The sequence below is a fragment of the Oncorhynchus mykiss genome, chromosome 9, assembly GCF_057628025.1.
Source record: "Oncorhynchus mykiss isolate SJ-2025 chromosome 9, ASM5762802v1, whole genome shotgun sequence".
Lineage (NCBI taxonomy): Eukaryota > Metazoa > Chordata > Actinopteri > Salmoniformes > Salmonidae > Oncorhynchus > Oncorhynchus mykiss.
Genome location: NC_143030.1, coordinates 35,145,357 through 35,217,445, shown reverse-complemented (window position 1 = coordinate 35,217,445; position 72,089 = coordinate 35,145,357). Strand labels below are relative to the sequence as shown.

Sequence of the window (72,089 nt, the reverse complement as noted above, 5' to 3'; positions counted from 1 at the left end):
ACATAATTCAAACAGTTTTAGAAACTTCAGAGTGTTTTCTATCCAATAGTAATAATACTTTTTTTGAGTTTATGTTGCAGGAAACACATTTCTGCTTGAAAAAGCTAGCCTTGGCTTTTCTAACTGCCTGTGTATATTGGTTTCTAGCTTCCCTGAAAAGTTGCATATCACGGGGACTGTTCGATGCTAACGCAGAACGCCATAGGATTTTTTTGTGTTTGTTAAGTCAGGTCTGGAGAGAACCAAGGGCTATATCTGTTCCTGGTTCTAAATTTCTTGAATGGGGCATGCTTATTGAAGATGGTGAGGAAGGCACTTAAAAAAAAAAAACAGGCATCCTCTACTGACGGGATGAGATCAATATCCGTCCAGGATACCCCGGCCAGGTCGATTAGAAAGGCCTGCTTGCTGAAGTGTTTCAGGGAGCATTTGACAGTGATAAGTGGAGGTCGTTTGACTGCTGACCCATTACGGATGCAGGCAATGAGGCAGTGATCTCTGAGATCTTGGTTGAAAACAGCAGAGGTGTATTTAGAGGGCAAGTTGGTTAGGATGATATCTATGAGGGTGCCCGTGTTTATGGCTTTGGGGTGGTACCTGGTAGGTTCATTGATAATTTGTGTGAGATTGAGGGCATCAACCTGAAAAGTTGCATATCACGGGGGCTGTTCGATGCTAAGGCAGAACGCCATAGGATGTTTTTGTGTTGGTTAAGGGCAGTCAGGTCTGGAGAGAACCAAGGGCTATATCTGTTCCTGGTTCTAAATTTCTTGAATGGGGCATGCTTACTTAAGATGGTGAGGAAGGCACTTAATTTGTGTGAGATTGAGGGCATCAAGCTTGGATTGTAGGATAGCTGGGGTGTTAAGCATGTTCCAGTTTAGGTGTTCCAGTTCAGTCACCTAGCAGCACGAGCTCTGAAGATAGATGGGGGGCAATCAGTTCACATATGGTGTTCAGAGCACAGCTGGGGGCAGAGGGTGGTCTATAGCAGGCGGCAATGGTGAGAGACTTGTTTTTAGAGAGGTGGATTTTTAAAAGTAGAAGTTCAAATTGTTTGGGTACAGACCTGGATAGTAGGACAGAACTCTGCAGGCTATCTTTGCAGTAGAGTGATCATGATCTGCTGTCAATTACAGGGAGAGGCCAAAGTAAGGAAAAGAAAAGACAACCCAAGAGAAGTCATGACAAGAGAAGCCTAAAAGTAAACAAGATGATAGTCATCACAGTACATCCACCAGTGGAAGTAAAACATTGGACCCTGGACCTTGGACCCATAGCCGGTGCATTCAGGGAGCCTTCATGCTGTTACACGGCAAACATCCATCGATGGAAACCACCAACCCCCAAGAGATTGACTTTACCGCGATCTAGCAACAGCTGAGCCTCATCTCGAATCCTGACACTGTGCCTGTACAGCATGTGCTATGGTAATGAAAAGGAATACAAATAAATAACTGAACAGTCTGTGTTTCTCATTTCATTGAGTATGTGTATCTATCCTGGGGCGGCAGGGTAGCCTAGTGGTTAGAGCGTTGGACTAGTAACCGGAAGGTTGCGAGTTCAAACCCCCGAGCTGACAAGGTACAAATCTGTCGTTCTGCCCCTGAACAGGCAGTTAACCCACTGTTCCCAGGCCGTCATTGAAAATAAGAATTTGTTCTTAACTGACTTGCCTGGTTAAATAAAGGTAAAATAAAAAATAAAAAAAATAAAAAAATCCCTACATCTCTCCGTCATTACTATGCAAGGCATACTGCGCAGTGTTTCATATCCCACATAGGATAGTCGTTACACTCCCCTGATTTACAGAGGAGCAGTAGCAATCTGCATTGATGTTCAAAGTGTAGTGTTTACACTGGGAGGGAAAAATAGAATATATCTCCCTTGACAGATAGACATTTAATTAGTCAGTCTTGCCAAGCAACTTTCCCAATTCACTCTGTGAGACGGGGATTTGTGATGAATCCAATAAATCTAGCAATTGCCAGAGTGATTCAGTGGCATTAGGTCTGTCTACAGAGAGAGGTTGAGAGAGAAGAGAATAGCGATCGGGGAGAATGGGTGGCTGTGTTTCATATCACAGGCCCGGTGATGTAGCTCGCCGATTTTCACTGTCAGCCGCAGTTATTCCACTCTCATCTATCAACCCTTGTCTGTGCTGTAACCAGCAGCAATGAACTATGTTGTTATCCATGACACCTATTTCATTTGCTGCATCAGTCCCAAAAACTGAGAAACGGAAACTTAATCTCAATGCAACACCACTCCTGCGCCAGAAAATTGCAGGGACCATTACCTAGGCCAGATAAAGCAGGACATGAGAGGAACATTAGGGGGGAGATGATGAGAAAGAACATGAACAAGCACACCGAGGTAAAGTTGCTCATGATGAGAATGATGCTCACCCGCCAATATGTTGAACCAAGTGTTACTTTATTTTTATATTGTTGGATCAGTTTTGAGAAGGAGGCAGTGAGACTGTCTTTAACCGGGATCAATACCCAAACGCACACAGTCCACAACCCAGGGAACCGGAATGTCCTCAGTTTCTGAATCAGGGCGTTTCAATTGTCACCACTGGCGGGTGCTGAACTGAAATAGCCTTTAACCCTCCTGCTGTCCTCGAGTCAAAATGACCTGCCACTGTGTTTAAACAAATCAAAATATATATTATATTTGAGATTCTTCAAAGTCGCCACCCTTGATGACCGCTTTGCACACTCTTGGCATTCTCTCAAACCTTTTCATGAGGTAGTCTCCTGGAATGCATTTCAATTAAACTTTTTGAGATAGGGGGCAGCATTTTCACTTTTGGATGAATAGCGTGCCCAGAGTGAACTGCTTCCTACTCTGTCCCAGATGCTAATATATGCATATTTTTTATTAATATTGGATAGAATATTTCTAAAACTGTTTGAATCATGTCTGTGAGTATAACAGAACTTATTTAGCAGGCGAAACCCCGAGGACAAACCATTCAGATTTGTTTTTTTTAAGTCACTGTCTTTTCAATATGATTTCATGGGGAATCCAGATTTCTAATCGACTTTCCTGCAGTTCCTACCGCTTCCACTGGATGTCACCAGTTTGTAGAAATTGGTTGAGGTTTTTCCTTTGTGTAATGAAGAAGTACCATAGCTCAGAATGAACGTCACTTCATGTGTACCTTTTGATTGAGGCGCGTAACCAAAAAAGTAGTGTCGGTTTGTTTTGCTCCTGTATTGAACACAGATCATCCCGTCTTCAATTTGATCGATTATATACGTTTAGAAATACCTAAAGTTGTATTACAAAAGTAGTTTGAAATGTTTTGCCAAAGTTTACAGGTAACATTTGAGATATTTTGTAGCGACGTTGTATAAGTTGGAAGCGGTGTTTTTCTGGATCAAATGTGCCAAATAAATGGTCATTTTGGATATATATCGACAGAATTAATCAAACAAAAGGACCATTTGTGATGTTTATGGGACATATAGGAGTGCTAACAAAAGAAGCTTGTCAAAGGTAAGGCATGATTTCTATTTTATTTCTGCGTTTTGTCACGCCTGCAGAGTTGAAATATGCTACTCTCATTGTTTACTGTTGTGCTATCATCAGATAATAGCATCTTATGCTTTTGCCTAAAAACCTTTTTGAAATCTGACATGTTGGCTGGATTCACAACGAGTGTAGCTTTAATTTGCTATCTTGCATGTGTAATTTAATGAAAGTTACATTTTTATAGAAATGTATTTGAATTTGGCACTCTGCATTTTCCCTGGCTATTGGCCATGTGGGAAGCAAGTGTCCCGCCTACCCCAGAGAGGTTAACTTAGAACTAAAGTCTTGTGTAATTGGTCAGCTGCTTGATTATGTTTTGTGGCCATACATGTTAAGAGAAGGGATTGAGAGATGCTTTAACTGTGATGTGGTAAAGTTGGACCCAGGTGCAGAGAAGAGACCAGAAGATGAAGCAGAGGTTCCAACCAGTGTCTACACCCCTCAAGGGCCCACTTAACTGCCAAGAGCTCCCGGTTGCCTACATCGTAGTTGAGTACCGCTGGCGAGAACCGCTTGGAGAGAAAGGCGAATGGGTGCAGTTTCTTGTCCTCCTCGTTCCGCTGTGAAAGGACCGCCCCATCTCCGGTGTCTGAGGCGTCCACCTCTACCACAAAGGGATGAGTAGGATCAGGATGAACGAGGATGGGTCTGGAGGTGAAACGTCCCTTGAGCTCTATGAATGCCCTGTCTGCCTCGGGATTCCAGCAAAAACCTGCTTGGGTGAGTTGGGACAGGGCCGTATGTGTTCCCGGGAGGGTTTTTGGAGAAGATCAGGATGTCGTCGAGGTAAACAAAGATTAACCGATGCAACATATCCCTAAGAGTGTCATTGATCATTGCTTGAAAGACTGCGGGTGAGTTCGATATTCCGAAGGTCATGACTAAATACTCAGTGACCACTAGGGGTGTTAAAAGGCAGTTTTCCACTCATCTCCCTCCCTGATTCTCACCAGATTTTAAGCGTTGCGGAGATCCAGATTGGTGAAGAATTGGGCTCCTAGGGGCACTCCAAGGCGGCGGACATCGGGTAGGGGGTAACGATTCTTGATCGTAATCCTTTTCAGCCCTCTGAATGTGTTTAGACATTATTATATTTTTTCCACTAATTGGTTTTTTGACCAATCACATTAGATATTTTCGCATCAGCTCTTTTTCAGAGTATATCTGATTGGTCAACAGACCAATTACTCAAAAAAATAACAGAATTGGGCTGCCTGTCTCAACGAAGCCATAGAAACCTGCACATGCTCCAACTGAAATGTTCCCTCCTCAGCATTGATGTTGAATGGCATTAAATACATTAACTTCATCGACCTTGGCCAAGGCTTTCGACTCTGTCAATCACCACATTCTTATCGGCAGGCTCAATAGCCTTGCATTCTCAAATTACTGCCTCGCCTTGTTCACCAACTACTTCTCAGATAGAGTTCAGTGTTTCAAATCGGAGGGCCTGTTTTCCGAACCTCTGGCAGTCTCTATGGTGGTGCCACAGGGTTAAATCTTCGGGCCGACCCTTTTCTCTGTATATATCAATGATTTTGCTCTTGCTGCTGGTGATTCTCTGATCCACATCTACGCAGACGACACCGTTCTGTGTACATCTGGCGCTTTTTTGGACACTGTGCTAACAAACCTCCAAACAAGCTTCAACACCATACAACACTCCTTCCGTGGCCTCCAACTGCTTTTAAATGCAAGTAAAACTAAGTGCATGCTCTTCAACTGATTGCTGCCCGCCTCCTCCCGCCCGACTAGCATCACTATTCTGGACGGTTCTGACTTAGAATATGTGGACAACTACAAATACCTAGGTGTCTGGTTAGACTGTAAATTCTCCTCCCAGACTCGCATTAACATCTCCAATACAAAATTAAATCTAGAATTGGCTTCCTATTTTGCAACAAAGCGAAATAGAAAATTAAATCTAGAATCGGCTTCCTATTTCGCAACTAAGCCTCATTTACTCATGCTGTCAAACATGCCCTTGTAAAACTGACTATCCTACCGATCCTTGACTTCGGCGATGTCATTTACAAAATAGCCTCCAATACTCTACTCAGAAAACTGGATGTAGTCTATTACTGTGCCATCCATTTTGTCACCAAAACCCCATATACTTCCCACCACTGCTACCTGTATGCTCTCATTGGCTGGCCCTCACTACATCTTCGTCGCCAATACCATTGGCTCCAGGTCATCTATAAGTCTTTGCTAGGTAAAGCCCCGCCTTATCTCAGGTCACTGGTCACCATAGCAACACCCACCCGTAGCACACGCTCCAGCAGGTATATTTCACTGGTCATCCCCAAAGCCAACACTGCCTTTGGCCGCCTTTCCTTCTAGTTCTCTGCTGCCAATGACTGGAACGAATTGCAAACATCACTGGAGCTGGAGTCTTATATCTCCCTCTCTAACTTTAAGCATCTGCAGTCAGAGCAGCTTACCGATCTCTGTACCTGTATACATCTGTAAATAGCACACCCAACTACCTTGTCCCCATATTATTACTTACCCTCTTGCTCTTTTGCATCCCAGTATCTCTACTTGCACATCTTCATCTGCACATCTATCACTCCAGTGTTAATGCTAAATTGAAATTATGTAATTGTAATTAACTATGGCCTATTTATTGCCTACATCCCTACTCTTCTACATTTGCACACACTGTACATAGATTTTTCTATTGTGTTATTGACTGTACGTTTGTTTATGAGTGTTGCTGTTTTTGTCGCACTGCTTTGCTTATCTTGGCCAGGTCGCAGTTGTAAATGAGAACTTGTTCTCAACTCACCTACCTGGTTAAATAAAGGTGAAATAAAAAATGAATATATATAAAGATACAGTTGGGTGTGATTACTTTCCTAGCCACAAGATGGCAATGTTGTCTCTCTTTACAATGACCCCTGATCTCAAGAGGTGTCTTTTGTTTCAGTGATGTGAATGCGGAATTTAATGCAATAGGTCTCTCAGCCATTCTTTATCTTGTTAGATAAATTTGGATTGAAGCCAGAACACCCAGGACCTTCACAACTCACAATATGATCAAAACATTATATTGTCATTCTGATTGCGGACTCAATACACACCAAAGTCAACAGTCGTTTCATAGAAACTGAAAAGGAAAGTATGAGTACATTATACCACCATTCTCTTAGTAACCAGCTTAGGCTAGGTTGATGATTAAATGGAAGGCAACCTGCTTCATAATAGTGACATGATGCTCCCCTCTGACAGTTAAAAAATAAATTATCTCTGTTGCTGTTAATGGTGAACGGGGTCCTACTTTACAGTTAGACAGGGCCTCATCCATCAAAGAATATACACACACATGCATGCACACACACACGCATGTCAAAGAGGAGACGTCTTTACTCTCCCCTGGCTCATTCATCTGAATATCCAAAGAGCACAGGCACTCACGACCTTGAATCGTGTATAGGGAGGGATGAATGGGGAAAGAGAGAGGAGGAAGAAAAAGGTTGAGTGAAGTTACTTTTAAGTGACGGTGGGGATGAATACATCTTGGCGTGGCAACGGTGAGGCAGAATTAGGTATGGGCACGGCATTGGGTCTTCCTCCCTCCCTCCCTCTTCCCCCTTTGTGTGCTCCTTCTTTCTCCCCCTCTCTGTCATGGTGGGCAGGCTGCCAGTAGAACACTCAGGGATGGGAGAGGCCAGCTCAGGAGGGGTTACAGGAGTGTAATTTATGGAACTAGGGGAATCTTGCAGGGTAATGGACACCAAAAAAAGCATGGTGCTCTGATTCCCGCATATACAAACATCCACAGCACATGATCATTAGGGACACAAAAAGACAATAGACTCAAACTTCAATTGATGTTCAACAACTCCGACTCGCCTCACATGTGGCGAGGACTACAGACTAAAAAGGCAAATCCAGTTGTGCTGTGCACATAGAAGCCTCCATCTCAGACCAGCTTAACACATGCTATGCTCGCTTCAGGGTAGACAATACCAAGCCATCCAGGAAGACTCGCTTCTCCGGACGACCAGGTGCTTTGGCTCTCTGAGGCTGACGCGAGGAACACTATCAATAAAGTGAATGATCACAAAGCCGCCGTCCCAGATGTCATCCCTGGCCACATCCTCAGTGTGTGCTGACCAGCTGGCGGGTGTCTTCACTGATATCTTCAGCATGTCCCTGTCCCAGGCTGTAGTCCCTACCTGTTTTAACCTCTATGGGATCGGTGTCCCCCCGCGGGACGGTTGAGCTAACGTGAGCTAATGTGATTAGCATGAGGTTGTAATTAACAAGAACATTTCCCAGGACATAGACATATTTGATATGGGCAGAAACCTTACATTCTTGTTAATCTAACTGCACTGTCCAATTTGCAGTAGCTATTACAGTAAAATAATACCATGCTATTGTTTGAGGAGATTGCACAGCTATGAACTTGAAAATATATAAATTAACCAATTGGGCACATTTAGGCAGACTTGAAACAACATTTTGAACAGAAATGCAATGTTTCATTGGCTCAGTCTAAAACGTTGCACTTACACTGCTGCCATTTAGTGGTCAAGATCTAAATCGTGCCTAAACTGGAATAATACATTATAGCCTTTCTCTTGAATTTCAAAGATGCAAAAAAATATTTTAAAAACATGTTTTTTTCTTCGTATTATCTTTTACCAGATCTAATGTTATATTCTCCTTCATTAATTTCACATTAACACACATGTCAAAGTGTTTCCTTTCAAATGATATCAAGAACATGCATATCCTTGCTTCATGTCCTGAGCTACAGGCAGATAGATTTGGGTATGTCATTTTAGGCAAAAATTGAAAAAAAGGGTCCGATCCTTATTAATAACACCACCATCGTACCAGTGCCCAAATGACTATCACCCCGTCACACTCACCTTGGTCATCATGAAGTGCTGACAGAGGCTGGTCATGGCCCACATCAAGGCCAGCACACTGAACCCATTTCCATTTTACCTACCTCTGCAACAGATCCACTGACAATGCAATTTCCGTAACACAGCTGGACAAATCAAATCAAATTTTATTGTCACATACACATGGTTAGCAAATGTTAATGCGAGTGTAGCGAAATGCTTGTGCTTCTAGTTCTGACAATGCAGTAATATCCAACGAGTAATCTTACCTAACAATTTCACAACAATTACCTTATACACACAAGTGTAAAGGAATGAATAAGAATATGTACATAAACAAATATATGAATGAGTGATGGTATAGAACGGCATAGGCAAGATGCAGTGGATGGTATAGAGTACAGTATATACATATGAGATGAGTAATGTAGGATATGTAAACATATAAATGTGGCATTGTTTAAAGTGGCTAGTGATACATTACATCAAGATGGCAAGAGGCAGTAGATGGTATAGAGTACAGTATATACATAAGAGATGAGTAATGTAGGGTATGTAAACATTATATTAAGTGGCATTGTTTAAAGTGGCTAGTGACACATTTTTTCCATCAATTTCCATCAATTTCCATTATTGAATTGGCTGGAGTTGAGTCAGTATGTTGGCAGCAGCCACTCAATGTTAGTGGTGGCTGTTTAACAGTCTGATTGCCTTGAGATAGAAGCTATGTTTCAGTCTCTCAGTCCCTGCTTTGATGCACCTGTACTGACCTCGCCTTCTGGATGATAATGGGGTGAACAGGCAGTGACTCGGGTGGTTGTTGTCCATGATGATCTTTTTGGCCTTCCTGTGACATCGGGTGGTGTAGGTGTCCTGGAGGGCATGTAGTCTGCCTCAGGTGATGCGTTGTGTAGACCTCACTAGCCTTACGGTTATGGGTGGAGCAGTAGCCCTACCAGGCAGTGATACAGCCTGATAGGATGCTCTCGATTGTGCATCTGTAAAAGTTTGTGAGTGTTTCTGGTGACAAGCCGAATTTCTTCAGCCTCCTGAGATTTGAGAGGCGCTGCCGCGCCTTCTTCACCACACTCTCTGTGTGGTTGGACCATTTCAGTTTGTCCATGATGTGTACTCCGAGGAACTTAAAACTTTCTACCCTCTCCACTACTGTCCCTTTGATGTGGATAGGGGGGTGCTCCCTCTGCTGTTTCCTGAAATCCACAACCATCTCCTTTGTTTTGTTGACATTGAGTGTGAGGTTATTTTCCTGACACCACACTCCGAGGGCCCTCACCTCCTCCCTGGAGGCCATCTCGTTGATTTTGGTAATCAAGCCTACCACTGTAGTGTTGTCTGCAAACTTGGTGGTTGAGTTGGAGACGTGCATGGCCACGCAGTCGTGGGTGAACAGGGAGTACAGGAGAGGGCTGAGAATGCACCCTTGTGGGGCCCCAGTGTTGAGGATTTAGCGGGGTGGAGATGTTGTTACCTACCCTCACCACCTGGGGGCGGCCCGTCAGAAAGTCAAGGACCCAGTTGCACAGGGCGGGTTTGGAGGGTACTATGTTTGGAGGGTACTATGGTGTTAAATGCTGAGCTGTAGTCGATGAACAGCATTCTCACATAGGTATTCCTCTTGTCCAGATTGGTTAGGGCAGTGTGCAGTGTGATTGCGTCGTCTGTGGACCTATTGGGGCGGTAAGCAAATTGGAGTAGGTCTAGGGTGTCAGGTAGGGTGGAGGTGATATGGTCCTTGACTAGTCTCTCAAAGCACTTCATGATGACGGAAATGAGTGCTACGGGGCGGTAGTCATTTAGCTCAGTTACCTTAGCTTTCTTGGGAACAGGAACAATGGTGGCCCTCTTGAAGCATGTGGGGACAGCAGACTTGGATAATGATTGATTGAATGTGTCCGAAAACACACCACCCAGCTGGTCTGCACATGCTCTGAGGACGCGGCTGGGGATGCCGTCTGGGCCTGCAGCCTTGCGAGGGTTGACAGGTTTAAATGTTTTACTCACGTCGCCTGCAGTGAAGGAGCCCACAGGTTTTGGTAGCGGGTCGTGTCAGGGGCACTGTATTGTCTTCAAAGCGAGCAAAGAAGTTGTTTAGTCTGTCTGGGAGCAAGACATCCTGGTCCGCGACGGGGCTGGTTTTCCATTTATAGTCCGTGATTGACTGTAGACCCTGCCACATACCTCTCATGTCTGAGCTGTTGATTTGCGACTCTACTTTGTCTCTATACTGACGCTTAGCTTGTTTGACTGCCTTGCAGAGGGAATAGCTACACTGTTTGTATTCGGTCATGTTTCCTGTCACCTTGCCCTGATTAAAAGCAGTGGTTCGCGCTTTCAGTTTTGCACGAATGCCGCCATCAATCCACGGTTTCTGGTTTGGGAATGTTTTAATAGATGCTGTGGGTACGACATCGCCGATGCACTTGCTAACAAACCCGCTCACTGAATCAGCGTACAGTGCCTTGCGAAAATATTCGGCCCCCTTGAACTTTGCGACCTTTTGCCACATTTCAGGCTTCAAACATAAAGATATAAAACTGTATTTTTTTGTGAAGAATCAACAACAAGTGGGACACAATCATGAAGTGGAACGACATTTATTGGATATTTCAAACTTTTTTAACAAATCAAACACTGAAAAATTGGGCGTGCAAAATTATTCAGCCCCTTTACTTTCAGTGCAGCAAACTCTCTCCAGAAGTTCAGTGAGGATCTCTGATCTCTGAATGATCCAATGTTGACCTAAATGACGATGATGATGATGATGATGATAAATACAATCCACCTGTGTGTAATCAAGTCTCCGTATAAATGCACCTGCACTGTGATAGTCTCAGAGGTCCGTTAAAAGCGCAGAGAGCATCATGAAGAACAAGGAACACACTAGGCAGGTCCGAGATACTGTTGTGAAGAAGTTTAAAGCCGGATTTGGATACAAAAAGATTTCCCAAGCTTTAAACATCCCAAGGAGCACTGTGCAAGCGATAATATTGAAATGGAAGGAGTATCAGACCACTGCAAATCTACCAAGACCTGGCCGTCCCACTTTCAGCTCATACAAGGAGAAGACTGATCAGAGATGTAGCCAAGAGGCCCATGATCACTCTGGATGAACTGCAGAGATCTACAGCTGAGGTGGGAGACTCTGTCCATAGGACAACAATCAGTCGTATATTGCACAAATCTGGCCTTTATGGAAGAGTGGCAAGAAGAAAGCCATTTCTTAAAGATATCCATAAAAAGTGTTGTTTAAAGTTTGCCACAAGCCACCTGGGAGACACACCAAACATGTGGAAGAAGGTGCTCTGGTCAGATGAAACCAAAATTGAACTTTTTGGCAACAATGCAAAACGTTATGTTTGGCATAAAAGCAACACAGCTGAACACACCATCCCCACTGTCAAACATGGTGGTGGCAGCATCATGGTTTGGGCCTGCTTTTCTTCAGCAGGGACAGGAAAATGGTTAAAATTGATGGGAAGATGGATGGAGCCAAATACAGGACCATTCTGGAAGAAAACCTGATGGAGTCTGCAAAAGACCTGAGACTGGGACGGAGATTTGTCTTCCAACAAGACAATGATCCAAAACATAAAGCAACATCTACAATGGAATGGTTCAAAAATAAACATATCCAGGTGTTAGAATGGCCAAGTCAAAGTCCAGACCTGAATCCAATCGAGAATCTGTGGAAAGAACTGAAAACTGCTGTTCACAAATGCTCTCCATCCAACCTCACTGAGCTCGAGCTGTTTTGCAAGGAGGAATGGAAAAAATGTCAGTCTCTCGATGTGCAAAACTGATAGAGACATACCCCAAGCAACTTACAGCTGTAATCGCAGCAAAAGGTGGCGCTACAAAGTATTAACTTAAGGGGGCTGAATAATTTTGCACGCCCAATTTTTCAGTTTTTGATTTGTTAAAAAAGTTTGAAATATCCAATAAATGTCGTTCCACTTCATGATTGTGTCCCACTTGTTGTTGATTCTTCACAAAAAAATTTAGTTTTATATATTTATGTTTGAAGCCTGAAATGTGGCAAAAGGTCGCAAAGTTCAAGGGGGCCGAATACTTTCGCAAGGCACTGTATTCATCAATGTTGTTGTTCGCCCCAATGCGGAACATATCCCAGTCCATGTGATCGAAGCAATCTTGAAGCGTGGAATCAGATTGGTCGGACCAGTGTTGAGTGCGGGAGCTTCCTGTTTTAGTTTCTATCTATAGGCTGGAAGCAACAACATGGAGCCGTGGTCAGCTTTTCCAAAAGGATGGCGAGGGAGGGCCTTATATGCGTCGCGGAAGTTAGAATTACAATGATCTAGGGTTTTGCCAGCCATGGTAGCGCAATCGATATGCTGATAGAATTTAGGGAGCCTTGTTTTCAGATTAGCCTTGTTAAAATCCCAAGCTACAATGAATGCAGCCTCAGGATATGTGGTTTCCAGTTTACATAGATTCAAATGAAGTTCTTTCAGGGCCATCGATGTGTCTGCTTGGGGGGGGGGGGGTGGGGGGGATATATGCGGCTGTGATTATAGTCGAAGAATTCTCTTGGTAGATAATGCGGTCAACATTTGATTGTGAGGCTACCCTTGCACAGATTTCGTATGCCTTGTTGTCAAGAGACTGGACATTGGCGAGTAGTTTGCTTGGTAGCGGTGTGCGATGCGATACGGAGCCTGACCAGAAGATCCATCTGCCCCTTTTTCGGCGTCGTTTTTTGAGACACCAGCTGGGATCTGATCCATTGTTCTGGATGGAGGGCAAAACAGAGGATCCGCTTAGGCAAAGTCGTATTCTGGTCTTAATGTTGGTGAGTTGATGTTGCTCTTATATCCAATAGTTCCTCCCGACTGTATGTAATAAAACCTAAGATTACCTGGTGTACCAATGTAAGAAATAACATAAAAAAACGAAATGCTGCACAGTTTCCTAGCAACGCGAAAGCGAAGCAGCCATCTCTGTCGGCGCCAGTTCTAGACTCCTATGTGAGAATGAGGAACACATATGTGAGAATGCTGTTCATTGACTACAGTTCAGCATTCATCATTATCGTTGCCACCTAGCTCGACACCAAGCTTAGATCCCTGGGTCTGGACACCACCCTCTGCAACTGGATCCTGGACTTCCTGACAGGCAGACCACAGGCTGTGAGGATTGCAAATAACACCTCCTCCACACTGACTCTTAACGTAGGAACCCCCCCAGAGGAGTGTCAGTCCTCTGCAGTACTCCCTGTTCACCCACGACTGCGTGGTTTTGCAAGACACCAACTCCATCATCAAGTTTGCTGACGACACCACGGTTGTAGGCCTGATAACCAACAACGACGAGTCAGCCTATAGAGAAGAGGTAAGTGAACTGGCATTTTGTCATGACAACAACCTCTTCCTCAACATCAGCTAAACAAAGGAGTTGATTGTTGACTTCAGGAAGCATAGGAGGGAACATGCCTGATCCACATCAACGGGACCGCAGTAAAGAGCCACACATTTTAAGTTCCTTGGCTTGTCATGGACCAACACCACCACCACTCTAGTAAAGAGGGCGCAACACATCTCTACTTTCTAACGCTGCTGAAGAAATTCCTCTCCAAATACTACCGCTGCACCATCGAGAGCATTCTGACCGGTTGCTTCACAGCCTGCTACACAAGGCCCTCCAGCTGGTGGTGAAGACAGCCCAGTACATCACTGTGATCGTGATCAAACCCATCTAGGACATTTACTCAAAACGGTTCCTGAGGAAGGCATGCAGCATCATCAAGAACCCCACACAACCCAGCCACGAGCTGCTCTCCTGTACCATCAGGCAGACGGTATCGGCGCATGAGGTCTGATATCAACAGGCTCCGAGACAAACAGTTTCTAACTAAAAGGCGTCAGACTGCCAAACACTTGAACTGGACTGACAACCTGCTCTGATTCTCTGCACGTTTGTAATGCGATGCTACTGGCAGCAGAGAAGTCAGGCGCTGGAGAGCGGAAACTGATTTACAATGGTTGTGTTTAATAACCATAAACCACCGTCAACAGAATAATACAATAAATGGGTCAAACAAAACCCGGTAATTACCAGCATACCGTGCACAAGCACTACAACAAACAATTACGGACAAGGACATGGGTGGGAACAGAGGGTTAAATACACAACATGTATTTGATGGAATTGGAACCAGGTGTGATGGAAGACAAGACAAACCAATGGAAAATGAAAAGTGGATCTGCGATGGCTAGAAGGTCGGTGACGTCGACTGCCGAATGCCGCCCGAACAAGGAGAGGGACCAACTTCGGCGGAAGTCGTGACAACGTTAGCACACATCTCAGTAAATTATGTGCGCACCCACACAGACATATACAGTGGGGCAAAACAAGTATTTAGTCAGCCACCAATTGTGCAAGTTCTCCCACTTAAAAAGATGAGAGAGGCCTGTAATTTTCATCATAGGTACACTTCACTTCAAATGAGGAAAAAAATCCTGAAAATCACATTGTAGGATTTTTAATGAATTTATTTGCAAATGACGGTGGAAAATAAGTATTTGGCCCCCTACAAACAAGCAAGATTTCTGGCTCTCACAGGCTCCTCTGTCCCCCACTCGTTACCTGTATTAATGGCACCTGTTTGAACTTGTTATCAGTATAAAAGACACCTGTCCACAACCTCAAATAGTCACACTCCAAACTCCACTATGGCCAAGACCAAAGAGTTGTCAAAGGACACCAGAAACAAAATTGTAGACTTGCACCATGCTGGGAAGACTGAATCTGCAATAGGTAAGCCGCTTGGTTTGATGAAAACTGTGGGAGCAATTATTAGGAAATGGAAGACATACAAGACCACTGATAATCTCCCTCGATCTGGGGCTCCACGCAAGATCTCACCCCGTGGGGTCAAAATGATCACAAGAACGGTGAGCAAAAATCCCAGAACCACACGGGGGGACCTAGTGAATGACCTGCAGAGAGCTGGGACCAAAGTAACAAAGCCTACCATCAGTAACACACTACGCCGCCAGGGACTCAAATCCTGCAGTGCCAGACGTGTCCCCCTGCTTAAGCCAGTACATGTCCAGGCCCGTCTGAAGTTTGCTAGAGAGCATTTGGATGATCCAGAAGAAGATTGGGAGAATGTCATATGGTCAGATGAAACCAAAATATAACTTTTTGGTAAAAACTCAACTTGTCGTGTTTGGAGGACAAGGAATGCTGAGTTGCATCCAAAGAACACCATACCTACTGTGAAGCATGGGGGTGGAAACATCATGCTTTGGGGCTGTTTTTCTGCAAAAGCAGAACCAAGACGACTGATCCGTGTAAAGGAAAGAATGAATGTGGCCATGTATCGTGAGATTTTGAGTGAAAACCTCCTTCCATCAGCAAGGGCATTGAAGATGAAACGTGGCTGGGTCTTTCAGCATGACAATGATCCCAAACACACCGCCCGGGCAATGAAGGAGTGGCTTCGTAAGAAGCATTTCAAGGTCCTGGAGTGGCCTAGCCAGTCTCCAGATCTCATCCCCATAGAAAATCTTTGGAGGGAGTTGAAAGTCCGTGTTGCCCAGCAACTGCCCCAAAACATCACAGCTCTAGAGGAGATCTGCATGGAGGAATGGGCCAAAATACCAGCAACAGTGTGTGAAAACCTTGTGAAGACTTACAGAAAACGTTTGACCTCTGTCATTGCCAACAAAGGGAATATAACAAAGTATTGAGATAAACTTTTGATATTGACCAAATACTTATTTTCCACCATAATTTGCAAATAAATTCATTAAAAATCCTACAATGTTGATTTTCTGGATTTTTTTTCTCATTTTGTCTGTCATAGTTGAAGTGTACCTATGATGAGAATTACAGGCCTCTCATCTTTTTAAGTGGGAGAACTTGCACAATTGGTGGCTGACTAAATACTTTTTTGCCCCACTGTACATACACACCACCATTATCAGACTCTTCGTATACTGCTAAATGTATACACTTGCCCCCCTTCCAGGGCATAAGATTTTTTCTTTGTCAACCTAGATTTTTGGGGGGGTCTACCAGCCAACTTAGTTTTTTTACCAGCCAAAATATATTTTTCGCGCTAAAATTATATCAACAAAAAAACACAAATGTCTGAGCAGGCTTTGTGGGATATATTGTTTAATTATTTTTTCTGTGACAAGTCTTTTAACCAAAATATCCAAGATGAGACAAATGTTTCAACTGCCATTTTAAGGGTGGGAGGTTACCTTGGTAGTGCAAATCGAGTCACGTTTCTGCCTGTGAGATTGAGTCTGACTAGTTGAAGCGTTGTCTTCTCTTCCATAGTAGTTGAAACTAAAACATAGAAAACATCCTTGCTTGTGAATCAAACAATGTAAATAGCCAAGAAACACAAGGACAAAGTCTCACTTCAATATACTTTTGTTTCAAGTAAATTTGTTATATATGCACATTTAACCAGGGATGTTTTCACTTCACACCGTGATTTCAATTTTACTACAATGTTTGAAAAGAACAAATGGAGAAGAGCAGTTAGTTTGATTAAGCTAAATTTGTTTTTTTTTCAGAATGTATTTTTGAAAGCTTTTCATGTTGTAATTTTTTTTTTTTTACACTAAAGTGCCTGTGCGCAGCGCTTCTAAAAATGAATCTTTCACTGAGCTCTTTATGTGCGGACAGCCCCCAGCCAGGCAGTGTTGCAGCACGAGGTGCAATAGGCTATAGCTATAGGATTCGTTGTTCTTTGACTTTGTGAGATATAATTTACCAGCCAAGAAACAGATCTGCAGAAATACTTTGAAAATGGATACTGCAGCATTTATTTAACTATAAATCTGATCAAACTTGACTATTTTTATTCACAAATGCGAGTGAAATGCTTGCACTGTGGAGCCCTGACCACCCACCAACATGGTTGGTGAAATGGACATCTTACACGCAATGCCAAAATCTATGGCATTTGGCAGGTGGAGAGTGTTCATTTTAGGCCCCCTTCCCCAATACACCTGTAAATATTGGACTCTAAATTGTGCCTTCCTGTATTATGCTTATGCTAAAATGTATTATTCTATTCTATTGGATTTAATTTATGTTCGTATTCTTATATATATATATATATTTTTTGTTGTTGCATTGTCGAAGGAATCTGCAGGTAAGCATTTCGTTTGCCGATGTACTGTATACCATGCGTATCCGGTACCTAATAGAACTTGAAACTTGAAGACATTATCCCGCTCCTCTCTCTTCAAAAAGTAAAGTTTCTGTTAACTCATACCCAAAACATTTTTTTTACTCATCCTATCTTTGTGTTTGTGGCCAAATCATACTTTACATTTTTTTTAATAATAAAATCAAACTTTAAATTGGATGTCAGACAGTTTAAAATAAGCTTGCTATTTCCTCATGTCATCCTAAGGAGGAAGAGCTGGCCAATCAGCGGTCTACTAGCGTTAATATTTTTAATGACTAGTATATGCCCACATCATTCTGTTGTTGGGATAAACCCACACCATTCCACCACAGAAAAGCTGCTTTTTAACATAATATAAAACAATTGGAAGGAAAACTATTTTACTCATACTGTAATTAAAGATGCACTATGCAGAAATCGCTCTGCAATTTCCTTGTTGCTAAAATTTGAATAGTTCGCTTAATTTCAGTTAATGTAACAAAACAAGCAAGTATTGTGTAGTCTTGAGACTCATTATACCATCTAAACTGTTATGGGATATATTTTCCATAACCAAAAATATTGTATTTTTATCTGTTTGAAGCTGGTGGACAAAACCAAAGTACAAAATGCAAAAACTACACTTTAGAACAGGAGTCATAAAAATAGCGCACATAGAAAATATCTACCGCTTCTTAGACTTGCTTTCAAAGCGAATGACAGATCTATAACACACATTTCGGTGAATTTGGTCGGGTCCCCGAAAAAGTGACATTGCAGCTTTAATTGTGGGTCATAATTCATAGACATCTGGAAACACTGGACAGTTACTTTAAGGCAGGACACTCCTTCACATTGTACACACACACACACACACACACACACACACACACACTGTAATAATATTTTATTTATTCTGTCCCTTTTGGAAAATGTGTCTTGCATCTCCTCTCAAACTCAACAGCACAGTATCACCACATATAGTACACTCTTGCACACTCCTCCACTTTTAGGTCTCCCCAGGACAAACATGATTAATAAAGACTTTAATAATTGAATCAAGAGAGTGCAGCCGGCTTGAAATAGTACAGCAGAGATACTATGTCCAATTACTAGAGCAGGGGTTGTTATCTCCGGTCCTGGAGAGAGCCATAGCGTGTGCAGGGTTTTTGTTCCAGTCCAGCATTGAATCCCATAATTTGGATTAGTGGAATCTGGTGTGTTAGTTATGGGATGGAACAAAAGCCTGCATTTCATGTAGTTCTCCAGGATCAAGGTTCATGATCATGAATACTAGAGTGTCTTCTACTAAGGTCAGATTCTTGTCTTCTGGTTTACAATTAAACCTTCAGTCATTGTGAGATTGTCTGCCGAGCATGTATCACCAGTGTGCTGGAGTGCCTTCCTTTTTTTTCATCTTACCCTTTTCAACCTTCTTTCCCTCCACAGCCTACCACTGACTCCAACCACCCCTACCCCCCTATCTCCCCCGGGTCCCCGCCAGGGGTAGCCAAACACACCTGCAACCACATGCACACCATTGGAGGCATGGAAGGTCACAAGAACATGTGCAACCTCTGCAACCACAAGAAGTGGCCCTTGATGAGGGGCGTGTCCCACAAGAGGATAGCAGACAGGAGGAGCCAAGGAGAGGTCACAGTGCTGGCTGTGGGGAGGTAGGAGAGCGAGAGTGTCTGAGAGACAGGAAAGGTGGTGGTGGTGATTGTGTCAGTATGTAGATATGTGTGTGGATGTGCGTGATTTTTTTCTCTCACTGAGATAGACTGCCCAGTTCAAGTGAATGAGTGTGTATCATCCCATCCTCCACTTCTCCCTTCCTGTAGAGTAGCTCATTTGAATGCAGAGCTGCCTCTGTTTTTAATTTGCTCATCCAGATGAATGGAAGCATACGTCTGGGGTCGCGCTGACCTGGGAGGGAATATTCATTACGTGACTTAATTTAATCTATCCAGTGCCAGGGAGTGTGAAGTTATATCATGGGATCCTCAGTGAGAATAATAACATAGCCCCTGGGCCAGGCAGGAATACATGTTAAATAGCATCACACTAATGTCACTATTGATCTACTCTGGCTGTAGTAACAATGTTAGGGTATGGTTGAATGACATGTGAGGACCGTTTGTTATGTTGATGTTAAAGGCCCAGTGCAGTCAAAAATATTATTTACCTGTTTTTATATACATTTACACAGGTATGAGGTTGGAATAATACTGTGACATTTTTAAAATGATAAGCCCTTTTAGTGTAAGAGCTGTTTGAAAAGACTGCCTGAAATGTCAGTCTGTTTTGGTGGGATGGAGTTTTGACCTGCCTGGCGACAGCACCAGGCAGTAAATGTAGTAGTCCAAAGACCAATAAGAAAGAGTTCCAAACTTTTCTGCCAATAAGCTAGTTTTCACTCCCCACTCAGACCACTCCCAGACAATTTTAGAAAAATGATTGCTTGAGAAATTACTCTTTGTGAAGAAGCTATTTTTTTTAACCATTTTAATTGTAAACAATCACAGTAAGGTACTTCATTGTTACCCAGAAATTATTTGATATTGAGATAAAAACAGCTGGATTGGACCTTTAAAAACTTATTCGGGATCGGTGTCCATTCCACGGGACGGTTGAGCTAACATAGGCTAATGCGATTAGCATGAGGTTGTAAGTAACAAGAACATTTCTCAGGACATAGACATATTTGATATTGTCAGAAAGCTTAAATTCTTGTTAATCTAATTGCACTGTCCAATTTACAGTAGCTATTACAGTGAAATAATACCATGCTATTGTTTGAGGAGAGTGCACAATTTTGAACATGAAAAGTTATTAATAAACATATTAGGCACATTGGGCAGTCGATACAAAATTTAGAAAAATGCAATGATTTATTGGCTCACTCTAAAACTTTGCACATACACTGATGCCATCTAGTGGCCAAAATGTAAAATTGCACCTGGGCTGGAATAATACATTATGGCCTTTCTCTTGCCTTTCAAAGATGATGGTACAAAAAAACACACAAAAAGAACGGGTTTTTTTCTTCATTGTATTATCTTTTACCAGATCTATTCTGTTATATTCCCGTACATTCATTTCACATTTCCACAAAGTTCAAAGTGTTTCCTTTCAAATGGTACCAAGAACATGCATATCCTTGCTTCAGGGCCTGAGCTACACGCAGTTAGATTTGGGTATGTAATTTTAGGCAATATTTTTATAAAAGGGGCCTATCCTTAAGAGGTGGTCCTATAGACAGATACTCCAATCTCCGCCATGGAGCTTTGCAGCTCGTTTATGGTTATCTTTGGTGTCTTTGTTGCCTCTGATTAATGCCCTCCTTGCCTGGTCCTAGTGTTTTGGTGGACGGTCCTCTCTTGGCAGGGTTGTTGTGGTGCCATATTATTTCCAGTTTTTTAATAATGGATTTAATGGTGCTCCGTGGGATGTTCAAAGTTTCTGATATTTTTTTATAACCCAACCCTGATTTGTACTTCTCTACAACTTTGTCCCTGACCTGTTTGGAGAGCTCCTTGATCTTCATGGTGCCGCTTGCTTGGTGGTGCCCCTTGCTTAGTGGTGTTGCAGACCCTGAGGCCTTTCAGAACAAGTGTGTATATACTGAGATCATGTGACACTTTGTGGACTTTATTTAACTGATTATGTGACTAAGAAGTTGAGACTACGTGTTTGAGAGAGAGCCAGGAGCCAATAACCAAATACATATCAGATGCTAAAGGTACAATCTCTATCAAGCCTTCATGTCCACTTCTGAGCTACTGCACTTGACTCAGTGCTTCTCTCATTAAACATTTTACATTTTAGTCATTTAGGAGATGCTCTTATTCAGAACAACTTACAGTTAATTCATTCATCTTAAGATAGTTAGGTGGGACAACCACATATCTCAGTCATAGTAAGTACATTTTCCCTCAAAGTACTGTAGCTATCAGAACAGTCAGAGCTAGTAAGGGGGTGTCAGTGTTATTTTTTTAATTACGGTGCTAAACCTGTTCCTTAAACAAGATACCCCCCCCCCCCCCGACTCATTCAAACACGTTCTGAACATTTGTCTATCTCAGTTCCTCTGAACTATGCCTGTTGCTTTCCCCTGGACTCTGTGTCTACAGTGTGACCTTTTGGTTGTGATGACATATGGAACCGTGTCTGATTCCACCCTGATGAAACAACCTATTTTAATTCGCCATTGACTCATCTCTTTCAAAATAATGCATATGGTTTCTATTATTTTGTTCATCACTGTGCAAAGATACTGTGAACAAATCCCTTTTCCACTTCTGTAGAAGTCTTATAATTTAACATGTATTTATATCTGGATCCATGCACTATACAGGACTGTAGATGGATGTAACCCATTTTAGTGCGGGAATTACCATTGAGGTCTTCCACCATTTTAAAGTGGTCAACTGGGTGAGGATTCTTATTGGTTGGGAGTGATCAGCCAATGATCAGAGCATTGTTTTTTTTTTTTAAATTTGGTTGCCTATGGTGGGAAATTTCTTTCAGTGATATATCCACCATGTAGTGGCCACAATCGATGAATGCCACAAGATTACGTTTAGGTCTCCAGCACCGCAGAGGGTGGTAAATAACCAGTATTAGCTGTATGTTTTTTTTCAAACACAAAATAAGAAAATTGACTACTTTGAAGTGGAGATGGGACTGCCCATGTCACAGATGCCATAATGGTACATATACAAAGTTCATTCCGCTATCTAACTGTATGACAGAATGTACACTTTTGTGTGTGTGTGGGAGTGTGAGAGAGACATTTTGTATTTACAACAGTTTTTTAGGGCTATTGATTGGCATATCACCAAATGTTTTTTTTTAAATGTTGAATAATGGTTTTAGTCCAAGACTTTGATTACATAACATTACCTCTGAAAAAACAGTGGCCTTTAAAGTGTGTGTGTGTGAGTGCTTGATTTGTTTCTGGCTGAACCAAAATTATTCAAAAACATTCTCAGTGAGGAAAGTAATGTATTAGGCGTTAAAATGTAATTTATACAGTAACAATTCATCGTTTGTCTCGGAATTATCATGAATAATAAACAAATTAAAAGTATGTTGAAACAGACACTGTTTCAAATGCTTACCCATACCAAAGCCAAAACTATTTTCTTGTTTGGTGTTACTTTTTTAAAAGATTCCATTTTACTCTGCCAAAACTAAATTATAGATTTACAATCTTCAACGAGTAGGCCTACATTGACCAAAACTGAACAACACATAATGCAGCTCCAGAAGAAATGTAAATCCAAATCTAGCCTCAGACATTGAAAAATGTCTCAAAAGTCTAAAATCACTCTCTATTAATGTCTCCTCTCCTTGCAGATGAAGGAAAGGCGACTGGGAGTGGAAGACTATTGAAAAGTATGTCTGACCTTTTTGTTAAAACAGGAACGCCTCTCATTTACTGTAATAGCTTTAATATCAATGTTTATAAGAATGTATTTGTATGACCTTTTAATATAATTTAATGTTTAATTTTTATTGCATGGAAAGGGCTTTTTGCCTTAGCTCTTACTTTCAGTCCATTTTGTCAATGTTTGCTTTGGAGACTGTAAAGTATCAAACAAATTCTTATCAGAATTGTCTGCCTTTTAATTAACTAAAATGTGGAAAGTTAGCTTTTTTCTCACAATTTGTTCACACCAATAAAAAATACTATAGAATTTAATGAGCAAAGCAAAGCAATGCAAAGCAATGTTTATAAATAAAGTACTATATTATGTTTTTTTTAAAGATATGTTTGTACAATACATTAAATTGATTATACCAACAACTTGTATCTTTCAATTCTTCTCTTCAATAACATGTATTTTCTCTCCCTCTTTCCTTACCTTTCTCCCTCCATCCCCTCTCTCCCTCTCTATTTTCAGTATTCAATAACCTCTGATTTCCCTCACCATATCCTGCCAGCCCCCCCCCCCCCCCTCCTCACTTTTCTCATAAAGTAGTGATTTTTGAATATATATTCTATCCAAGCTCACTGCCAAGGCTCTTGTCTTAATTTCATATTACTGTCAGAGTGATGAGAGGGGAAGGGAGGAGATGTTTTGTTCCAACATGTAATACCTGGAATTATCAACTGCTCTTGACCTTACCAGACGTAATCAAATTCACAACCTGTGAACACGCGCACACACACACGCGCACACACATACAGCCTACACTGTTTCCATTGAGATATGTGTGTATGTTGCACCTGTCATTTTACTTAGCCTTTTGAGAAGAGATGAGAATCAGATTTAGTTAAATCATTCAAAGTATAATATGATCATACCAAATATGGCTGACACCCAGTGGCGACACGTCATTTTTTGTTTTTGTTGTTGCCTGTTTGCATGTTATTCTGGCATTAATACATGTCACATATCAGTTTACAATGTAATCCAAATTATCATTGAGTTAATAAAGCCGCATACAAACACGGTCTCTGTTTTTCTTTCTTGAGTATGGCAACTCCAAAATGCAGATGTTTCAGCCAACTCTGTGGTGGTGGGGCAGCCAGCGGAAAATACGGAGTGTATGGGGTTGGTAATGTTCTCTAGTTGCACTGTGATTGGCTCAGTGTTCTGTCTTTTAGGATACATTTAGGATCTTAGCTAGCAAGCTAGACAAGTAGTCATCATGAATCAAGTCGACAATCTACTGGCAAATCCTTTTCTATTCTTGTCATATGAAGAGAAATTATAGATTAAACATATCGTTGCTCATCGGCCATTGGACATAAACATTACACAACAAGTTGGAAATCGCAAATTCAACAATGAGTTGGTTTGGAAGGAATCAGATGCAAACTGCAAGCGTTGTATAGCAATCACTAGCCTGCAATAGAGTGGAGTTGGTGTGTGGTCCAAGTCAGAGTTTAAGGGCCTCTTTCCCAAGCTTAAAATTATGAAAATTCACATGCAACACCATGGGCCAGAAAAGTTAGAAAACATTGGCCATGATGTCAGTCCAGCATGACTTCTGCCGTGTTCAAAAGAACTGGAAACTCGGAACTAGGAAATCTCAGACTTCAGTGAATTTAAGACACAACTGGGAACTCTGAAAAAACGAGCTCCGACTGGGAAAATATGTTTTCAACAGTCATCCAACTCGGAATTCCAAATCGAGAACTCTGGCCTCTTTCTAGAGCTCCAAGCTGAGAATCACTGATGTTATGATTCAACCTTGTTTTTTCCCCATAGTTCCCAGTTGTCTTGAAAGCACCATAAATCCAGAGAATGCCAGACTTGCCCACAAGAAGGACCACAGCACAACAAGGTGAGTCCAAAAATGTCTTGTATGCTGCTACGTAAATTATGTAATATTCCAGGGAGATATGTATACTGTAGCTAAGAAAGTCATACCAAGTGTATGTTGTGTAGTAAGCTGTTAGTAGCCCATGTGCCTCACCCTAATAATTTGGTCTCTTTCTCCCGCATTACTTTGCCTACTGTTCTGACTTGGTGGTGGCCATGTAGCCTTTAGTCTGTTTTAGAGAAATGTAATCATCAAATGTTGTAAGAGCTTTCATTGTCTGATTATATGCCCCCTTTATTTATCCTACAGTTCTGACTTGTTGTACAGGGATAATACTGTAAGAACAGCCCATGTTCTGAACTCTGCCACTGTACACTTCAAAAGTGCTGAACAAATAGTTATATTGACTACGTTCATCCTAGCTCGATCATTGTCTTAATCTAAATTACAGACTGCCTGTTATCCACTCATCGTTCCCTTATGCCATAGTTTGTACATCTCAATTGTCAGTAGAAATCACATTTGTGATCGGTGTCCCTTCCATGGGATGGTTAAGCTAATGTAGGCTAATGCGATTAGCATGAGTATGTAAGTAACAAGAACATTTCCCAGGACATAGACATATCTGATATTGGCAGAAAGCTTAAATTCATGTTAATCTAACTGACTGTCCAATTTACAGTAGCTATTATAGTGACATAATACCTTGCTATTGTTTGAGGAGAGTGCATAATTTTGAACATGAAAAGTTATTAATAAACATATTAGGCACATTTGGGCAGTCTTGGTACAACATTTTGAACAGAAATGCAATGGTTCATTGGATCAGTCTAAAACTTTGCACACACACTACTGCCATCTAGTGGACAAAATCATACATTTCACATGTGCTGGAGTAATACATTATGGCATTTTTCTTGCATTTTAAAGACAATGGTACAAAACAAATACAAAATAACGTTTTTTTTTTCTTTGTATTATCTTTTTCCAGATCTATTCTGTTATATTCTCCTACATTCCTTTCACATTTCCACAAAGTTCAAAGTGTTTCCTTTCAAATGGTACCAGGAATTTGCATATCTTTGCTTCAGGGCCTGAGCTACAGGCAGTTAGATTTGGGTATGTCATTTTTGGCCCCCCCCAAAAAAGGGGTGTATCCCCTTAAGCAAGCATAGTGCTGAGAAGAAAGCTCTTCTGTTGTGATAGCATTATGTAGGCTGTAACAGTTTGTGGGCACCGTTTGTTACCGTTATAATGCAGTTAATGTATTGTTTAGTTTTGTGTTGTGGCTTTGCTGGCATGCATCTAAACAACTTTTGGGGAGTTTGCCCCACAAAGGTTTACATGCTAAAATCGGGCACTGTCGACACCAACTTATATTTACTGTGTTAATGACAGAAGATAATGTTGTGTACTGGTTTCTGAATGTATTTCGATTGTAGTTCAAGGTGTTGACAATGACTGGGACGTTTGCATCTAGTGGAAAAATACCTCACAACAATAGCATTGGAGCGTTCATTATAGTAACTATGCTTACAACACCAGGTTACTGTATGTCACCGCACCCATGGCTGTATACATTAGACATGTTAGCTAATACTAACCTACCCTACCGCACGCACACACGCACGGGGTAAACGGTAGTAAGGCTTAAGGGTAGAGAGCATCAGGTTGAAAACAAGCCCTGAGTGGTGACAGAGTACAGGACATGGGATAGCAATGAGAGGACCTTGAGCAAATGTTGACTGTAGTGTCATTTGCCCTTGCTCTTACCTTGGACAAACTGGTTACAGCCATGCTTGGTTAATATCTATCCATCTCCCTATTCTTTCTTCTCTCTCTTTTTCTTTCTGTTCAATGAACTAAGTTCACATGATATGATGATACATAATTGATACATAATTGCAATGGAAGTAGAAATGAGATAGAGTGCAGTCAGTGCAGTCAAACGTGCAGTACAGGCCCAGTGCAGTCAAACGTGATTTCCTGTGTTTTATATTTCCACACTGAGGTTGGAATAATACTGTGAAAATGTGAAAAATTATGATGTCCTTTCAGTGTAAAATCTGTTTGATCTAGAGCTCTCGGCCGATACGTTTTCAGTTTTCCCCTCCCCACTCATATCTCTCCAAGACAGTCCAAGCAAAATTCTTCTTGGAGAAATTGATCTTTGCTGAGAAGCAATTTTTTGTTTGTTTTTGACCATTTTAATTGAAAAGAATCCCATTAATTTACTTAATTTTTCCCCAGAAATGATTTAATATTGACATAAAAATGGCTGCATTGGACCTTTTAAATGAACAACACTGATATAATATTAGGAATAATGTATGTCTTTCTCTCTCCAGTGCTGCTCAGTGCTGCGTGCGTTTTATCTTAATATGAAATCATTTCTGGGTTACCATTAAGTACCTTGTGCGTGGCCATCTAGTCGCACTCAACCGAGGAGCCCCTGTGTTGAGGGTCAGCGTGGCGGATGTGTTGTTGCCTACGCTCACCACCTGGAAGCATCCGGTCAGGAAGTCTAGAATCCAGTTGCAGAGGGAGGTGTTCAGTCTCCGGGTCCTTAGCTTAGTGATGAGCTAGAAGGGCGCTATGGTGTTGAATGCTGAGCTGTACTCAATGAACAGCATTGATGTTCCCTTCATCCACGTGAGAAAGGGCAGTGTGGAGTGCAATAAAGATAGCATCATCATCATCTCAAATCATAAAGCCTCAGTGCATACATGGTTCATAGGACTGAAAGTTAATGACTCATAAGTTAAAATAACTAATTTATACTGGGTTTATTTCTCAGGCAGTATTAATAGTTCACTTCCTTAACTGATAGCCTCCTCTAAGTGGTGTGTATTTAACTCTGGTGTGAAACATTAATCTGTAAATACAAAATAAATGCTTTTCCTGGTTCCTCGTGTGCTGTTCACACAATATCCCAGAGGGAAGTTAACCAGGGATGTCATATAAGTCACATGACTAGGGAAGTGTAACTCATCCTTAGGCAGAGATTCAATGGTTATAGTGGTTACTTTCTGTTGTTAAAAACTGATTTCAGATCAGCTCTCCTCTAAATAATATATTATTAATAATATACAATGCCTTCTGAAAGTATTCAGATGCCTTGACTTTTTCAAAATGTTGTGAGGAGTTTCTCTCATTCTTCTCTGCAGAGCTCTGCAAGCTCTCTCAGGTTGGACAGGGAGCGTTGCTGCACAGCTATTTTCAGGTCTCTCTAGATATGTTAGGTTAGGTCAAGTCCGGGCTCTGGCTGGGCCACTCAAGGATATTTAGAGATTTGTTCCGAAGCCACTCCTGCGTTGTCTTCGCTGTGTGCTTACGGTCGTTGTCCTGTTGGAAGGTCAACCGTGTTTCTCATGGTCTGAGGGTCTTTAGGTGCCTTTTGGCAAACTCCAAGCGGGCTCTCATATGCCTTTTACTGAGAGTGGCTTCCATCTGGCCACTCTACCTTAAATACCTGATTGGTGGAGTGCTGCAGAGATGGTTGTCCTTCTGGAGGGTTCTCATCTCCTTAGAGGAACTCTAGAGCTCTGTCAGAGTGACCATTGGGTTCTTGGTCACCGCCCTTCTCCCCCGATTGCTCAGTTTGGTCCGGAGGCCAGCTCGAAGAAGAGCCTTGGTGTTTCCAAACTTCTTCCATTTAATCATGATGGAGGCCACTGTGTTCTTGGGGCCATTCAATGCTGCAGACATATTTTGGTACCCTTCCCGTGATCTGTGCACAATGCTGTCTCGCAGCTCTACGGACAATTCCTTTGACCTCATGGCTTAGTCTTTGCTCTGAAATGCACTGTCAACTGTGGGACCTTATATAGACAGGTGTGTGCCTTTCCAAATCATGTCCAATCATTTGAATTTACCACAGGTGACCTCCAATGAAGTTGTAGAAACATCTCAAGGATGATCCATGGAAACAGAATGCTCCTGAGCTCCATTTCGAATCTCATAGCAAAGGGTCTGAATACTTATGTAAATAAGGTATTTCTGTTTTATATTTTTAATTCATGTGCAAACATTTCTAAAAACGTATTTTCACTTTGTCATTATGGGATATTGTGTGTAGATTGCTGAGGATTTATTTTTATTTAATCAATTTTATAAATAGGCTGTAATGTAACAAAATGTGGAAAAAGTCAAGGGGTCTGAATACTTCCCGAAGGCACATATGCCGTTTGCAGACTCTCCAAAACAGTCATGCATGCATACATTTTACGTATAGGTTGTCCCATGACCTACCTTACTGGTGTGGACTACCAGGGTATTTAAGTTATGTGAGCTATCCCTTTAAGTAACCACACCATAACTATTGATGACATCACTCCAAACCCAACAGCCTTGAGAAAAACAAGCATTTTAAATGTACACCCCTCTAACCCAATGTACATAAGGAACTAAGACCTAATTAAAACACCATACATGGAAATCAGCCATATACCACCAGTGCCAACAGTTATTTTCATGGCCATTTTATTTATGTGAATTTTACAGAGACCGTACAATGTACACACATTTGAAAGAAGAACCCTTTATTTATCAACTGAAATGTGTCTTTCTTTACAATGTGTGCTTCATCTCAAGGATACTGTTCTGTTTATAATGGGAAGTAGACAATCTGCTGTACAGCTTGGACAGACAAAGATCCATTCACTCTTCAGCAAATAGATTTCTATCTGACCTTCAACCCCAGGTATCAGAGTTGAAACTGTACCCCTTTGTCTACTGTTCATACACACACACAAACATACACACACCTAAAGTAAGATCCCAAGATGGTTGAAGGGTTAGTAGCTAGTTTATCCCACTGTGTGTGACATTGCAGTCAATTATGAAGCCCACATTGTCTGTCATTCAGTAGTAAGATTAACTATTTGGTTCTGTTGTGTGATATGTTTAATAACAGCCTCCACACCATGTGATCTCTCTCTGGGGGGATTTAGTAGTTAAGTCACATTTCAGTTTTCCGTCTAATAAAACAAGCAACTTTACACTTCAATCACCAGATGAGATGATAACCTGTCTGTCTGAGCAGTCACTTTGAGCACCTTGAAAAAGGAGTTGATAGTGTGACGACCCTCCCACTCTGTCTGCCGTATTCTCTATCTTTGCTCTTGTTTCCTTGTTAGGAGTTGGGAGGGTCGTTAGCTACATGGGAAATACCTGGGCCCGGGTGTGTCCCAGGATAAATAGACCTCTTCCACATTCATTGAAAATACTCTCTCCATACAGACACCTTTACAGATTTTGTTGTGTATGTTGGTGGCCTTTTGGTTGTTTGCTTTAGCACCTTTCAACACCCTGCGTTACCACATTCATGCATGCAAAACACTCACTTACACTACTGATTGCTGATTACACACACACCATTGTAGATTGTACTTAGTTAACTTTATTTAATAAATATATATTTTGTTACTCCTTATCTCCACGTTGTCTCCCTTTTGTTACGGGCTTTGAGCCGGTTCGTAACAAATGGGGGCTCATCCGGGATATTGAACATTTGGTTTGGGAGAACGTGGAGTTAATGTACGTGCTTTGTTTGCATATTTTGTTTGTTTGAGTTTGATAGGCCCGGTATTGTTGCCTTTGTTGTTTGGTTTGTGTGCTGCGTTGGGGAGTTTCCAGGCCTCTGCCCTGCCTGGAAACTCTTGCTCTACTCACTGTTGGGACATCGGTCTGAGGTGAGTACAATCGTCTGTGTAGCGGGAGATTTGGGTAGGGTAGTGAAACTTGTTACCCGGAGCTATAGCCTTTTTCCCCTGATAGGTTTAGCGATGTGTTTCATTTTGGAATATGTTGGGCATGGTTAATGTTTCTTATTTTTGTGTGGTGTCTGTGGACTGAGCACTGTCTCGGGGCACATCCGTGGCTTGGTGGAATCTGCCAGCGTGCTGGGGGGGTTTATTTCCTTGCCAGCGGGCTACAGTGCGTAAATACCCACCGCAAATCCATACAAAGACTAGGGTTGAGTTATTGTAGGTTTTGGGGAAGCTCCATTTCTCATCTCTCTTCTGTGGTGCACAGTGTGATTGTCATTTCTCTGGTTGTGGTCTGGTGTGCTTAGCAGAGGGGAAGAGCGAGAAATATAAAAAACATATTTATACAGTGGGCAGAACAAGTATTTGATACACTGCCGATTTTGCAGGTTTTCCTACTTACAAAGCATGTAGAGGTCTGTCATGTTTATCATAGGTACACTTCAACTGTGACGGAATCTAAAACAAAAATCCAGAAAATCACATATGATTTTTAAGTAATTAATTTGCATTTTATTGCATGATATAAGTATTTGATACATCAGAAAAGCAGAACTTAATATTTGGTACAGAAACCTTTGTTTGCAATTACAGAGATCATACGTTTCCTCTGGTTCTTGTCCAGTTCTGCACACACTGCAGCAGGGATTTTGGCCTACTCCTCCATACAAACCTTCTCCAGATCCTTCAGGCAATACGAACTTTCAGCTCCCTCCAAAGATGTTCTATTAGGTTCAGGTCTGGAGACTGGCTAGGCCACTCAAGGACCTTGAGATGCTTCTTACGGAGCCACTCCTTAGTTGCCGTGTCATTGTCATGTTGGAAGACCCAGCCACGACCCATCTTCAATGCTCTTACTGAGGGAAGGAGGTTGTTGGCCAAGATCTCGCGATACATGGCACCATCCATCCTCCCCTCAATACGGTGCAGTCGTCCCGTCCCCTTTGCAGAAAAGCATCCCCAAAGAATGATGTTTCCACCTCCATGCTTCACAGTTGGAATGGTGTTCTTGGGGTTGTACTCCTTCTTCAACCAAACACGGCAAGTGGAGTTTAGACCAAAAAGCTCTATATTTGTCTCATCAGACCACATGACCTTCCTCCATTCCTCCTCTGGATCATCCAGATGGTCATTGGCAAACTTCAGACTGGCCTGGACATGCGCTGGCTTGAGCAGGGGGACCTTGCGTGCGCTGCAGGATTTTAATCCATGACGGCATAGTGTGTTACTAATGGTTTTCTTTGAGACTGTTGTCCCTGCTCTCTTCAGGTCATTGACCAGGTCCTGCCGTGTAGTTTTGGGCTGATCCCTCACCTTCCTCATGATCATTGATGGCCCACAAGGTGAGATCTTGCAGACCGAGGGTGATTGACTATCATCTTGAACTTCTTCCATTTTCTAATAATTGCGCCAACAGTTGTTGCCTTCTCACCAAGCTGCTTGCCTATTGTCCTGTAGCCCATCCCAGCCTTGTGCAGGTCTACAATTTGAACACTGATGTCCTTACACAGCTCTCTTGTCTTGGCCATTGTGGAGAGGTTGGAGTCTGTTTGATTGAGTGTGTGGACAGGTGTCTTTTATACAGGTAACGAGTTCAAACAGGTGCAGTTAATACAGGTAATGAGTGGAGAACAGGAGGGCATCTTAAAGAAAAACTAACAGGTCTGTGAGAGCCGGAATTCTTACTGGTTGGTAGGTGATCAAATACTTTTGTCATGCAATAAAATGCAAATGAATTACTTAAAAATCATACAATGTGATTTTATGGATTTTTGTTGTAGATTCCGTCTCTCAGAGTTGAAGTGTACCTATGGTAAAAATTACCGACCTCTACATGCTTTGTAAGTAGGAAACACTGCCAATTTTGCAGGTTATCAAATACTTGTTCTCCCCACTGTATATATATGTATATACTGTATATATTTTTTTGTGACTATGGCGTCTTACAAGTTCATTCGCTTTCCATCAGCGGAACTGTTAGAATTATGTACTAAAGAACAGCTGTTGAAAGTTGCTGAACACTACAAGGTTGAAATTAGTGATAAATGTCTGAAGAATTCTATTAGGTCAATATTTAAGGCCAATCTGATGGAGAGTGGTATTCTTGAAGTTCCTACTGGGGCAGTCTCTCCTGAGGTAGCACTCATTTAGGCACTACAACACTTTGACGTGTATGTCGGGTCGGGGGTAGTACCTATTGTGGTCTACACCAATCATAACCCTCTCACTTTTTTGAGGTCCATGATGTATCCTAACCAGAGGATAATGAGATGGTGTTTATTTTTACAATCATTCCATCTCGATGTGCGACACATCTGGGGGACTGAAAACGTGATTGCTGATGCGCTCTCTCGTGTGCCCTGTTCCTAAATGTTTACGTGACTGACCATTGTTTGGTATTGTCATGTTCTCTCTGTCCTGTCTGTTCCCTCCTGGTCTTGTGTTCTTCTATCCTCTTAAACGTTGCTTCCTGTGCGCAAAGGTTGCTGAGGTCTGGAGGGGAGGAGGTTGGGTGGGGCAGGGTACGTTGTTCCGGTCCTTGTTGGTCTCCGGACGACCCTCCCACTCTGTCTGCCGTATTCTCTATCTTTGCTCTTGTTTCCTTGTTAGGAAAGGGTCGTCAGCTACATGGGAATCACCTGGGCCCGGGTGTGTACCAGGATAAATAGACCGCTTCCACATTCATAGAAAAAACTCTCTCAATGCAGACACCTTTACAGATTTAGTTGGTTATCTTGGTGGCCTTTTGGTTGTTTGCTTTAGCACCTTTCAACACCCTGCATTATCACATTAATGCATGCAAAACACTCTTACACTACTGATTACACACACACCATTGTATATTGTACTTAGTTAACTTTATTTAATAAATATATATTTTGTTGCTCCTTATCTCCACGTTGTATCCCTTTTGTTACGGGCTTTGAGCCGGTTCGTGACAATATGAAGGTGATATTAAGGACTCGATTCAATCCGTAGCACTGAATGTCTGCATTGTAGCGCGATTGAAATAAAATGGTAATTTCCAATTGAGCCGACATATGCAACGTTTACCAGGAATGCAGTTGCCTTTAAAACCTCTCTGATCTACCCATCCCGGATCCGGGATCGTGAATACAGACTCAAGCTCATTACCATTACGCAACGTTGACTATTCATGAAAATCGCAAATGAAATGAAATAAATATGCTAGCTCTCAAGCTTAGCCTTTTGTCAACAACACTGTCATCTCAGATTTTCAAAATATGCTTCTCAACCATAGGAAAACAATAATTTGTGTAACAGTAGCTAGCTAGCGTAGCATTTAGCGTTAGCATTAACGTTAGCATTTAGCAGGCAACATTTTCACAAAAACCAGAAAAGCATTCAAATAAAATCATTTACCTTTGAAGAACTTCAGATGTTTTCAATGAGGAGACTCTGTTAGATAGCAAATGTTACATTTTTCCTGAAAGATTATTTGTTTAGGAGTAATCGCTCCGTTTGGTGCGTCACGTTTGGCTACCAAAAAAACCTGTATCCAGGAGTGTATTTATCCCGGCAAGCTCATTAGCATAACGCAACGTTAACTATTCATGAAAATCGCAAATGAAATGAAATAAATATGCTAGCTCTCAAGCTTAGCCTTTTGTTGACAACACTGTCATCTCAGATTTTGAAAATATGCTTCTCAACCATAGGAACACAATCATTTGTTTAACAGTAGCTAGCTAGCGTAGCATTTAGCGTTAGCATTATCGTTAGCATTTAGCAGGCAACACTTTCACAAAAACCAGAAAAGCATTCAAATAAAATAAATTTACCTTTGAAGAACTTCAGATGTTTTCAATGAGGAGACTCTGTTAGATAGCAAATGTTCAGTTTTTCCTGAAAGATTATTTGTTTAGGAGAAATCGCTCCGTTTGGTGCGTCACGTTTGGCTACCAAAAAAACCAGAATATCCAGTCATCAATTACGCCGAACTTTTTTCCAAATTAACTCCATAATATCAACTGAAACATGGCAAACGTTGTTTAGAACCAATCCTCAAGGTGTTTTTCACATATCTCTTCGATGATATATCCTTCGTGGAAGTGTGCTTTCCGTTCTGAATCCCAGGAGAAAATGACCGCAACTGGAGATTACGCACCAATTTAGGCAAAGGACACCGGGCGGACCCCTGGAAAATGTGGTCTCTTATGGCCAATCTTCCAATGATATGCCTACAAATACGTCACAATGCTGCAGACATCTTGAAGAAACGACAGCATGGTCGTTCCTGCTGCATTCACAGCCATATAAGGAGACATTTGAAAACAGAGCTTCAGAGATTCTGCTCATTTCCTGTTTGACGTTTTATCTTGGTTTTGCCTGTAGAATGAGTTCTGTGGCACTCACAGATAATATCTAGTTTTGGAAACGTTAGACTGTGTTCTTTCCAAAGCTGTCAATTCTATGCATAGTCGAGCATCTTTTCGTGACATAATATTGCGCTTAAAACGGGCACGTTTTTTTATCCAATAATGAAATAGCGCCCCTATAGACTTAACAGGTTAAATTACAATCGTGCTATAGCGCAGATCTTCAGCGATACGCATTGAATCAAGCCCTAAGAGGAAGGCCACTGGCAGAAGCAATCACTTTACACCTTAACCTTTTGCGACGAGCAAACCTGTATCCGGGAGCGTAATCATAGCCTCAAATGCATTAGCATAACGCAACGGACATAAATACCCCTATAAACTTTTCCTATTCATGAAAATCGCAAATGAAATGAAATAAATATTTTCAAACACAAGCTTAGCCTTTTGTTAACAACACTGTCATCTCAGATTTTCAAAATATGCGTTACAGCCAACGCTAGACAAGCATTTGTGTAAGTTTATCATGGCATAATGCTATGCTAGGCTCTGCTGGCAGCAGGCAACATTTTCACAAAAATAAGAAAAGCAACCAAATTAAATAATTTACCTTTGAAGAACTTCGGATGCTTTCACTCAGGAGACTCCCAGTTAGATAGCAAATGTTCCTTTTTTCCAAAAATATTATTTTTGTAGGCGAAAAAGCTCCCGTTTCTTCACCAGGCTTGGCTGAGAAATCGACCGAAAAATGCTACAACTATAACGCCAAACTTTTTTCAAAATTAGCTACATAATATCGACAGAAACACGGCAAACGTTGTTTAGGATCCATCCTCAAGGTGTTTTTAACAAATATATCCGATAATATATCCGTCGAGGCAGTTGGTTTCTCAGAAGCGATTGGAAAAATGGCTACCTCAGTATTTTACGCAAGGTTTTCTGCGGGAGACACCATGTGACCACATGCCATATATGGTCCCTTACAGCCATTCTTCAAGGGAAATGCCTAACAAGATGTCACAATGCTGTAGACATCTTGGGGAAAACGTGGAAAACGTAAGCTCATTCGTAGCTCATTCACAACCATATAAGGAGTCATTGGCATGAGGCGGTTTTAAAAAATGCGGCACTTCCTGGTTGGATTTTTATCTGGGTTTTGTAACATCAGTTCTGTGGCACTCACAGACAATATCTTTGCAGTTTTGGAAACGTCAGAGTGTCTTCTTTCCAAAGCTGTCAATTATATGCATAGCGAGCATATTTTCGTGACAAAATATATTGTTTAAAACGGGAACGTTTTTCATCCAAAAATTAAAATAGCGCCCCCTAAATCCAACTGGTTAAAGACCTGACAAAAAGCACATGACCCTGTAATGCCACAGAAACAAAGATAGGTTGGAGGGTGGACGCTCCATTTAAACTTACCCCGCCAAAACAACGTCTAATGGTGAGAGGGATGGTGTGTGATTATACCAAGACAAACAGAGGAAGAAATTTGAGGAAGAAAATCAAAAAGGGATTGGCGAGATAAAGCAGCTAAAGAACATTACAAGATCTGCTTAAAAGCTCTCTTCTACTGCAAGGGGACATTGGGAGAAACACACTAACAGCTATCATGTGGTCAGCTAAAGTTAGCATGTTTACCGCCTTAGCCGGGTGTTGTACTTAAGCGGGTGTTTGAGTCCCTGGCGTCTCCCTTTGGCCTAGAAAATTAAACATCTAAATATATTATGTATATACTGTATACATTGGAATATAAATGATTTCGGCAAACAAACAATGACTTTAAAAGGATAGCCCTGATAAAAAAAAAGAATGTTCCTTCATTGAAACAAAAACCCTTCACAATTTTTTTTTATTTTAACTTTATTTAACCAGGCAAGTCAGTTAAGAACAAATTCTTATTTTCAATGATGGCCTAGGAACAGTGGGTTAACTGCCTGTTCAGGGGCAGAACGACAGATGTGTACCTTGTGAGCTCGGGGGTCTGAACTTGCAACCTTCCGGTTACTAGTCCAACACTCTAACCACTAGGCTACCCTGCCACCCCATGTATAATGTTTACAAACAATACAAACAATATGCACAGATGCTAAGTATATCTGTGACGGATGTCGTCTGGAGATAGAGAGGAGGACCAAGGTGCAGCATGGTAAGTGTTCATGTCTTTTTAATAAACAAACTGAACACTGGAACAAAACAATTAATGATGTGAACAAAACGAAACAGTACCGTGTGGCCCAAACACTCACACGGAAACAAACACCCACCAATCCAAAGTGTAACCCAGGCTACCTAAGTATGATTCTCAATCAGGGACAACAATTGACAGCTGCCTCTGAGAACCATACCAGGCCTAACTCAAAAACCAACATAAAAAAAACAACATAGACTGCCCACCCCAACTCACACCCTAACCATACTAAAACAAAGACAAAAACAAAGGAACTAAGGTAAGAACATGACAATATCAGTGATATAATTCCTTCTTTTCATAGGGTCTTAAGTCATCATGTCCGCCCTTGGTCAACTCAGTATGCTTCACAATGGGAAGTTGTAAGCTGATCTAACGTCACTGGTCAGACAACAGACAGGAACAACAAACAACCCATGTGGTTACCTCTCACTATGGTCTTTTTCTTCACGTGTCTAATTATTTTCTACAAACTTTGGGCAATGTCTCTGAAAGGACTGGGCCAACCAGTCAGGATATAAATAACATAGGAAAAACTGGTAAAAAAAATAACATCAACATGGATACAATACAAAAATAGATAGCTGGAGATGACCTATCAATGTGTGTTCATACAATGAAGCACAGCAAGCTCTCTGAAGACAAACAAAGCCATGGCAATAACCTATCTGGAACCTAAAAGGGTTCTTTGGCTGTCCCCATACGAGAACCCTTTGAAAAACATTTTCCACAGAGGGTTCAGCCAAAGAAACCTTTTTTTCTAGGAGTGTACTTAATGTACGTCCACTGAATAGAGCATGTATAGAACAGAATATAGAAATATAAATTCTATAAGCACTGTAGAACTATGTTGGTGGAATATTGAAATGTAGAACCATACACTGAGTGTACAAAGCATTAAGAACATCTGCTCTTTCCATAACATACTGAAAGGATGATACCTAGTCAGTTGTACAAATGAATGCCTTTAACTGAAATGTGTCTTCCACATTTAACCCAAACCCTCTGAATCAGAGGTGGCCTGCTTTAATCGACATCCACAGCGCCTGGGGAACATTGCTCAGCGGAAGAACAACAGATTTTTACCTTGTCAGCTCAGGGATTCAATCCAGTAACCTTTCAGTTACTGGCCCAACACTCTAACCAGTAGGCTACCTGCCGACTGCCCAGGTGTATCCAGGTGAAAGCTACTGTATGATCCCTTATTGATGTCCCTTGTTAAATCCACTTCAATCAGTGTAGATGACGGGGATGAGACCGGTAAGCAAATGCATTTTAAGCCTTGAGACACATGGATTGTGTATGTGTGCCATTCAGAGGGTGAATGGGTAAGACAAAATATTTAAGTGCCTTTGAACTGTGTATAGTAGTAGGTGTCTGGTGCACCGGTTTGTGTCAAGAACTACAACGCTGCTGGGTTTTTCACACTTAACAATTTCCGTGTGTATCAAAAATGGTCCACAACCCAAAGAACATACAGACAATTTGACACAAGGGCCAGCATCCCTGTGGAAGGCTTTCAACACCTTTTTAGAGTCCATGCCCAGATTAATTGAGGCTGTTCTACTGGGGGAGTTACAACTCAATATTAGGAAGGTGTTCCTAATGTTTTGTATACTCAGTGTAGACCAAAGAGTGTAAAACGTACTGTAGTTTAGGAATTAGGTTTAAGACATTGGGAATATTTACAGTCGAGTGCCTAGAGTATTATTCTCTCTTGCTCCTGAGAGTACAACAAACATTGACACAACAGACTACCGTTACGCAACCCAATCCTTGGCAAAATAGTCACACATACAGTACCAGTCAAAAGTTTGGACACACCTACTCATTTCAGGTTTTTCTTTATTTTTACTATTTTTGTAGAATAATAGTGAAGACATCAAAACTATGAAATAACACATATGGAATCATGTAGTAACCAAAAAACTGATAAACAAATCAAAATATATTTAATGTTTGAGATTCTTCAAAGTAGCCATCCTTTGCCTTGATGACTTTGCTAGGTAAATCTCTGCCTTATCTCAGCTCACTGGTCACCATCGCAACAGCCACCCGTAGCAGCGCTCCAGCAGGTACATTGCACTGGTCATCCCAAAAGCCAACACCTACTTTGGCTGCCTTTTCTTCCAGTTCTCTGCTGCCAATGACTGGAACGAATAGCAAAAATCACTGAAGTTGGAGACTTATATCTGCCTCACCAACTTCAAGCATCAGCTGTCAGAGCAGCTTACCGATCGCTGCAGCTGTACACAGCCCATCTGTAAATAGCCCATCCAACTACCTACCTCATCCCCATATTTGTTTTTGTTTGTTTGTTTTCAGATTGCAGTCCAAATAAATGCTTCACAGAGTTCAAGTAACAGACACATCTCAACATCAACTGTTCAGAGACTGCGTGAATCAGGCCTTCATGGTCGAATTGCTGCAAAGAAACCACAACTAAAGGACACCAATAAGAAGAAGAGACAAGCATTGGCTAAGAAACACGATCAATGGATATTAAACTGGTGGAAATCTGTCCTTCAGCCTGATGAGTCCAAATTTGATATTTTTGGTTCCAACCTCCGAGTAGGTGAACGGATGATCTCCGCATGTATGGTTTCCACCGTGGAGGAGGAGGTGGCATGGTGTGGGGGTGCTTTGCTGGTGACACTGTTGGTGATTTATTTAGAATTCAAGGCACACTTAACCAGCATGGCTACCACAGCATTCTGCAGTGATACGCCATCCCATCTGGTTTGCGCTTAGTAGGACAATAATTTGTTTTTCAACAGGACAATGACCCAAAACACACCTCCAGGTTGTGTAAGGGCCATATGTGAACAAGAAGGAGAGTGATGGAATGCTGCATCAGATGACCTGAAATCCACAATCACCCAACCTCAACCCAATTGAAACAGTTTGGGATGAGTTGGACCGTAGAGTGAAGGAAAAGTAGCCAACAAGTGCTCAGCTTATGTGTGAATTCTTCCAAGAATGTTGGAAAAGCATTCTACATTTTTTATTTTTTATTTGACCTTTATTTAACTAGGCAAGTCAATTAAGGACAAATTCCTATTTACAATGACGGCTGGTTGAGAGAATGCCAAGAGTGTGCAAAGCTGTCATTAAGGCAAAGGGTGGCAACTTTGAGGAATCTAAAATATATTTTGATTTGTTTTGGTTACTACATGATTCCATATGTGTTAGTTCATACAGTGCCTTGCGAAAGTATTCGGCCCCCTTGAACTTTGTGACTTTTTGCCACATTTCAGGCTTCAAACAAAGATATAAAACTGTATCTTTTTGTGAAGAATCAACCACAAGTGGGACACAATCATGAAGTGGAGCGACATTTATTGGATATTTCACACTTTTTTAACAAATCAAAAACTGAAAAATTGGGCGTGCAAAATTATTCAGCCCCCTTAAGTTAATACTTTTTAGCGCCACCTTTTGCTGCGATTACAGCTGTAAGTCGCTTGGGGTATGTCTCTATCAGTTTTGCACATCGAGAGACTGACATTTTTTCCCATTCCTCCTTGCAAAACAGCTCAAGCTCAGTAAGTTTGAAGGAGAGCATTTGTGAACAGCAGTTTTCAGTTCTTTCCACAGATTCTCGATTGGATTCAGGTCTGGACTTTGACTTGGCCATTCTAACACCTGGATATGTTTATTTTTGAACCATTCCATTGTAGATTTTGCTTTATGTTTTGGATCATTGTCTTGTTGGAAGACAAATCTCCGTCCCAGTCTCAGGTCTTTTGCAGACTCCATCAGGTTTTCTTCCAGACTGGTTCTGTATTTGGCTCCATCCATCTTCCCATCAATTTTAACCATCTTCCCTGTCCCTGCTGAAGAAAAGCAGGCCCAAACCATGATGCTGCCACCACCATGTTTGACAGTGGGGATGGTGTGTTCAGGGTGATGAGCTGTATTGCTTTTACGCCAATAATAACGTTTTGCATTGTTGCCAAAAAAGTTACATTTTGGTTTCATCTGACCAGAGCACCTTCTTCCACATGTTTGGTGTGTCTCCCAGGTGGCTTGTGGCAAACTTTAAATGACACTTTTTATGGATATCTTTAAGAAATGGCTTTCTTCTTGCCACTCTTCCATAAAGGCCAGATTTGTGCTATATATGACTGATTGTTGTCCTATGGACAGAGTCTCCCACCTCAGCTGCAGATCTCCGCAGTTCATCCAGAGTGATCATGGGCCTCTTGGCTGCATCTCTGATCAGTCTTCTCCTTGTATGAGCTGAAAGTTTAGAGGGACGGCCAGGTCTTGGTAGATTTGCAATGGTCTGATAATCCTTCAATTTCAATATTATCGCTTGCACAGTGCTCCTTGGGATGTTTAAAGCTTGGGAAATCTTTTTGTATATAAATCCGGCTTTAAACTTCTTCACAACAGTATATCGGACCTGCCTGGTGTGTTCCTTGTTCTTCATGATGCTCTCTGTGCTTTTAACGGACCTCTGAGACTATCACAGTGCAGGTGCATTTATACGGAGACTTGATTACACACAGGTGGATTGTATTTATCATCATTAGTCATTTAGGTCAACATTGGATCATTCAGAGATCCTCACTGAACTTCTGGAGAGAGTTTTCTGCACTGAAAGTAAAGGGGCTGAATAATTTTGCACGCCCAATTTTCCAGTTTTTGATTTGTTAAAAAAGTTTGAAATATCCAATAAATGTCGTTCCACTTCATGATTGTGTCCCACTTGTTGTTGATTCTTCACAAAAAAATACAGTTTTATATCTTTATGTTTGAAGCCTGAAATTAGGCAAAAGGTTGCAAAGTTCAAGGGGGCCGAATACTTTCGCAAGGCACTGTAGTTTTGATGTCTACACTATTATTCTACAATGTAGAAACTAGTAAAAATAAATAAACTTTTGACTGGTACTGTATGCCCATGTGACTCACAAGACAAATATGCATGATCTACAGTATGTTAAAAAATAAATCCATATTTTAGTAAAAAAAGCAGCAGATATTGAAGCTGAATAGATTTCGAAGTTAGATTGTGCTTTTGGAATAGTAAGAGGCCTTGTAGAAAATATTTAAGAGTTTTTAAAGAGTTAGTCCTCATAGTCCTCCCCGGCGGTTGCCGCATCTAGAGCCGCTAGAGCTTCCGCCACCATAGAGTCTGTGATGTGATACACGTCATCTTCTTCCCGTCCCTCATCTTCGCTTTTCGTCACCGAGATCCCGATCCCGCTCTCTACGGTAGTGGCGTCCGGCGCGCTCCTATCATCCTTCGTGTCTGCCGAGGACAGGCTAGTTGTACTAGTTGGAATATCCGCAGACAGGACGCTCTCCTCATCCCCTGTGTCACACAGGTACTCAGTTGTGCCCCCCACCCCCTCATCCAGCTCATCCGTCAACGAGGTGTAGCACCCCACACCGGGCCAGGAGGGGTCCGAGCTATTTCGGAACATCCTAATCTTGTGGGGGTCATTGTCACCCAAATGTGTCAGATGGTGACTATGATCCAGGGAGAGTGTGTTAGGGTAGATTGGAACTTGGCTGGGGCCCTTAGATGGATCTCGTCTTGGAACCTGGCCCTCTGGATGGAGGATATACAGACCCCTACCACCACCACCAACCTCCCCTGCCCAAGGCTTGACTCCCTGCCCTCTCCCCTGCCCCCTCTCTGGGTTGGCGGGCACGGCGTGAAGCCTGTTGATCTGGTTGTTGTCGATCTCCAGCTTAAGGCCTCGTCCTCCATCTTCTCCATCGTTGTACTTGTTGCTGTTGCTGAAGCCCAGGTTGTGAAAGTCCTGCTTCTGCTTGTTGTTGGACTGGTCTCCGCCGTCTGCTGGGAGGTGGTGGGGCTGGTAGAGAGAGCCCTCTGCCGGGTCCCTATTTCTGCCGTGGACGTCCACCGGAACAGTCGGATCATAGATGTAACAGGGAGAAGGGAAGAAGAGAGGAAAACATTTAGAGAAATAGAGAAAGGGGAGAGAGAGACAATTAGAGACAGACAAACAAATAGATAGCATGTTTAGTTAATCCAGCAGTTCACATTTATTTACAAATGTGAATAAATGAAATAGCAATTAAATAACAATATTTATTATTCCCCGTCTTGTCAGAGGTCCCTGTGTTCTATAGAAAACTGTCAACATTCAATAACCAGTCACACATGACTTTCATTGTTTCTCTAAGACACAGAGAAGAAATACGACAGGCGGACTATTTAGGTGCATTGACACAGTAGTCTCAGGGTGTCAGCTTTGCCTGAGAATCGATTAAACAACCGCACACACCTCCTTGCACACTGTCAAAACAAGGACACCTCTCCTAGTAGCAGAGGGAGACAGAGAATGACAGAGAGGGAGAGCGACAGAGAGTGACAGACAGAAAGACAGAGAGATCAACAGAGAGAGAGCAGAGAGTAAAAAAGGTAAACACTAACGCAGATAGTACAGGAGCAGTATAGATGGGGGCCTTCATTTGTGGACATTGTAACAGGCTGTCAGATACTTCCTGCTGTGAGCACCTTATGCTGATAACTCTCTCTTTCACCATGCACTCCCTGAGCACTCCTCATACCCCACAAATCACACAACCCCCACACACCATCTCACACCTCTAAAGGTCTCTTGCATTACCTCTCCCCCTCGCTTCAACCCCACCTTTCTCTTCTCTCTGTGTTTGAGCACTCCTCCTCTCGCTGTATGATATTGTCCCCCAAAACCTCTCCCTCTCTCCAGTCCTCTCCTCATTCCCTCACTCGAGTATCTTCCTTCAAGTTTTCCCCCACCTTCTCTCTCTCTCTCACTCCCTCTTTCATTTCCCTCCCTCCCTCCCCTCCCTCCTCGCATTTATGTGAGCTGAGAAAATAATGTTTTCCATTTTGTCTTTCCTCAGAGTTTAGTCTACAGCTGTGTTGTGTCTCTAGTATCCTTAATGTGATGACATGCTATTTTCAAATCAATTACCTAACATTCATTATTTGATTAAATTAATCAGGCAATAACTAACTCATTAGGAATCCGGGGCATCACGGAAGCATTCGTTTATATAGAGCGGCTATCTCCCGAATCCACTCTTAAAGATCTGAAGATCTTTTACATCAATAGCAGTCAATCATTCATTATTCTTTACCTTCTATCAGTCTCATCTGAACGTCGTAAAATTATTGGTTATCTGCATGAACCCTAGCTTAACTTATGAATCTGCGATATACAAATTGGCTTAATTATTTATTTACTAACTAATCAAATCACAGAAATACATAACAAACAGTAGATATTATACATTGGGTTTCTACATGATACATAGTAAAGTCCCTAGCGGATTAAACCGATATGACGGCTTGGTAGACAAAAGAAAAGGGGTGTCATTGTGGTCTTCTCTGTTGGTATTTGGTCCGTCTGCTGGAGAGAGTTGACAGAAAAGTCTCTGGTTGTGTTTCCCCGAAGATCAAAGTCTTTCGTGATTTGTTAGAATTGTTATTTTTTGAAGACATCCTCCTCCCTCATGTGGTACCCTTCCTACAGGCTCATCCTGACATGACTCATCAGCATGACAATACCACAATGTCACGCCCTGGTCTAAGTATTTTGTGTTTTTCTTCATGTATTGGGTCAGGCCAGGGTGTGGCATCGGGTTTTTGTATTGTGGTGTGTTTTGTCTGGGGGTTTTGGTGTGTATGTATTGGGATTGTAGCTAGTGGGGTTATCTAGCAAAGTAGTAGTATAGGCTGTTTTCTGTTTTCGTTTTGTTTATTGTTTTGTAGTGTTCGTGTTTAGATTAGTGTTTCGTTTGTTTAAATAAACATGGATCGCAATCGACACGCTGCAGTTTGGTCCGACTCTCCTTCTCATACAGAAAACCGTTACACACAAGCCATACTGCTCGTTCACTCCACAAATTTCTTGTTAACAAACTATAGTTTTGGCAAGTCAGTTAGGTCATCTATTTTGTGCATGACACAAGTAATTTTTCCAACAACAGATTATTTCACTTATAATTCACTGTATCACAATTCCAGTGGGTCAGAAGGTTACATACACTAAGTTGACTGTGCCATTAAACTACTTGGAAAATTCCAGAAAATTATGTGGCTTTAGAAGCTTCTGATAGGCTAATTGACATCATTTGAGTCAATTGGAGGTGTACCTGTGGATGTATTTCAAAGCATACCTTCAAACTTGACATCATGGGAAAATCAAAATAAATCATCCAAGACCTCAGAAAAAAATTGTACACCTCCACAAGACTGGTTCATCCTTGGGAGCAATTTCCAAATGCCTGAAGGTACCAAGTCCATCTGTACAAACAATAGTACGCAAGTATAAACACCATGGGACCACGCAGCCGTCATACCACTCAGGAAGGAGACGCGTTCTGTCTCCTAGAGATGAACGTACTTTGGTGTGAAAAGTGCAAATCAATCCCAGAACAACAGCATAGGACCTTGTGAAGATGCTGGAGGAAACAAGTACAAAAGTTACAATATCCACAGTAAGACGAGCCCTATAATGACATAACCTGAAAGGCCGCTCTGCAAGGAAGAAGCCACTGCTCCAAAACCGCCATAAAAAAGCCAGACTACGGATTGCAATTGCACATGGGGACACAGATCATACTTTTTGGAGAAATGTCCTCTGGTCTGATGAAACAAAAATAGAACTGTTCGGCCATAATGACCATCGTTATGTTGGGAGGAAAAAAGGGGAGGCTTGCAAGCCGAAGAACACCATGCGAACCGTGAAGTACGGGGGTGGCAGCATCATGTTGTGGGTGTGCTTTGCTGCAGGAGGGACTGGTGCACTTCACAAAATAGATGGCATCCTGAGGCATGAAAATGATGTGGATATATTAGGTCTTTCAAATGGACAATCACCCCAAACATAATTCCAAAGTTGTGTCAAAATGGCTTAAGGACAACAAAGTCAAGGTATTGGAGAGGCCATCACAAAGCCCTGACCTCAATCCTATAGAAAATGTGTGGGCAGAATTGTAAAAGCGTGTGCGAGCAAGGAGGCCTTACAAACCTGACCCAGCTACACCAGCTCTGTCAGGAGGAATGGGCCAAAATTCACCCAACTTACTGTGGGAAGCTTGTGGAAGGCTACCTGAAACGTTTGACCCAAGTTAAACAATTTGAAGGCAATGCTACTAAATACTAATTGAGTGTATGTAAACTTCTGACCCAGTGGGAATGTGATGAAAGACATAAAAGCTGAAATAACTCATTCTCTCTACTATTATTCTGATATTTCACAGTCTTAAAATAAAGTGGTGATCCTAGCTGACCTAAAACAGGGAATTTGAATTCGATTAAATGTCAGGAATTGTGAAAAACTGAGTTCAAATGTATTTGGCTAAGGTGTATGTAAACTTCCGACTTCAAATGTAGATGAGATGCCACAACACACAAGACACCACTCCGGATGTGACAATAATACAAAGATGTGCCAGTCTACTGCTAAATAGGAAAGGCAATCAAGTCCCCGAAAAAAGGAATGCAAAAAAGGATAAGTCATACAGATGTCTACATTTTTTTTTAAAGCAAACCCAAAAGCTATCCATCTACTACTGCTAGCTACTATTCTAATCCATGTGGTTCTAGCCAAGTGTTTTAGCAATCAAAGGTGGAGTAATTTATTTGGTCTTCTATAACAGCCTTGATGGATTTCACAGGAGTCCTGTGTGATTTGTGATCAGGCGTGAGAAGGTCTGAGAGAATGGAGAGAGTTGGCATGCAGTCAAAGTGGGAACTGACCCAGTAACCTACAGTACCGTCCCTCCAAGCCAATCTGTTTAATATGCTAAGGAAATGGCTAAGCCAAGAAATGTGACACTGAGAACAATTAAGGGGAGGTGTATGTTTGTGTGTGAGTGTGTGTGCCCATGCATTTTAAAGTGTGAGAAACAGAGGTTGTGTGTGTGTCTTTCTACCTTCCTGTACATGGGAAAGAGAGGTGTGTGTGTGGGAGGGATTACAATATGTGAATTGGTGTAAAGCCCTTTTATTTATATTCAATCAAAAAGTATTACTCCTTTCCCCTTTCCTCTTACATTCACACTTACAGCAAAGTAAGCTGAGAGGAGGGTGATGAGATAAGTATTGGCATATTGACTCGATGTTTATACGGAAAGCCAATGTTAGAGGTCACTGTGAGTGACACTTTATAATGTAGCCCATCTCACAGTGACATTCAGATAGGACATCTGTCTGGTTCAATAGGATAGATAAGGCTATACGAGGAATACTGTAGCTGTAGCTCGTGATAGTAAGAATAAGGACTGGATTTTGATAACCATCTAACAACTTTTGTTAAGCAGTGTGACCTTCGCTTAGAGATGGAGAGCTGCTGTCAACATGTACGCCTTCCCCCTCTCCTCACACAAACATAAATGCAATGGGTTCATACAGACAAACGTCAGAAGCCCTCATGCAAGCACACACACACCAGGGTTTCCGTTAGGAAAATGACTGGGATGTTACCAGGAAGACTTTAATTTACCGGCCATTTGAGAATTATGGTAATTCTTCTAAACAGAACTTCTGTAATGAAACGTTTGCCAAAATGTAATTCTGGGAAAACACCATTCTAAACAGCACACCTGAGTGGTTACATATGTGACAGAAATGAAAATTTTGGTTCGAAAGTTAGAAAGAGGGGGAATCTAAAGATGCAACAACTAGCATTGTGCCTTTGGTTTCTGGACAAAAAACAAAATTGTATTTTCGAAAACCAATAGAACAGGAGAGAAATCCTGGTTTCAATGGCATATGAAGAAAGTCTTTATAAAATAATTGCCTCCAAGATTCTATGGTTGGGTTTTACCTAGGCTACATTGAAGCAAGGTAAGACATGCCTCATAATACGAAGTAAATCATTCAGGTTTCAAACAACTAAATAGATGTTTTGAGAATGCACTCTGCCTCCAGCTCACATTGCAAAGTGGTGGATGACGTGCTGATAGTCTGCCTACCGTTGCCTATACACTTGAATGGCGAATGACAGGCACGCTTCCATTACCAGTTGAGAAACAAAAATATTAGCTCTTTTTAATCGTGGCAATCAAAACTTTTTTTTAACATGCGATTGCATTTACAATTGTTGGTTAAGTGAGCCTTGAATTCAAAATGAATCACAGACAGTGTCACCAGCAAAGCATCCCCACACCATCACACCTCCTCCTCCATGCTTCACCGTGGGAACCACACATGCGAAGAAAATCCGTTCACCTACTCTGCGTCTCAAATCTCAAAGTTGGACTCAAAGGACAGATTTTCACCGGTCTAATGTCCATTGCTGGTGTTTCTTGGCGTCCTTTAGTAGTGGTTTCTTTGCAGCAATTTGACCATGAAGGCCTGATTCATGCAGTCTCCTCTGAACAGTTGGTGTTAAGATGTGTCTGTTACTTGAACTCTGTGAAGCATTTATTTGGGCTGCAATCTGAGATGCAAATAACGAATAAATTAATGTATCCTCTGCAGCAGAGGTAACTCTGGGTCTTCCTTTCCTGTAGTGGTCCTCATGAGAGCCAGTTTCATCATAGCGCTTGATGGTTTTTGTGACTGCACTTGAAGAAACTGACCTTCATGTCTTATTTGAGCTGTTCTTGCCATAATATGGACTTGGTCTTTTACCAAATAAGGGTATCTTCTGTATACCACCCCTACCTTGTCACAACATAACTGATTGGCTCAAACGCATTAAGGAAAGAAATTCCACAAATGTACTTTTAACAAGGCACACCTGTTAATTGAAATGCATTCCAGGTGACTACTTCATGAAGCTGGTTGAGAGAATGCCAAGAGTGTGCAAAGCTGTCATCAAGGCAAAGGGTGACAACTTTGAAGAATCTCAAACATAAAAAATATTTTGATTTGTTTAACACTTTTTTGGTTACTATATGATTCCATATGTGTTATTTTATAGTTTTGATGTCTTCACTATTATTCTACAATGTAGATAATAGAAAACAATAAAGAAAAATCCTTGAATGAGTGGAACTACCACTTAGGGGTGGCAGGTAGATAGCCTAGTGGTCATAGCGTCGAGCTAATAACCGTAAAAGTTGCTGGATCGAGTCCCTGAGCTGACAAGGTAAAAATCTGTCATTCTACCACTGAACCCACTGTTCCCTGGTAGGCTGTCATTGTAAATAAGGATTTGTTCTTAACTGACTTGCCTAATTAAATAAAAAGTCACAACTTTTGACTGCTACTATACAGTACATGATGACTAATGAAAATACACATACCCCAATTTAATAAAACTATTGTTTTAATTAACCTATAGACCTATAAGCATGCCGGTCAAATGTATTTACGTCAACAGATATTTCTATCAATGAATAAAAAGCCTTATTTTGCGATGGGATTGTTTTTTTGGCCAGCAACAATTTATCAGCTTTCATCTTTTTCAATCTGCTAAAACTGTCTACTGGAAACCCTGACGCACGCACGCACGCACGCACACACACACACACACACGCACACACACACACACACACACACAAATATGCTCCTACTCACCTTTTAATCATCTTACAGCATTGGCATCCCATCTGGCCAACTGGACAGTGAAGCTGTGAAAGGACAAAAAGCATTTTGTTACTAAAATAGAAAACTTAAAATTATAAATAACCACTATAATGTCGAAAACACAGAGAAAGGTTACGGCTGCCGCACATCAATAACTCTAATGACAAGCAAAGTCCCATCAAACTTGGTGACATTTTCAATCAGTGACATTTTCTTTTAAGACCCAGATGATAGAAAGTTTGAGACTGACAGTCCAAGACTGTCTGAGCAACAAACATTTTGACATACTCTCAGGAAGTGTCAATTTATTTATCCAAGAGTTCTCTACTCACCTGTCCTGTGACATAGAGGTAGCCTTTGTTGAAGGCTTTTCTAAACTATCGGGAGGATTTGAACCTCATAAGTCAGGTTTAGACTTGGCTTGCCCTCTGTGGCCATGGTGACGCCTGAGCGCTGTGTTCAGGGATGATGTAGTGTGTCTGTCTGAAGCGCTGATAAAGCTTTGGTATTCATCCATCCCAATTTATGTGTGTGTGTGAAAGAAAGAGTCTAAAAGCGTGCTTACAGTAGGTATTATGTGTGTGTGTGTCTAACAGCGTGCTTACAGTAGGTATTATGTGTGTGTGTGTGTGTGTGTGTGCGTATATGCGTGTGTGTAGAGGATGGGGGTGATCTTTTCTCTCCTGGCTGTGTGTGTGTTTCCCTAAGCTTTGGTATTTCTTTGCCTGGATAAATAATTAACAAGAGAGGCTCGAATGGGTCTGTCTGCTAGCAAGAGAGAGAGAGAAGCAAGGACACAGTATCTTTCTCCCCCAGCTTTGGTCTTCACTAAAAAACAGAAAAAAGTGTAGCTGCAATGAAAAGCCTTGCACATCTTAAAGGGACTAACTTTTTTACTTTCACAGAGACAATGTGGTGCTTATGACATAAATAAACATTACTGTGAAATAATAGATATAAAGTCAGTGAATTTTCAGCATTCACTTTCAATGTAACAGTAAATGTCACATTGACATTAACTGCAACTCTGAAAGAAGTAACAATATCTGTTACAGAGTTATGTTAACCTATCCAATAACACAGAAATCCTTTTTTCCCCCCTGTTGCATCATGTTTTCTACAATATTTCCTACTGAACATGACCCAGGACTGATGGGTCAGGGGCACAAGCAGGTTTACATTGGCTTTGGACAGTTTGATAGAGAGATCCAGTAAAATGCCACTTAGCTAATGGCTTCGATTGGGTCATTAGTGCACAGCTTCAGCCAATCCCCTCAATGACACCTGTTGGGTTGATGGAAAGGAGAGTTCTCTTGATCGTCTACACAATATTTAAAGTAGCTTCCTTCTGCATGTCCCCTAGATACAGTGGGGAGAACAAGTATTTGATACACTGCCGATTTTGCAGGTTTTCCGACTTACAAAGCATGTTGAGGTCTGTAATGTTTATCATAGGTACACTTCAACTGTGAGAGACGGAATCTAAAACAAAAATCCAGAAAATCACATTGTATGATTTTTAAGTAATTATTTTGCATTTTATTGCATGACATACATACAACTAACAAAAACTTGAAACTACTTTCCCGTAATGATTTCTTGCTTTCTGTTTCGTTTGATTAAATGCAATGCACCTGGTGTCTTTCTGATCCTGGCTATGCACAAGTAGCCTATTCATAAATGGTTTCTCAATGGTCTACTAGTGACACATTTGCCACATGCTTTTGCATTATTCACAACTCACACACTGTAGGCCTACATACAGTCAGGGCCGGCGTTATTGGCAAGCCTTAGTGGGCCTGGCCTGGCCCACCCCCTACCATACCTCCTTGCCCTTCCAAATAAAATATTAAAATCTAGATAATTTATTTGACCGAGACGCGCGCCGACAGAAAGACGCATCAATCTCAGATAAAGCAACCGAACGAGCGAAACAGCGCCCCTCTGTCTCAGTATGTGTAGCCCATGTATCTGCTGCTGTCTGGACAAAAATAATATGGCATGTCATGCTCTTTATGTCCAGACGGAGAGGCGCTGTTTTGCTTGCTCAGATGCTTTCTCCGTTGAGATAGTTTCGTCCACTTGTGAATTGAACTAGGATATAGTGCATATAGACAATGTATTCGGGTTAAATTCTAAATTCATTATTTAATTGCTACTAAAATTCCATGAAAATTATAGAATGACAAAGTAAATAAATATGTAGGCTATAGCAGACTATATGTAGGTAAATGGTGGTTGCTTCCGTATCTTCGAGCTCTCAGATAGACCTATACCTGGAAATTATTGTCAGGATATGTTCGAGACAATGCTTGATGTTCCCATTGAAATGAACCTTAGGAACATTGAGGAATACTGTATACAGCCGTGGCCAAAAGTTTTGAGAATGACACAACTATAAATTTTTACAAAAGCCTGCTGCCTCAGTTTGTATGATAAAGCTTGTCCGGAGAAGACAAGGTGAGTGCTACCATCAGTCCTGTGTCATGCCAACAGTAAAGCAGCCTGAGACCATTCATGTGTGGAGTTGCTTCTCAGCCAATGGAGTGGGTTCACTCACAATTTTGCCTAAGAACACAGCCATAAATAAAGAATGGTACCAACACATCTTCCGAGAGCCTTTTCCAGCATGATGGAGCACATTGCTGGCAAAAGTAATAACTAAGTGGCTCGGGGAACAAAACATCAATATTTTGGGTCCATGGCCAGGAAACTCCCCAGACTTTAATCCTATTGAGAACTTGTGGTCAATCCTCAAGAGGCGGGTGGACAAACAAAAACCCACACATTCTGACAAACTCCAAGCATTGATTATGCAAGAATGGGCTATCATCAGTCAGGATGTGGCCCAGAAGTTAATTGACAGCATGCCAGGGCGGATTTCAGAGGTCTTGAAAAAGAAGGGTCAACACTGCAAATATTGACTCTTTGCATTAACTTCATGTAATTGTCACTTATGAAATGCTTGTAATTATACTTCAGTATTCCATAGTAACATCTGACAAAAATATCTAAAGACACTGAAGCAGCACATTTTGTGAAAATTTATATTTGTGTCATTCTCAAACTTTTGGCCACGACTGTACATCTTCAGTCACAGGCTTCATTAGGAAATGAATAACAATTCGGACACACCCCAACCAAAAAAACCTGGATGAACGGAGATATCAGTACCATGCTGAGAGCCCATACTGCAGCAATAAATGTTAGCAGAACGAACCCCGGTGACTCGGTGGCGTGCAACGTGTACAAGGCAAGCAGGTACAAGCTCTGAAAATCCATGAGGGATGCAAAAACATAATACAGACTCAAACTTGAATTGATGTCTGACAACTCAGACTAGCATGGACTTTAAAGACATATCCAGCTGTGTGGTGCCCAATGAAGCCTCCCTCTCAGACGAGCTTAAAACATTTTATGCTCGCTTCCAGGCAAACAATACAGAGCCATCTAGGAAGACTCTCACTCTCCGAGGCTGATGTGAATACTCACAAAGCCGCTGGACCAGATTGCATACCTTGGCTAGTCCTCACAGTGTGTGCTGACCAGCTGGCAGGTGTCTTCTTGAACATCTTCATCCTGTCCCTGTCCCAGGCTGTAGTCCCCACCTCCTTCAAGGAGACCACCATCGTCTCACTGCCAAAGAAAAACAAGGTGACATGCCCAAATGACTATCGCCCCTGTCGCACTCACCCCGGTCGTCATGAAGTGCTTTGAGAAGCTGGTCATGGCCAACATGCCAGGCACACTGGACCGAATCCTATTTGCCTACCGCTCCAAGAGATCCATGGAAGATACAATTTCCATCGTTATTCACATGGCCATAACACATCTGGACAAGAGGAACACCTATATGAGAATGCTGTTCATTGACTACAGTTCAGTATTCAACTCAATCTTGGATCGTTCCCTCCAAGCTCGAAACCAAGCCCAGCGCCATGGGTCTGGACACCACCCTCTGCAACTGGACTCCTCCACAGGGCCCACAAGGGGTGTGTCCTCAGCCCTCTGCTGTACTCCCTGTTCACCCATGACTGCATGGCTTTACACAACAGAAACTCATCATCAAGTTTGCTGACAAGACCACGGTTGTAGGTCTGATCAACAACGAAGAGTCAGCCTGTAGGGAGGAAGTAAGTGAACTGGCATTGTGGTGCCAAGACAACAACCTGTCCCTCAATGTCAGCAAAACAAATGAGTTGATTGTTGACTTCAGGAAGAAGAGGAGGGAACGTTCCCCAATCCACATCAACGGGACTGCAGTAGAGAGAGTCAGCAGCTTTAACTTCTTGGCGCACCCATCCCGTTAGCGGGATCATTTTCGTCAACATCCGCTGAACTGCAGAGCACCAAATTCAAATTAAATTACTAAAAATATTTAATTTTCATGAAATCACAAGTGCAATATAGCAAAACACAGCTTAGCTTGTTGTCAATCCACCTGGCATGTCAGATTTCAAAAAAGCTTTACAGCAAAAGCTATCCAAGCGTTTATGTTAGGACATCTCTCTCAGCAGACAAAACATTACAAACAGCTAGCACCAAAGTAGATTGGTCACGAAAGTCAGAAAAGCAATAAAATGAATTGCTTACCTTTGATGACCTTCGGATGATTGCACTCACGAGACTCCCCGTTACACAATAAATGTTATTTTTTGTTCCATAAATACTATTTTTATATCCAAAATACCTCCATTTGGTTGGTGCGTTTTGTTCAGAAATCCACAGGCTCGAGCGGTCACGACGGGGCAGACGAAAATTCCAAATAGTCTCCGTAAAGTTCGTAGAAACATGTCAAACGTCTTTTATAATCAATCCTCAGATTGTTTTTACAATAAATAATCGATGATATTTCAACCGGACCGTAGCTTTTCAATAGGAGAGAGAGAAAATGTCTTCTCCAAGCTGTTGCGCATGCAAAACTCTGCTGGCACCCAGCCATCCACTGACATGATGTGATCATTCTCACTCATTTTTCAGAATAAAAGCCTGAAACTATATCTAAAGACTGTTCACACCATGTGGAAGCCATAGGGAAAGGAATCTGATTGATATCCCTTTAAATGGAAGGAAGGCATGCAATGGAACAGGGAGCTTTCAAAATAAGAGGCACTTCCTAGTATGATTTTCCTCAGGTTTTCGCCTGCAATATCAGTTTTGTTATATTCTGACAACATTTTGACAGTTTTGGAAACTTTAGAGTGTTTTCTATCCTAATCTGACAATTACATGCATATTCTAGCTTCTGGGCCTGAGAAATAGGCAGTTTAATTCTCCTTACACTCAGTTAAGTTCCTCTGCGTCCACATTTTGACACAGACCAACAACACCACCACTCTTGTCAAGAGGGCACCCTCCAAGTACTCCCACTGCACCATCGAGTGCGTCCTGACTGGATGTATCACAGCCTGGTACGTGAATTGCTCTGTCCACGACCACAAGACCCTCCAGCGGGTGGCGAAGATGGACATGTACATCACTGGGACCATACTCCCCACCCATAAAGGACATCTACTCGAAACAGTGCCTGAGGAAGGCCCGCAGTATCATCAAGGACTCCACACTTCCCAGCCACATTCCGCTCACTCCCTTACCGTCGGGCAAACACTATCGGGGTATGAGGTCTGATACCAACTCACGCACAAAACCACACAGATATACACTCATCCACACACGCAAGCAATGCGCACACACACACACAAACACACACACACATATACATTCATGCTATATACACATCACAACGTTGGATGGTGTATACCATGTATATCCTGTACATACAACAAATACAACTTATAACTTCAACTGTGCTTGATTGAACTTGCCTGCCTAAATGGAACCAAAAGAAATGTCCCCAAAGAGCAAACTCAACCCACCTTGCACTCCAGGTGGGCTTAAGGCAAATGCTGAAAGTATCTGAATGTTTTCAAATAGTATTTGAAACCAGGTCTGCCTTGGGCTAACTAAGACGCTCCACTGAGCAAGAGAGAGACCCTAAAAAAACAAGTTAATTAAACTGACCTGTTAATCAAACAGTAGCCTATTAGCATTTAGAGTACCTGGACCACTCCAAAGCATGCACACTCTGTGGTAATTGTTGAAGGAAGCAAAACTAAAATACCTGCTTGTACTTCAGGCTTCTAGTGGTGAGAATGTATGAGTTACAGTACTTCTGTTACCTGAAGTTAAGTAGGCTACAGTTCACACCCAACTCCAGACCTTGGGGGACAGAGTACGGCTGGTTTTGGATTGAATCTATATAACTCAGAGATGGTTACTACTACACCTAGTTACTACTGTAACACACTTTAATACTCTAATAATCTCCTTAGTCTTGGTTACGTTGAGGGATAGGTTGTTATTCCGGCACCACCCAGCCAGGTCTCTGACTTCCTCCCTATTGGCTCGTCATTGTTGGTGATCAGGCCTACTGTTGTGTTGTCTGCAAACTTAATGATGGTGTTGGAGTCATGCCTGGCCATGCAGTCGTGGGTGAACAGGGAGTACAGGAGGGGACTGAGCACGAACCCCTGGGGAGCTCCAGTGTTGAGGATCAGCATAGCAGATGTGTTGCTACCTACCCTCACCACCTGGGGGCGGCCCGTCAGGATGTCCAGGATCCAGTTGCAGAGGGAGGTGTTCAGTCCCAGGATCCTTATCTTAGTGATGAGCTTTGAGGGTACTATGGTATTGAACGCTGAGCTGTCGTCAATGAACAGCATTCTCACATAAGTGTTCCTTTTGTCCAGGTGGGAAAGGACAGTGTGGAGTACAATAGAGATTGCATCATCTGTGGATCTGTTTGGGCGGTATGCAAATTGGAGTGGGTCTAGGGTTTCTGATAATGGTGTTGATGTGAGCCATTATTAACCTTTCAAAGCACTTCATGGCTACAGACGTGAGTGCTACGGGTCTGTAGTCATTTAGGCAGGTTGCCTTTGTGTTCTTGGGCACAGGGACTATGGTGGTCTGCTTGAAACATGTTGATATTACAGACTCAATCAGGGACATGTTGAAAATGTCAGTGAAGACACCTGCCAGTTGGTCAGCACATACCCGGAGCACACGTCCTGTTAATCCGTCTGGCCCCGCAGCTAAGGAGAGCGTGATCACACAGTCGTCCGGAACAGCTGCTGCTCTCATGCATGCCTCAGTGTTGCTTGCCTCGAAGCGAGTATAGAAGTGATTTAGCTCGTCTGGTAGGCTCGTTTTACTGGGCAGCTCGCGGCTGTGCTTCCCTTTGCAGTCTGTAATAGTTTGCAAGCCCTGCCACATAAGACGAGCATCGGAGCCGGTGTAGTATGATTCAATCTTAGCCCCGTATTGACGCTTTGCCTGTTTGATGGTTCGTCACAGGGCATAGCTGTGTTGATTGTTGTTTTTATCTGAAATAGCTGAAAGCCATCCACCATATCTGTTACACTGCAGGTTCGTGTTGATAGTCCAAACATTTCACCATACCAAATAAGACAAAATACAGGTAGCATAATGCACAAAACACAGGGCTATAACATTTATTTTTCATGTTATAATTATTCATCAGAATATTTTCTCTGAGAGATAGATGTTGAATATCATTCTCTGAAACTCTCCTCTGAGAGCTTGTTTAATGAGACGCTGGGGATCTGCTAGAATTTGGCCAATAATGGGCAATAATATAAGCTGTAAAAGTTTTAATGTGAAATATCTCAATCTCTCCACTGTAAAAGGCTACAGTATCAAACAAATAAAATAAGGGCCCTTTAACTATTCACACAGAGAGATGGAAGACAAGAACAGAATGTCACTATGTGACTCCTGTAGACCTTTAGAAAGGTCGGCTTGTGGTAATACATTGAAAATATATACTGTAACTTACAGTACAGTGTGCTTGTGTGCAAGCATCAGTGTGTGTGTGGATAGTGTGTTTTTGTAGAACAGCCCATATTTTCTTCATAGGAGGGCCATTTTGGACCCCTCTTATTAACTTTATGGCATTTAAGACCCTACGAAATGATTCAAAATCCATGCCTCTCACCGGTTCATTCACTCTTGTTCTTCTGTATATGGCATTTGGCAGTTAGATGTGTGTGAGACTTTATCAAGCCTATACTTCCTTGCCACAAGCTTTGCGTAGACTTATCTCGCTCTTGATAACCAAAGCACTTTCACAGAAAAGCTGATACTGTGACTGAATTAAGTAAACACAATATAGTAGTTTGTGATGCCATCATAATACGTTTCACAGATATAATGCTTCAGTCTAAAAGTCATCAGCCTACAGATTTTTTTGCGAAGCGTAATGTGAGCCATGAACACACAATGACGCAGCATTAAAAGTGGGTTCATTTGAATAAGGCCAGGTAAGGCCAGATGGGTTACCCTGGTGCCCGTAGCCATGGTGATATGTCATGACAACTAAAGTACACAAAATGTGGTCTCATGAGATTGCAATAGGACCTCATTAGATTATCAAATACACACAATACATAACGAACACACACATTAGTATTGACTTCCAGGATACTGGAATTGGTCTATAAAATTATTTTTGTCCTATAAAAAGCTGTGTCAGGTAAAATTGGTGACTTTTAACATTATGCAAGCTATTTGACACTGACACAGCCCATGTAAAACTCACTATCACTGAAATGTTACCAATGGCCATAATCATGCAACACACTGGGTGATTGATACCCATATGAAAAAAGTATACTATGCTCTAAATACTGTAGTATTACCATATTTATATACTATAGTATTCACTGTAATGTTTTTGCGGAACTATACTATAGTATTCACTGTAGTGTTTAAATAATGCAGTATTACTATAGTACAAACTATAGTTTATACTATAATAATTACTGTTGTGTTTCTGCAGATATTACTGTAGTATTTACAACAGTGTTTTTTATTTTATTATCTTTGACATAGAAGTGGGGGATTTCTCCTTGAAGAAACCTACTAGTCACATACTAAGAGGAAATTATCTATAACCTGTAGGAATGTATGACTGGAGTCTGAACAGATAGTTCGGAACTTCTGCTTTTATCTATAACCTGCGGTCTATAATATACATGTAGGTTTTACACTCATGGCTGCATATGGGGGATGGGAATAGGTGCAGCATATGGAAATTAGATCATGTTGTATTATTATATATTTAAAAACTGTGTTTTTGGGGACATTACTGTAGTATTTACTACAGTGTTTTTTTTTTGCGGATAATACTCTAGTATTTAATATAGTATTCTACAGCATACTAGAACATTCTATAGTAAGCTCTACACGGTCAAGGGATACTACAGTGTTTTAGTGTTGTCACGGTACCAATATTGTGATACTAGGAAGTAAAGAGTGAAAGGAAACAAAACATTAAGCAGACTACATTACTTGAGGAAAACAATCCCAATGTTAGAAAAACAGCCTTATGTTGTCACCAAGAGTCACATTTGTTTATTTTGCAAGCTATAGCACACAATATTTTACAAAAGTAGGTTTTAAAGGACCATAGAGTTTATTATGCTTCAGGTATTCTTTTTTTGCCAAGGAAAATCTGGTATCGTAGTATTGCAACATTGTTATCATGACAACACTACAGTGTGTAGTATAGTATTCCGCAGTATACTACAAAATTATATAGTAAGCACTACATGATCAAGGGATACTACAAAGTGTAGTATAGTATTCTACAGTATACTACAGTTTACTACAGAATACTATAGTATTAAATAGTAAACTGTAGTATTTTTTTTACGTGGGTAGGGGTGGTGAGGTCATATAGACACAATGTTTGCGTGTGTGTGTGTGTGTGTGCAGTGTGTGGGCAGTGGCAGAGAGCTCCAGGTGCTCTGTACACAACCTAGTAATAATGACACTGTCCAACAGTGTTTGTTAAATTTTCAGCACGCTTGTCTGGAGCTGAGCGCAGAATGGGCAGGGCAATTACTTTACCCATCAACTAATGTTACATCTCTGTTTGTGTGTGTGTGTGTGTAATGTTTATCCAAATGAGAGAAAGAGAGAGAAGGGGGGAATCAGTTCATGTTCAATGAGTGCACATAATGCACCTGTGTGTGGCTGTTTGGAGCCAAGAAAAGCAAGAAAAAACATTCTTAACCAGAGGGGAAAACACACTATTTCAGGTTGTCTAGACGGGAACTTTTTCACTCAGGTCCACCTTCCAGCATTGGGGAACGTCAAGTGGTGTTGAGCTAGACGTTTCTGACAAGTTATAAATAGCCCTCTAAGGTATGCAATGACTGACATGTCAAGATGAAAATTGATGATGCACTACCCAATTTCCAAAATGGCACCTTGTGCATTCTACTATTACAACCTTCAAGAGTAAGTCGAAAGCCAGACTGAGTTCCTTAAAAATACATTGTTTTTGATTGGGGGGGGGGGGGAGCGCACCACAGTTTGAGGCCCACTGGTCTAGACGATCAGTAACAACCTCAGACTGCTGCAATGAGAAGCATGACGAAGGTCTGGAGGTGAAAAGTTAACAATTTTATTACATTAAAATGTTCCATACAAACAATGCATACACATGTTTGTGTGCTTGTGTGTATTCCCCAAACACCCCTTTTAAATGGCCTTGGGCATTTCCTCTTTCTCGCTCTCTCTCTCAAACTCTTATCAGCATTTCTTATCACCCAACCCCACTACCCCCATAGTGCCAACAAACCGGCTGTTGGTCTCAGTACAGAGCCACTTAATAGGAAGTTACTGATCTAAGGTCAGTTCAGTGTTCTCATCCTAACATTATAGGGGATGGTAAGCTGATCCTAGATCTGTTGCCAAGGGCAAATGGACCCTGCTGACACTTCCTGGTTGTCACTAGGTTACAAGAACGTTAGGATGGGCACTAGGACTCTTCTGCTTCGTCTTCTTATTATTCAACGTAAGGTGTTCTTAGGCAGGAGAGAGCCACACTGATCAACATTGCACTGATGCGTAGCCTTTACCAATGACATTATGTCGCAGAGTATTTTCAACAACACCCACACCTATGAGGTCAGTTCTATGTGTGTACAGCAGCCTCACTACCTGTGAAACACACAATCGTGGTGTACTGAATGATCCACATATTGAAATAGCTAGGCCTACATTTGGCAAATTGATGAGATTTGTAACAGCTGATAGATATGAAGTTCACATGGCATTAAGCACACATCAGGAAGTGCAAACAGTGCCCAAGGCCAAGCAAACAGCTTTTAGCTGATTTCAATGGACCATTACTGTTAAATCATTAACTTAATTAACTGCTATTCTTTTAACTGCTATTGCCAACATTAAATAAGACCTGCCCATTCATCACTGTTATGGGGGGTGAGCTCTGCATATGTTAATATCATATAGGCCTACCATACGTCACACAACCATCTATCCCTGTCTCTTTTCAGTCTCCAACTGAATGGCATTCAACAGGTCAATACACATTTTTGGCATATAGTTAAAGTCAAATCCATTTTAGACTCACACACACCCACACCCACAGTTTAAACCAATAGCCTTAATTACATTCTTAATTATTTGACATCTCTTGTGTTAGTGCAGTACTTACTAAACCAAAACGTATTTTATTTTCAATAACTGCATTTCCAAAGTTGATCTTATAAATTGTATACATGCAAATATTGTTCAAGGATTTAAATTTAGCCATGGAAATGCGATGGGAAGCCTTTGAAACTCGCGCAACATGTGTGCAAACCTGCTTTGTGCGTCTTTGTAAATAGCCATAGGCCTGTCATAACAACAACTACTTTCCACTGTTGTTGTTGTCAATGCGTGATTTATAAACGTGTAATAACATTTTTCTAGTCTTCTACTACTTAGCAGAGTAGATGGAGAGAGACTTTACCTGTCGCGCTAACTGAAGGTGTGGGCACCCTTTCGCTGTAGTATCAACAATTCACGGATAAAAGTTCAAACCATCCGAAAAGTGAAGGTAGCATATTCGGTTCATATTTGACTGTGATATTTCCTTTCCTTGGCGTGTTTGTTGCCGTCTGTCGCTGCGAATGAAAAGTCCACCGTGACTACTATGTCCCATGTCACTGGCAAAGCACGGATATTTGAATGTTTGATGTTAGTCTAAGAAAGGCCTGGACTTGGGCTGCCTAGAGTTTGCATGGCTTCAATGAGTGATTATGTGACTTCGAAGTCGCTAGTGCACATAAAAAGTGAGCTACTGCACATAAACATTTACATAAGGTCCTATTAGGTGCTAAAAGAATGTGCATTTTTTTTGTTCAATCTCATTTATGCACAGATAGACAATTGACTTCCTTTTACATGACAGTGACACAGCCCTGTCACCTGTGACTTAACCAGTTCCATTTTTTAAATAAGAACCCAGACAGCACACACATCTTGCCGACGTCGGCCTGACAGCGACATCTCGACAGTAGATCGTGTTCGATTTAGAACGTCGGCGAAAGGGCGAAATGCATGCTTTCTGCACGGACAGTAAAATATTTTCATGTCATGGTTCGCAATATTTTTTTTTATCAGAAAAGATGTATAAAGCCTATGATTAAATAATGAATACAAGTGCAGGTGTCAATTATAAACCAATTGGCCGCTCTACTGCGATGTGTAGAAGATGAGAAATCCGAAGAGATGAGTTTGCAGTGTGAAGTTAAATCACTGAATCATTCATCCACATTGCGTCTCATGACAATGCTTTAAAACACGTTGGAGAAGTGAACATTTTACTCATGAACATTTTTTAATTATCATGCAAATCTTAAAGTTACTAAAATATGCTGTGATGCCAAATTGCTTAAAATGAATCAAACTAATCAATAAAAAGTTAGCTACATTCATACATCAAATATTATGTTCTCTATAATACACAAGGGGGTAAGGGAATATGCCTACATTTGATGGAGGAAGAAATGTAATCAATAAATGGGGAGATCTGGACTAGGAATAATAAAGCAATTTTACAAAATAGGCTTGAATTACAAACTGACCCAGTATAGCATGCATGGAGCCACCACTTCAAATTACCCATTCATATAATTGCAATAAAATACATTAATGAAATGGTAATAATAATTGAGGGTTGTTATCTACAGGTAATTAGAAGAATAACAGAAAACTATCAGTACAGCCATGATCAAAGCTAGTGTGCGAAACTAAGGTCACATGGACAACTAGCGGGCTCAGACTTATTTGACAGTTGGGTTGCCTGTGTTGCCAGTAACGTTAGCTACAAGCTGTCAAATTGGGTAACTATCTATTATTATTACATCTAATTGTCACTAAATTCAACTATCTACACGTTTGTAAATGCTGACTAACATTAACATTAAAATATAGCTAAAGTTATACTGATATAGCTAAAGTTAAACGCTACCGTGCCGTTGGTCGCTTATAGCTAACAGTAATGTGTTGGTTTAGCTATAGCTGCAAATTAATCTAACGCGGTAGCTAGCTAACAAACTATCGCATAGATTAGATTTAAATGTTATTACGTTAAATCAATTTGATGGAGTTGTAATGATAACGTTAACGTTAATTTAAGGACAGTTTCTAGCTACAGTAGCTAACATTAGCTAGCTAGCCAACGCCAGTAATGTTAGCTATCTAACATTTTGGACTGGAGAACAGTTATTGTTGCTAGTTATTGCATTTACTCACTATGCAGGGCCGCATGACAAGCTCATATTGTCGTCGTTCATTCCATTAAATAGCTACAGGTGCTAACCATAGCTACATTAGGTTCCGGCGAGATCGATCAAAATGTCTTAGTTTTGGGGGAAACCGCAAGCAGATGAGACGACGAGTCTCCTGCTCACACAACGTTATCCAGAAGTGCAACAAGGGAAACGTTACAGATGAGCTTTACGATGTTTCTACCATATTCTCCGTATAGTACACGATTTTTGACCAGGGTCTATAGATAGCTGGTCTAAAGTAGACTGCTATGTAGGGAATATGGTACCATTTGGGATGTAAGCTCTGTATTCATGTAGTCTTCTAATGTAAGTGGGAGTAGTGCACATGTAGAAGGGATATTCAAAAGTAGCCCTGTCTGACGCTCCATAGACTTTAACTGTGTTCTCTATATCACATCATATAATGCTCTGCATTAAACTAAAATCATTCAATCACTGGCAGGATACAGGTATTTCTTTCTATATGTATTTATGTGGTTTTTTCGCTCTCTTCTCTCCATTGAAATCAAATTTATTTGTCACATACACATGGTTAGCAAATGTTAATGCGAGTGTAGCGAAATGCTTGTGCTTCTAGTTCTGACAATGCAGTAATAACCAACGAGTAATCTAACCTAACAATTCCAAAACTACTACCTTATACACACAAGTGTAAAGGGATAAAGAATATGTACATAAAGATATATGAATAAGTGATGGTACAGAACGGCATAGGCAAGATGGAGTAGATGTAAACATTATATTAAGTAGCATTGTTGGCTAGTGAATTTTTTTTACATTAATTTCCATCAATTTCCATTATTAAAGTGGCTGGAGTTGAGTCAGTGTGTTGGCAGCAGCCACTCAATGTTAGTGGTGGCTGTTTAACAGTCTGATGGCCTTGAGATAGAAGCTGTTTTTCAGTCTCTCGGTCCCTGCTTTGATGCACCTGTACTGATATCGCCTTCTGGATGATAGCGGGGTGAACAGGCAGTGGCTCGGGTGGTTGTTGTCCTTGATGATCTTTATGGCCTGACATCGGGTGGTGTAGGTGTCCTGGAGGGCAGATAGTTTGCCCCCGGTGATGCGTTGTGCAGACCTCACTACCCTCTGGAGGGCCTTACGGTTGTGGGCGGAGCAGTTGCTGTACCAGGCGGTGAATGTGCATCTGTAGAAGTTTGTGAGTGATTTCTTCAGCCTCCTGAGGTTGAAGAGGCGCTGCTGCGGCTTCTTCACGACGCTGTCTGTGTGGGTGGACCAATTCAGTTTGTCCGTGATGTGTACGCCGAGGAACTTAAAACTTACTACCCTCTCCACTACTGTCCCATTGATGTGGATAGGGGGTGCTCCCTCTGCTGTTTCCTGAAGTCCACAATCATCTCCTTTGTTTTGTTGACGTTGAGTATGAGGTTATTTTCCTGACACCACACTCCGAGGGCCCTCACCTCCTCCCTGTAGGCCGTCTCGTCGTTGTTGATAATCAAGCCTACCACTGTAGTGTCGTCCGCAAACTTGATGATTGATTTGGAGGCGTGCATGGCCACACAGTCGTGGGTGAACAGGGAGTACAGGAGAGGGCTCAGAACGCACCCTTGTGGGGCCCCAGTGTTGAGGATCAGCGGTGTGGAGATGTTGTTACCTACCCTCACCACCTGGGGGTGGCCCGTAAGAAAGTCCAGTACACAGTTGCACAGGTTAGGGTCGAGACCCAGGATCCCGAGCTTGATGACAAGTTTGGAGGGTACTATGGTGTTAAATGCTGAGCTGTAGTCGATGAACAGCATTTTCACATAGGTATTCCTCTTATCCAGATGGGTTAGGGCACTGTGCAGTGTGGTTGCGATTGCGTCGTCTGTGGACCTTTTTGTACGGTAAGCAAATTGGAGTGGGTCTAGGGTGTCAGGTAGGGTGGAGGTTATATGGTCCTTGACTAGTCTCTCAAAGCACTTCATGATGACGGAAGTGAGTGCTACGGGGCGGTAGTCGTTTAGCTCAGTTACCTTAGCTTTCTTGGGAACAGGGACAATGGTGGCCCTCTTGAAGCATGTGGAAACAGCAGACTGGGATAAGGATTGATTAGAATATGTCCGTAAACACACCAGCCAGCTGGTCTGCGCATGCTCTCTGGGATGCCGTCTGGGCCTGCAGCCTTGCGAGGGTTAACACGTTTAAATGTTTTACTCACGTCGGCTGCAGTGAAGGAGAGTCCGCAGGTTTTGGTAGCGGGTCGTGTCAGTGCACTGTATTGTATTGGCCTTATATGCGTCACGGAAGTTAGAATAACAATGATCTAGGGTTTTACCAGCCCTGGTTGCGCAATCGATATGCTGATACAATTTAGGGAGTCTTGTTTTCAGATTAGCCTTGTTAACCCGGATCCGGGAGAATTGTCATCAACTACACTAATTAGCATAGCGCAACGGTCAAAAAATATTACTAGAAAATATTAATATTCATGAAATCACAAGTGAAATATAGTGAAACACAGCCTTTTGTTAATCACCCTGTCATCTCAGATTTTGAAATTATGCTTTACAGCCAAAGCAAGACAAGCGTTTGTGTAAGTTTATCGAAGTTTATCGATAGCCTAGCATAGCTTCGGATGTTTTCACTCACGAGACTCCCAGTTAGACAGCAAATGTTCCCTTTGTTCCATAAAGATTATTTTTATAGCTGAAATACCTCTGTTTCTTGTCCACGTTTTGTTGAGAAATCCACCGGAAATTGCGGTCACGACAACGCTGAAAGAACCTCCAAATTAGATCCATAATATAGACAGAAACATGGCAAACGTATTTTATAATCAATCCTCAAGGTGTTTTTCAAATATCTATTCGTTTATATATCAACCGGGACAATTGGCTTTTCAGTAGGAGCGAGAGGAACAATGGCCGCCTTTGTCTATTACGCACAAATCACTCTGAGAGCCACCACCTGACCACTGACGCAATGTTGTCGTTCACGCTCATTTTTTAAAATAAAAGTCTGAAACTATGTCTATTGGCTGTAGACACAGTAGGGAAGCCATAGAAAAAGGAATCTGGTTGATATCCCTTTCAAATCAAATCAAATCAAATCAAATGTATTTATATAGCCCTTCGTACATCAGCTGATATCTCAAAGTGCTGTACAGAAACCCAGCCTAAAACCCCAAACAGAAAGCAATGCAGGTGTAGAAGCACGGTGGCTAGGAAAAACTCCCTAGAAAGGCCAAAACCTAGGAAGAAACCTAGAGAGGAATCAGGCCATGAGGGGTGGCCAGTCCTCCTCTGGCTGTGCCTGGTGGCCTTTCTAGGGAGTTTTTCCTAGCCACCGTGCTTCTACACCTGCATTGCTTGCTGTTTGGGGTTTTAGGCTGGGTTTCTGTACAGCACTTTGTGATATCAGCTGATGTACGAAGGGCTATATAAATACATTTGATTTGATTTGATTTGATTTAGCCTTATGGAAGGGTAGCCTTCCAATAGCTTCCCACATTAAGTTGGGTGAATTTTGGCCAATTCCTCCTGACATCTCTGGCGTAACTGAGTCAGGTTTGTAGGCCTCCTTGCTCGCATATGCTTTTCAGTTCTGCCCACACATTTTCTATGGGATTGAGGTCAGGGCTTTGTGATGGCCACTCTAATACCTTGACTTGGTTGTCCTTAAGCCATTTTGCCACATTTTTGTAAGTACGCTTGCAGTCACTCTCCATTTGGAAGAGCCATTTGCGACCAAGCCTTAATTTTCCTTTCTCCTGATGCCATCTATTTTGTGAAGTGCCCCAGTCCCCCCTGCAGCAAAACACCCCCACAAATCCCCATGTGCAATTGCAAACCGTAATCTGTCTTTTTTATGGCGGTTTCTGGCGGTTGAAGCAGTGGCTTAATCTTTGCTGAGCGGCCTTTCAGGTTATGTCGATATAGGACTCATTTTACTGTGCATATAGTAACTTTTGTACTTGTTTCCTCCAGCATCTTCACAAGGTCCTTTACTGTTGTTCTGGGATTGATTTGCACTTTTCGCACCAAAGTACAGTCATCTCTAGGAGATAGAACGGGTTTCCTTCCTGAGCAGTATGATTGCTGCGTGGTCCAATGGTGTTTTATTTGCATACTATTGCTTGTACAGATGGACGTGGTACCTTCAGGGGTTTGGAAATTGCTCCCAAGGATGAACCAGACATGTGGAGGTCTACATTTTTTTCTGAGGTCTTTGCTGATTTCTTTTGATTTTCCCATGATGTCAAGCAAACAGGCACTGAGTTTGAAGATACGCCTTGAAAGACATCCATAGGTACAACTCCAATTGACTCAAATTATGTCAATGATGCCTATCAGAAGCTTCTACAGCCATGACATAATTTAAGTGTTTAAAGGCACAGTCAACTTAGTGTATGTAAACTTCTGACCCACTGCAATTGTGATACAGTGAATTACAAGTGAAATAATCTGTCTGTAAACAATTGTTGGGAAAATTACTTGTTTCATGCAGAAAGTAGAAGTTGTAGTAGTAGTAGTTGCCAAAACTATAGTTTGTTAACAAGACATTTGTGGAGTGGTTGAAAAACAAGATTTAATGACTGGCCAAATGCCACCAGGGGTCACTTTTACAGTCCCCAAGTCCAAAACAAATTCACGGCAATGCACAGTATTATACAGAGCCATGATTGCATGGAACACCCATCTCCAATTACCCAAGTGTATGTAAACTTCCGACTTCAACTGTATATATAAACACTCATACATATACACATACATAAACATACATACAAACACTCATACATATACACACATATATATTTACATATAGATTTCTTTTGAAAATATAAAATATATTTCCTGCAAACCCTTTCACCCCTCCCCTAGTTGGAGTAAACTAACAAACAATAACACTTAGGCTTATACTTCCACTTTATACATATTATATACAGTGGAGCAAAGAAGTATTTAGTCCGCCACCAATTGTGCAAGTTCTCCCACTTAAAAAGATGAGAGAGGCCTGTAATTTCCATCATAGGTACACTTCAACTATGACAGACAAAATGAGAAGAAAAAATGCAGAAAATCACATTGTAGGATTTTTTATGAATTTATTTTCAAATTATGGTGGAAAATAAGTATTTGGTCACCTACAAACAAGCAAGATTTCTGGCTCTCACAGACCTGTAACTTCTTCTTTAACACCTTCCATATTGAATTTCTATTTGCCATATATTTTTCATCTGTGCTGTGATGCTTCACATAAGTTCTGAACCTGTCACATTCTGACCTTTATTTTCTTTGTTTTGTATTTATTTAGTATAGTCAGGGCGTGAGTTGGGTGGGCAGTCTATGTTTGTTTTTCTATGATTTGGGTATTTCTATGTTTCGGCCTAGTATGGTTCTCAATCATAGGCAGGTGTCATTAGTTGTCTCTGATTGAGAATCATACTTAGGTAGCCTGGGTTTCACTGTGTGTTTGTGGGTGATTGTTCCTGTCTCTGTGTTTGCACCAGATAGGACTGTTTTCACGTTTCTTGTTTTGTATTCAGTTGTTCATGTGTACATTTACCTATTAAAAGAACCATTGACACTTACCACGCCGCATATTGGTCCTCTGATCCTTTTCGCCTCTCCTCTTCGGAAGAAGAGGAGGAAATCCCTTACAGAACCTTTCTATTCTCATAGTTTCTACAGATTGTAAATTAAAGAAACATTTTTGATAAACTTATTATTGATCGATTGACTAGGACTTTTCAAATCACCCAGTATTGCTATCTGCAGCGTTATCGCCAGGTAAATGTTGCAAATCTTCAGCCATTCCTGGACCTGTGACCAAAAACGAGCTACATATGGACAGTACCCAAATAAATAATCAAATGACTCTGCCTCCTCGCAGCAAATCTGCAGAGCTGGGAAGGTTGTTTCCCACATATACATAACATTCTATTGGTTGCAAGAATATTGTACAATAATTTAAATTGAAAAAATCTAAGTTTTGAATCCGGTGTCATATTGCGTGTCAATTCATAAACCATGTGCCATGGAATTGGTACACTGAAAATCTCTTCCCAACTATTTTGCAATCTATATGGCACAGCTGTAAATGTTTTGGTCCTTAATATGAAGCTGCTATATATTTTTAATTATCACAATTTTCTTTAATCAATGTTGGTTTTTAATGCAGGGCCGGCAGACAAGTTCCTTACTTATCCCCCTTCCACTTGCCTCTTCCATTTTTGCGGTAATGCTGCAATTAGTTGGTTGTAATTTTGGGTAGAGCAGACTTTTCCATATATTTGAGTTAGCTGCATGTGTGACATAACTCCATCAGTCCTATTTATGATATAATTTACAAAGATAATTTTTTTTTCAAGATTAAGGGTTTACAGGGTAGCTTTCATTAGGTCTGAATGCCTTATATGGAATACAGTACAACAAAAGGAGTCTGTATTGAAAACATGCCCATGTCAGGGGAGACATCTGCTAGGCTGCTCAGTCCTGACCCTGGGGGTCTGCCGTCTTACAAACCCCAAAACCAATAATGAATGTTTCACGAAGATCCTCAAGCTGAGTGGGGTGTGTTGGTTTGGAGCGCTACAGGGCGTAGATCCCTAGGGTCAGGATGGGGCGATCCAGCTATATTGTGTGCAAGTAAAAAGAGCTCTACAGTACTACTAGGCCTATGATATGAATTATACTGAACAAAATATAAATGCAACATGCAACAATTTCAAAGATTTTGCTGAGTCCAAGGGAAATGTGGGATGCAAATTGTTTTGGGAGAGAGTTGAGTTTTATTCTAGACTGGTGGGGGTCAGGAATGCAAGCGTCTCGGGCTGGCTGGGCAGTCTGGCTGTTATTTGACATGGAGGATGTTTTAATAAAGACAATTTAAAGTCTTTGTATTTTGTTAAGAGTTGTTCATTTGTTAGGCTATTGGTTAAAGGTGCCACACAATATTGATTATTTAATTACATTTGATCTAGTTCAGTCTCATCAATCACTTAAACATATTTAATGATAATTAATTAGCTTGATGACTGTGGGTTTCTTTGCTTCTAAATAGACACATTGGATTGTGTAGAAATGCAGGAAATGTGCTTTAGATGGCCAAAAAGGTCCCCCCTATTCCAACTATACTGAAAGAGCTTCTTCCTGTGCTTGTTGAACATAATAAACGGCTCCCTAAACGGCTTTGGATGTGTACCAAACTCACTAAAAGTAGCAGTATTAAAGCCTCTCCTGAAAAGCACCCATTCCTCTCGTTTTTATGGAAAAAGCTGTTCCTCAGCAACTCACTGCCTTCCTGAAGACAAATAATGTATACGAAATGCTCCAGTCTGGTTTTAGACCCGATCATAGTACCGACCGCACTCGTGAATGTGATAAATTACCTTTTAATTGTGTCAGACCAAGGCTCTGCGTCTATTTTCGTGTTCCTAGTCCTTAATGCAGCTTTTGACACCATTGATCACCACATTCTTTTGGAGAGATTGGAAACTGTAATTGGTCTTTATGAATACATTTGATTGATTGATTGATATAGAATGTTGTAGTATACTGTAGAATACAATTGTAAATACATAGTATAATATAGTATTTTTTATATGGGTGGCTTTGATTTGACGTATCTATAGAAGGATGTAGGGGATTGTTTTTCCCAACAGCGAAGCGGCTAGCTAGGGAGTGAAGAGCTTTGATTAAAATTTCGGCCCACCTCATGATTAATATATTGTATGTAGTCTTGGGTGGTTTAATCTTTTAGTACTCGACAGAGAGAGAGGTAAGAAGAGAGATAGAGAGATGAGGTGGTGAGAGTGAGTCACATTCAAACTCTTCTGATCACAGGTTGTATAATGAAAGATGGAAAAAGAGGGCGATGACAAAAGAAGGCCCCTATGCTCAAGTGTCAATATGACTACACAATAAGGCAGTTATTTTGGGCTGAGTAAATACAGATAATGTCATACTGTGCATAGCCTACTGTAAAGACACACACAGGTTAGATTTGTGGTCTAGCGAGCCCTCCCGGTTTGAAAAACTGTAATTATTGTGTGTGTGTGTGTGGAGGAGTCTGCTGCTGTCTTTGGTGTATGAGTAATGTGCTTGCTGCAGCCAGCTCATTCTGTTTTCAGAGGGATTTATCGTGGACGCCATAAGACATGAGCTCACCCTCCGTCATTACAATGGAAGGCATGGCCACTTGCTCACTTGGCACACAGCAGATCAGACACCGGCCTCAGAGAATTAAGTTGGTAGCCCAAAGCAAAAAGCTTCAGCCGTCCAATCACATGATCTGCGTGTGTGTGTGTGTGTGTGTGTGTGTCTGCAGCTGCAGGGCAGTGGCAGAGAGCTCCAGGTGCTCTGTACATAATGATAATGACGCTGTCCAACAGCACGCTTGTCTGGAGCTGAGCGCAGAATGGGCAGGGCAATTACTTTACCCATCAACTAATGTTACATCTCTGCTTGTGTGTGTGTGTGTAATGTTTATCCAAATGAGAGAAAGAGAGAGAAGGGGCGTATCAGTTCATGTTCAATGAGTACATATAATGCACCTGTGTGTGGCTGTTTGGAGCCAAGAACAGCAAGAAAAAACATTATTAACCAGAGGGGAAAACACACTATTTCAGGTTGTCTAGACGGGAACTTTTTCACTCAGGCCCACAGTCCAGCATTGGGGAACATCAAGTGGCGTTGAGCTAGACGTTTCTGACAAGTTATAAATAGCTCTCTAAGGTATGCAATGACTGACATGACAAGATGACAATTGATGGTGCACTACCCAATTTCGAAATTGCAC

The 72,089-nt window shown here is 41.5% G+C and overlaps 1 protein-coding gene across 1 annotated transcript; it reads right to left on the bottom strand.

The window, feature by feature from the left end:
• Positions 1–37,125: 37,125 nt before the first annotated feature.
• LOC110531918 (uncharacterized) lies at positions 37,126–61,807 on the bottom strand. Its single transcript, XM_021615397.3, has 3 exons — positions 61,520–61,807; positions 49,666–49,718; positions 37,126–43,028 (listed from the first exon to the last, which is right to left on the bottom strand). Exons 2-3 carry the CDS (start codon positions 49,695–49,697, stop codon positions 42,239–42,241), a joined length of 822 nt encoding a protein of 273 aa, XP_021471072.2. The 5' UTR covers positions 49,698–49,718; positions 61,520–61,807; the 3' UTR covers positions 37,126–42,238.
• Positions 61,808–72,089: the final 10,282 nt, after the last annotated feature.

Bases quoted from the DNA above. Each gene is read 5' to 3' on its own strand.
- LOC110531918 (XM_021615397.3), bottom strand. From the start codon at position 49,697: ATGGGATGCCAATGCTGTAAGATGATTAAAAG. The intron at 43,029-49,665 runs GTGAGTAGGAGC...CGTCCACGGCAG, and splicing joins TGCTGTAAGATGATTAAAAG to AAATAGGGACCCGGCAGAGG.